This window comes from Phragmites australis, chromosome 2 (assembly GCF_958298935.1).
Source record: "Phragmites australis chromosome 2, lpPhrAust1.1, whole genome shotgun sequence".
NCBI classification, from domain to species: domain Eukaryota; kingdom Viridiplantae; phylum Streptophyta; class Magnoliopsida; order Poales; family Poaceae; genus Phragmites; species Phragmites australis.
Genome location: NC_084922.1, coordinates 26,943,426 through 27,015,514, shown reverse-complemented (window position 1 = coordinate 27,015,514; position 72,089 = coordinate 26,943,426). Strand labels below are relative to the sequence as shown.

Below are 72,089 nucleotides of genomic sequence, written 5' to 3'. Positions count from 1 at the left end.
ATGATGAGCGATTGGATCAGTCAGAGATCCTGATACCCTGGGAGATTTTGTTCTGTGGTGTATAGATAACATCATGCTGAATTGTCAGGTCAAGTAGCAGGAGTTAGGTGGTCAAAGAAGGTTGTCCAATAGTCTCCAAGGGCTCAGGTAACATCCATCTTATTATAGTTTTAACTATCTACTTACAATGTATCATCTACTTGTGATGGAGAGGGCAAATAGTATCGTAATTGGAACCATATTCTTTTGTTTGATATGAAGGAGCTACTTAATTATTCGATGGTTTCTTAACATTCTGTTAGTTCAATTAGCTTAATTTGTCTGCAATATTTTTGACAAGGTGAAGCGTACCATCCCCTTTGTTTTAATCATATGTGTTAAACTGGATCCATGTCAATGGAGTCTAGCAGTAATATGGTGTGCTAATGCATCTGTTTTGCATTTGAATCATGATGATACAGTGTTATTATGTCTTTAGGTATTCTGCTTGGTGTTGTTTGTGCGGTGAGAGACATGCGTGCCTGCTTTGATGCTGCAAAGACATGGTTCAACCTCTATCTTTCTTTTGTGTATGCATGGATGTATGTATTGCGGTATAACTTGCCGGCTATTGTACGGTGTATGAGAGTAATTCTTGATGCTAAAATGTTTTATATTTTTTTGTTTTTTCATTATTCATTAGTGACGGGTCTAGATTTAGACCTTTCACTTGTGACTGTTAACAGTGATGGGTCTGTATCTAAACCCGTCATTGATATGGTCATTAGTGACAGATCTAGATCTGTACCTAATGAGTTCACATTAGTGACACGTTCGGAGTGACATAGATTTTACCTGACACTAATGAGGGTTATTACCTATTACTACTGCGAATTTCTGAGGTAGTGGTAATACACTAGCATTGCCAATTATAACCGAACCAGCAGTGATACCAGGGGCAAGGAAAGATGTTTTTGTGGTAGTGGCATGAGATGTTGATCTGTCGGCAATCACGTGAGGAACACATATATGGGGTTTCACACACCATACACTTACGACGGCCATATATGCATGGCCGTAACCCATCCACCTACGACGGCTGCACGCATGCCCCCGCCAGCTTGTGTTGAAGTAGTATGTATAACCGTTTGAAAGGCAAAATAACTTCATGGAAAGCAGTGGTCTAAAAGCTAGTAGCGATAGAAAAGTTTGCAGGTGCTACAAACAGAGCCTTTAGATGGTTAAGTGTGATTCGATCCTTGCACTTCTCTATATGTACAGTAAGCACAAGGTACTTTTGCATGAAACCTGAAGAGTCAACACTACTACACAGCAGTACTATACAGGCGGGTGGAAACACCTTTTTACAGGCGTTTAGCGCACCCGTCTGCGATCGAAGGCCTATGAAAATGAACGATTTTCACAGGCGCAAAACAGGCCGCCTGTGGAAATGAATTTCCACAGGCGGTTGTCAATTCCACAGGCAGCCCACTTTATGTGCCGCCTATAGATATTTAGATTTCCACATGCGGTTCTCTTGATCTTAATCACTTGTCACCAAGAGTATTTTCTTTAACCTGGTCAGTTCTTAAATTAAGGCTATTTTTGTGAAAATCTTGTGCTAGCCCTCTTTGTTCAGCTCAACGGATTGGGGAACATTGCACTATGTTCTTTGTCTTTGTAAATGTTTAGCCCATGATTAACCTTTGGAAGAGCTTGTCCTCTTTTGTATTGAAAAGGCACAACTTGCTTTGGCCTTCTGAAAAATTACTTTTTTTTATTGATTCACATGTTAAGTTAATTAAAATGAATGATCAAGTATTGAATAATCATAATGAAGGCTTCATGTGGCCTGCCAAGGAAATGAACCCATGGTGGCTAAAGTTGATCTAAGAAAAATCCCTGTGACCAATGTGTACTCGTCTGTGGTCACTAGTGCTCAACACAACGTCTTCATGTGAGTGGTCGCATGTATTCGTCTGTGGTCTCTAGGGTTCTTTAACCGTGGTCATGGATGTCCTGTACGTGGTCATGTGTGACCTATACATGCTCGTAGGTGGCTTGTGAGTAGTCACTCGATGGTTGAGCAGCTCCTCCGAGCAACGCGAGTATGTGCTCGACTGGGATTGATAGATGGGCCATAGTAATTGATCAACTAATGAAAAAGTCAATCTGTGCTACTTAAGTGTGTTGAGTATGTTTTGTTTCACCTCGTTAAACTAAGGCTTGGATCGATACATGGGTGGTTGCAAAGCCTGTCGGGTGGAATGTGGTTGACTAGTGTAAGCTTAATATAACACTAGTTTTTACTTAATCCTTGTACTTATCATGGAATTGTGGATGCTTGTGAGGTGACATCTTTTGATAATTTAAAAGACATGATCAAAACTTGTTTTGCTTCGGGTGCTTGTGACATAGTATCACTTTGAGAATTGGTGCGCCTTTGAGCTATATTCTTTACTCCTCATAGTGCTTTGACATTATTAGTCATTGCAAGTGCTTTGTAATCTATATGTGAAGCTTTGTGGGCTTGCACCTCATATGCACCCCATTTCATGGCATACTTGCTTGTGGGCTTGATGTTTGCATTGCCAAAGGGGGAGATATTACATGAAAGGGGAAAAAATGGGGAGAGATTGCATGAAAGTGCCAAAAAGGAGAGAAAATGAGAGACGCACAAGAAAGAGGGAGTTTTGCATTCATTTTTTCCAAAGTGTTCACATATTGAGGAGGAGCTTGTACTCATTTTGCACGGTTGCAATCATTTGTTAACTACTATCTTGAAAATCATTGCTTTTGTGTGAGTTTTTTTTTTTTGCCGCATTAAGCTTTTACCTAATTCTTTGGGAACCTTTGATTTTCTCCGGCTTTTCTTGTTTTTCTCATTTAAATGACCTTATGTTTTCTTTTCATTGGCTTTTGGTCACTTAGATGAATTTCTTTTCTTTTATAATTATCAATTCAATATCTTTGTGTTTTAATGTTGTCAATGCACTCATCAAGGGGAGATTGAGAACACAAGAGAGAATTGTATTGTTAATGATGAGTGATTGATGGAATTGTTATTTGGAGCCTTTAGTTTGCATAGCATGTTTCAATTACGTTTGATTATGTTCATGGCTAACCGGGGGTGAAACAGAGGATGATGGAGACATGTTTCTTGGCTCATGATGTGTAGGTGTATGGATGCAACATGGTGATCAACAGCAAGACAGTGAAGGGTAACTGGAGGCTTGGTGTCAACGGACCGTGCTAGGCCGGGTGAAGCCATGGGCGATCCGCATCGCTCACATGGAGGGTGCAAGAAAATATAGTGGGAAGAAAAGGTGATGATGAAGATGGCATCCACCAAGTCAAGGCGGAAAGGCGAAGACAATTCAAGGGGCGGCCTAGTGGCGGGAGCGCAAAGACTTGAAGGCATCAAAGGTCATGGAGGAGGTCGGACACGTGTCGACATGGAGGAGTCATGCTTGGAGAAGCATATAAGGCATTTTTGCCAGTTTTCCCTCAAAACCAGGGGCGGAATCGGAGGATGTGTGGCACCATCATGAAGCTTGCTTGGAGACAAAGCAGAGTGGTGAAGGCGTTGAGTCCATCCGATGGACAATAAAATAGTTAGACCATTTTGTCCTTTGGGGATAATATCTATGTATTAGTCTTTAAGGGTATTTTGGGAATTATCCAATTGCCTATATATATATGGGCGAGGGCTGGTGCAAAAAAGGCGTCAACACCTCTCCAAGACCTATTTTTATTTAGATATTTATTAGGTTTGGTTAGAGTTTTATGATAGAAGTTAGGGTTCATAGCTCAAAATGTAATCTCATCAAGAGTGGGAGGATGAAAAGTAGCTTCTAAGCCATGTATCTATGAGTCTTGCTATGTTCTTATTTCTATTTATCAATTGTTTAGCAAATTCACGATTATGTTGATCTCCCTCCTGTTAATCTCTTGTTCTTGAAGATTTAGTTGATTTTTCACTCTTTTCTTTTGGCAGCATTTTTGAGTGATTTTGTTGGGGGCAAAAGGTTGCTAGGACATGTGTGAGAACATACTGAGTGATTCCAAAATGATTTCCTCACACGAGCACCTTTCAGTTGATTTTCTTTAAAATTTCCATCTTGGTGTGATTTTGGTCAAATCTACGAAATTGAGGGTGTAATCTTGATCTCTTTGAGGATATCTTTTGGATAAAGATTCACCATGTACGTGAGAAGCTTTGACTAAAATTTTGTTGGATTTAGACCACGTTTGGGTGCATTTATAGTTTAGATTTTAAGTTTTGTGCTGCTGTTTTTCAGTTTTGCTATGAGTGCGGAACTTTCGGTTCCTATCCTGAATTTTCGTTAATAGTGTTTGCAGCAACCAGATCTTTTTGGACCTCTGTGGGCCAGTGTACTGGTCAGAGGTACTGTTTATCAGTACTAGTTAGAGTACTGTTTATCAGTACTAGTCGGAGTATTGTTCATCAATACTGGTTAGAGAACTTTTGGTATTCGTTTGTGAGCGCTCTTTCGTAATGTTTTCGCTGTGCATTTTGTTGCGCTTAATTGTGATTTGTTTTTTAGGTACGTGGGGTGCAAATTGGCAATAGGTCTTGTTCTTTTTGAAGAATTTTTAAAATGCTCCTATTTACCGCCTCCCGTCATCGTTACGGTCACTATAGGAACTGACTGCAATGGCGTAAAACGGTAAGGTTTTGGCAAACAGATGGCATATAAAGGATAAGGTGCTTTGTGATGGTACATAAGAATTGAGAAAATCCAGTGGAAAATAAAAAATAGCCCATATATGTTTGTACGACGGCTGTAATTTGGAAAAAAAAAAAAAACTGTGGTAAACGTTGACTAGCGTGTACGATAACAAGCCTTTCTCGTGATGTTGTGCCCAAGAGAGTCAAGAGGACAATGCACCTCTCTTGCTTAGCCTTGCTGCATGCTTTTAAGAGAGTGACAAATTCGTTCTCCGTCGCCACTAAGGTTTTTTTTACCCAACATTGCAAATAGGCAAGATTCGGCAAAGAAACAACCGCGGGCAAAGCCAAATGATGCCAAAAGCACTATCGATCCATGATAATGACAAGTGGCACACTCATTGTTTTTTTTATTTGGAAACTAGTAGGGGCACTTCCCATTCAATTAGAAGAGAAGCACAATACAAAGTTCAGGTGCTACAGGCAGCCGAAACTGGACCTGGGCTAGCGGCTAGGAGATCACTGGGCAGAGATAAAAAGAAAGAAAGATGCTACAAGGTGGAAATAAGAAAAAACAAGTAGGAAAAAACTAAAGAGATGACAATTTGTCACTCCTGGGCTTTCTCCGCCTCACCATTGATGCCATGTCGTCGCCGCCCATATGCGGCTAGTTTAAAATTTTCCCTTGAAAACTCTTCTATTCCTTTCTTTCCAAATATTCCACCAAGTGTAGAAGATTGCAGCCGTATGATCCCGTCTTCGCTGTTGTTGCATGCTTGCAGTCATTTGATGAAGAACAGAAGCAGTGTCAGGCGTATGCGTAGCACTGTTATGCGATTGTTGCATTCCAAGCCAATAAAACACATATGCAGCTACTACTCTTCTAAATGTGCATGTAACTAAAAGGTGAGCAGGATTTTCTAGCTCGATTTCGTATAGATGGCATAATGGGTTGTGATCCCAGCCTATTTTTTTTCTAAGTTATCAGCTATCAAGATTTTTTGGTGCATAGCTGTCCATGCAAAGAACATGACCTTTGGTTCTGCGTGTGCTCTCCATAATCCAGATAGAATAAAGGCTTGTGTGATCCCCTGAATTGTATTTTGTATGCAGAACGCGTCGTGTATTTGCTGTTGCTTGTCCATTTCCATGCAATTGAGTCCTTCTCGTCTGGTTGTAGGACTACTGATTGTAGTAAATTCCATGTCACGTCCCAAAATCGTAATCACGTAATTAAGTCTAATTATACGTCATTAGCACCATGAAGTTTTGAGGTAAATTATTTTGGCACACTAGAGCACTTTGTTCTGAGTCATTTGAATGAGAGAAAGAAATTCGGGAGAGAGAAGAATATGATTCGTAGTTGAAACGGTAATTTCTCTAACATATGGGACCCACCACCCGACCCCACACCTCACTCACTCAAAGAGGCAGCAACCCCACCTGCTCTTTCTCTCTCTCTCCCTCCCTCACTCTCCCACCTACTCCCATCCGTGCTCAACCGGCCACAGGAGTAGCCGAGCTGCTCTCCCCCTCTCCTTCAAGCTCTCTCTCTCTCCCCCAAAATCCGACCTCAAGAGAAGGATTTGAAGTAAGCATGTGGTACTCACGCCATCACGAGCTCATAAGCTTCTCATCTATCCAATTCGTTTGCTCTTTCCCGAAGGATTCAAGCTAGATTTGACGTCTTTTGGTGTTTTGGTTGAAGCACAAGGAACGCCGGATTTCTTCATCTCCCGGGCAGATTCCTCTGTTTCCCTCATCACCCGATGGTCACCAACCACCACAAGCACCATGGGTAAGTCTCTTAGGCTTTTCCTAACGTGAAAGCGTGATTTGGTTGATCGATTTCGAGTTATAGTGAAGTTCTAGGGTTCTTGAGCTTTAGAGCTAATTTAGAAAATTTAGATGAGATTTGAGTTAGGAATCGTGTTGCTAGGTTGATGAGTGAATTCTAGACTCTTTAAACTATCTCAAACATGTCTCCCTTTGGATTGAAAAAGCTCGCAAATCAAATTAGCCATTTTACCAGCGAAGAACAACTGTTCTGGAAAGTTCGGAGACTCCACAGTCCCGAGTCTCCGCAAAAATTCGCAAGGCTCCGCAGTTACTGTTCATCAGGCGATGTGAGGCTTGTAAAATTCATAATAAAATTATGAAACTAGTTGCGTTAGCTTCGTATGAGTATGAACTACGTGTATAAAATGTTGGAACTCAAGAAAATACTTTTGATAATTAATTAGTTAATTCAATGTGTTTCGTCTTGATTAGATCACAGTTAATTAGTGTCATGTCCTAAAATTATGAAACCACTTGGATAATTCATGTTATGATTAGTGCCATCTAGGAAAAATGTTTTCATGCAGTATAAAGCATAATTTTATGGTATTTCATCTTATGCATATTGTGGCATGCATCGTTGTACTTCATTCATTCTCATCATTGCACGTGTTCTTGTTTAGTGAACAAAGAACCGGCGCGTGACACAGCCATGACTGAAGGCAATGCCAATCTACCAGAATTCTACGAGTGTTGTGCGGGTAAGATTAGGTAGTCACCTGAACAGCAAGATAAGCATCTAAGCATATTTCTCCCAGTACTTTGGATCATATGTGTCTAATGTGATAAATTACACTTTATGTATGTTATGCATGAGTTCAAGTCGATGTTGGGTTTATGATGGGTAGAACCTATGTTGATGAACTAATTCTCCTGTCTTGATTAATTGTTGTTTTGTATCCTTGTAGCCTGGGTTTAATATGGTGTTGTCTAACTTAAAATGTTACTCGTGGTGCTTAGCAAGTGCTTAGGTCCTCGATAGAAGTCGAGCGGTGAAATGTTTCATCGTTTGCGAGCATAGGCTTTAATTACTTGCACATTGATCATAATGATGGGTTGATGATGTTGGTTGGATGAGTGGTGAGGATGAGACAAGATGTGAGCGGTGTTAGGGGTGTTTCTCCTGCTCGGATGTAGAGTTCCCCTGGGTAGGTCAGGAGAGGACCCAGACACCGTAGACCGTTTGCATCGTTTAAGCACCGATCGTGGTTGCAATTGGTTTTATCACTTTCCGTGCTTACTACATATCTCATATGGGAACGAAAAGCCGATTATCTTTGTAGCTGTGGATTTTTGGCGTGCGGATCAATGGTGTCTGGCATGAGGCCGGTTGGGGTATCCAGTTTACTCCGAGAGTAGTTCTGGATGACCCCCGCACCTATCGGCGTATGTTCAAATGGTCAGGATTTATTGGAAAAGGACGACATGAGTACCCACTTGTATGGACTTGTGTGGTCATGCAAGTCGTATGGTCCTCAAGTCGTGTAGGTAAAGGAGTACCCCTGTAGGGTGTAAAAATATTTCAAAATACCGCACTCTCGGTCATGAGCATGCTTTTGTCCATTTGCAGTAGTCGTAGAGTTACAAATGTGGATTGGTATGGTTGAGATATTGAGATGGTTTGTTATAGATGTTACTACTATGGTTCCGTTTACGTTATGTTTAGTTGATGTTTATGGACTAGTTTGCTACTTTGGTCTAGTATAGATGCTCACACATATTTATGTCAAATTTGCTTTTACATATGAAGTTTACTTAACCATGTGACCTTTTCTTGCTAAAATCCAAATGCATAATCCTTGGAGTCGGGCTATTTATATGTGCCCCTTTATGAATTATGTCTTACGAGTACATTTATACTCACACTGCTATTTCAGGTGCTACCGGCGAGGAGGAGTTAGTTTTCTGCTACTTCACGTCTACCGAGGGTCGTGGCGGGCATGAGTAGTACATCCTAGTCTGTTGACGTGCTTTTGTGATGGAGCCTAAGGGCATATGACTCCATCCTCATTTTGTTGTATAGTTTTAGTCTTCCGCTGCTTAGTTTCTTTTGTTGGTTAGGAGTTGAGCTGGTCTTAGTCTCCTCATAGCTCTCTTTTGTTGTAAATTATAATAACTTGTTGCATGCTTAAGAACTTGTAATATAATGTTAATTACTTGCTCTTTCTTAAGCTTTGTTGTGATGTATATGTTGGAAAGACATGTGTTCCGATCTTAGGCACAAAACACGTGCCGGGACTACCGGGATGATATTTTGGTTAATCATCAAAGTTGTGATTATGAATAATGATCCTTCTGGTGATTAATTAGAATATTATCTAGACGATTCCTTACATTCTAGATGTCCAAAAATTCAAGCAATTGTTGGGCGTTGCCTAAGTTTCTGAGTGCCTTGATCCAAGAGCTATTTTGCATTTATGTGTGAATGGTTCTTTGCTTAAAATGTGAGATCTTGTACAGATTAGGTGCCCAATCTTTTAGCGGTGTCCCCTTGATCCAAGGGTCTTGCCAGAACTTTGCCCTATTACCATCTCCAAGCACAATTGTTGTAAAGGCAGAAAACAGTGCCTGATCTTTGTGATCACATGGGCTCGACATGCTAGTCTATGGACTTTAATCAGATGCCCATGAATATCATGTCACACCTGGTTTCAAAAGAACAAACCGGATGCATTCCACATGTATGCCAGGATCAAGTTTCATACATACGGTGACTTCATAAGTGACAACATAATAGTGTCATTACATAACAAAAAGATTCATTGCGAAAGGACCTGTAGGTCTTAAAAAAACACTAAGATAACTTCCAGTGATAGTGGGTCCTCCATCCATCCACAGGCATTATCTGAGGGAGTGCCAGCTTAGAACATGGTCTTCAGGTCAAAATATTCCTTCGCCTAAAACTCAGCTCCATTGATTGGGATGTCCTCGAAGTCCTCACCTTCTAAGCAGCATCAAGAGGTTGGGAGAAGGCAAGCATGAGCATATGGAGTACTCAACAAGTGTGGGAAAACATGACATGAAGGTTAAAGGCAAGAAAGGTTTAACTCAGTTTTACTTCATCTATGTCATCCTATTCTAGGACTAAAAAAGGACTTAGCAATCCTATTTACTATGTGTGACGATACCAACATTAAAAGAACAGCTCATCGGATTCCATTCGACTACCAGACTCACCAAATATTCTATATCTGGCTACCAACTCGTCGAGGTACCACCACCTGAGTACCCAAAACCAACCATCCAAGATCCCCACTAATCATGAAGAAGTCCAAGCCCGCTCTTGACCGTAAGCACGTCTCATCTATCAACATTATACTCTGCAGAGGTTGCACACTTTACCCGCGAGTCGTGATTCCTGTTTTGCTTCATAATTCCAAGGTGTATAGCTAGGGTCTCACTACAAAACCATTACAAAGCGCCTCCAAATCCATATGCAACCACTAAGGTTTCACCGCTAACAGGGATTCCATCCACTGTAGAGGCCTCTCTTGTGCCACTAAACTGTCCACTGGTGCATACAGAATAAGGAGGACATCTAATTAATTAGCCAGGCAGTACCCATATAAGCCTCGTGGTTTCCCTGTTTAGTCGAGTTACAGACTTCAAGAACCGATCCTTAGGATCTAAAGCAGGTACTCACACATTCCCAATGCATACACAGCAGCCATACCAACCAAACCAACCTGCCTAGATCCCTATAATCCATGTTGCTACAAAATATTACCCAACCTGATTCAAGTTACATAGACCATTAATCAGATTAACACTTAACCCACCTGACTCTATGGCATGACTAAGCATTGCTACCCCCGACACATAGACTACAACACAAGGGACAAGGATAATCATGGAAAGTACTAATAAACCCTAAACATGAGATTCATATTGACAAGCATGCATCTAAAAAGTAAAAGATACACTATCCGACAATAGGACCAATGTGACCAAGGATACTTGCCTTCAATAGCGGGCTGCTCCAACTCTTCAAAAGTCTGGTCCTGCAGGTTCATGAACTGCTCATCTCCTATTGCAATCGTGCACATCGAAAACAAGCAAGCACAAATATCTCAAAAAATTACACCAAATAGTAGCAAAGCACTATAAAAATCCTATTAATGGAGAGTACTCGCTACTACGATCGCATGAGCACAAGAATCGCCTAAAACAGAGCTATAACAGAAAAGTTATGAGGGTTTGAAGCTTTAGGGGCCTTTATGTAAAAGAATAGGGCTATCTAGTAAAAATAGAAACTTCCAGGGACTTATTGTAAAATTTAAGGAACCTATTTGTAATTATAGAAAAGTTAAGGGGGCTAAAGTAAAATAAAAGTACTGACTGGGGCATTTTTATGAAAATAGAAATATTTAGGGACCTAAATGTAGGATTACCTAATTTTAGAGAATAAAAGGTTTTATTTTTGTATTGAAAACCTATTTGTTATGTAAGCATGATGTCATCATTGACTGGTACTATTGACCAGGCTCGGGTGTGTTGACGTGGCTTGCCACGTCGGACAAGGCTACTAATGTGGCTATGACACGTGGCGCTAACGTGGCAAGACTGACTGGACTACCTCTATTTAAATCTAATCTGTTGATCTCAAAACCGATGGCTGCGATTCAAAGTGGTGAAGGGGTATCTAAACTTCTAATCTTGACCGCATGCGAGAGATCCGACGGCTCAGGGTGATTGGGGAGGGTTTGGCGGCCGGCGGTGACAAGAAAACGGCGCCGCCACCACGCGCATGGCCCGAGCATTGCCGGAGAAGCTCGATCCAATGTTACGAGCTACCAAACATGATGAGAAATGGCGCAAAACAGAGAGGAGGGACAGGGGGTCTCACCGAGAGCTTCGAGGCAGTCAGAGGTGAATCGGTGGTGACCAGCGATGGTGAGATGGCAATGGTGAGGTTGGAGCTCGGTGAGGGCTTGGCTGCAGTGGCAAGAAGCAAAAATGGGGGCTGGGGAAGCTTCCTCGGGGTCCTGCGGTGCTGAAGAACCGGTCAATGGGCCTTGGGGCGCACGGAGAAGGCGGGCGATGGTGCGTGGCGGCGAAACTCACCGGAGCTTCATGGAGGGTAGCTTGCGGTGACGGAATGTCATTGAGGAGTAGCAGAGAAGATCCCCCGTGCTCCTGCGAAGCCGACGGTGGGCTCAAAGTCGTCGGGGAGAGCTTGGACACGATGGACGACACGCGACAGTGCTCTATGCGTCGGTAATGGAAGTGGCAAGGCTACGGGGCTATGGGAATGGGAGGGCGGTGGGGTGCTACGGAGGTCATTTTATAGCGTGGAGAGGGAGTAGGGCCATTGTGGAGTCGTGGGGGGCAGAGGCGGATCGTGAGCACAGAAGTTTCTACCGGCGATTGCAGGTGTGGCACGTGGGAGCGAGAGTGAGCGCGGGCATGGGCGCGAAGGGAGCAAGATGTTGGGGCTAACAGACGGGCCCGGCTTATCGGTGAAAGAGTGAGCTGGGGAGTGGGCCGGGCATCGAGCACAGGGAGATGGTTCAAGCTGGCAGCAAGGAACGAGCGTCACAAACCTACCCCCTTAAGATGAATCTCGTCCTCAAGATTCAAAATGATCAGAGAATAGATAGGGAAACTCTGCCTTCAGATCTTCTTATCTTTCCCACGTGGCTTCTTTTTATGAGTGATGTCTCCACTGTACTTCGCACATGCGAATCCTCTTATTTTGGGTGACACGTTCAATCGTTTCGAGAATTTTGACCAAATATTCTGAATAAGAAAGATCCTCTTGGACATTTAGCTCCTCTATTGGCAGCTTCTCTTCTGGGACTCTCAGACATTTCTTTAACTATGAGATATGAAACACATCGTGCACACCGGAGAGCTAAGGTGGTAATTCTAGTTGATAAGCCACTTCTCCTCTCCTTTCTAGTATCTTGAATGGTCCAATGTATTGAGGTGCTAATTTACCCTTGACTTTAAATCTACGAAGACCTTGTATCAGGGATACCTTGAGATACACGAAGTCTCCAACTTCAAAGGTCAACTCCAGCCATTGATTATCCACATAACTCTTCTGCCTTGACTGCATGGTCCGTGGGTTGTTTCGAATTTGCTGCACTTGCCTTTCTGCATCCCTTAAGACTTCTGGGCTAAACACTTGGCTTTCTCCGGTCTAATTCTAGAATAGTGGGGTTCTACACTTCCTTCCATATAGTGCTTCAAAAGGGGTTATCTTTAAACTTGCTTGTTAACTATTGTTATATGAGAATTCCACATAGGGGGGATTCTTATCCCAACTCTTGCCGTTCTTTAAATCGCATGCTCTCAACATATCTTATAGAGTCCGATCGGTCCTATCCGTCTCCATCAGTCTACGGGTGATAAGCTGAGCTAAAGTTCAACCTGGTGTCCATGGACTCATGTAGACGCTACCAAAAATGTGATGTGGAATAAGTACCTCAGTCAGATACTATCCTCTTGGGTACTCCATGAAGACACACAATCCTAGACATGTGCAATTATGTGAGACTTTGTCCCTTATATGTCTCCTTGACTGGTATGAAGTGAGCTACCTTTGTTAGCCGATCTACTACAACCCATATGGAATCATACCTAGACTATAGGTAATCCCACTATAAAATCTATGCTGATTTCATCGCATTTCCACTCGGGTACTTTTGGTGGTTGAAGCAACCCTACTGGTCTCTGTTGTTCAGCCTTAACTCGCTGGCATGTATCACACAAGGCCACATATTCTGCTACCTCGTGTTTCATTTCGTACCATCAATAATGATCCTTGAGATCCTAGTACATCTTGGTACTTCCCGGGTGAATAGAGTAAGCTGAGTCGTGTGCTTCTCTTAGAGTTGACTCCCGAACAGACTTAGCATTAGGAACAAATATTCTTTTCTTATACCACACCACTCCTTGCTCATCTTTCATGAATCCTAGAGCCTTATCCTCCTTAATGAGTTGTTCGATCTCTAGAATCTTCTCATCTTCTTGTTGACCCTTGCATATATCCTGCTCCAAGGTAGAATCCAATTCCATTACAATTGCTTCTGTGCTGCATAAAATTCCCAAATTAAGCTTCTCAAACTCTTTACATAATCCAAGTTGTCTTTCCTGTATAGTCATCATATTGATATAGGCCTTTCTGCTCAAAGCATCTGCCACTACATTTGCTTTTCCTGGATGGTAGTTGATTCCAAGATTATAATCCTTGATGAGTTCTAGCCATCTACACTACCTGAGATTGAGATCGGGTTGAGTGAAGATGTACTTCAGACTTTTGTGATCCGAGAAGATCTCACATTTTTGCCCTATTAGGTAATATCTCCAAATCTTGAGTGCATGAACTACGGCAGCTAATTCCAAGTCATGGGTAGGGTAGTTCTCCTCGTGCTTCCTTAACTGACTTGAGGCATAGGCTATTACATGGCCTTCTTGCATTAACACACATCTCATACCTTGGCGCGAGGCATCACAATACACCGAGAATGGCTTCTATGTGTTGGACATGATTAGCACTGGGGGGGTGGTTAATCTCTTCTTTAATTCATTAAACCTGGTCTCACGAGTGGGGGTCCACTTAAATTCCTTCCCTTTCTCTAGCAGTTCTTTCATTGGCTTGGCAATTTTGGAGAAGCCTTCTATGAAGTGACGGTAATATCCTGCTAAACCCACAAAACTCCGGATCTCTAAAACGGTTTGTAGTGTCTTCTAGTTTAGAACTTCCTTCACTTTCCCAGGGTCAACGAATACTCCTCCTCTTGAGATGATATGAACTAGGAAAGAGACTTCTTTCAACCAAAACTCACACTTGCTCATCTTGTCATACAACTGATTCTCCCTGAGCTTCTGCAGAACCATCCTCAAATGCTCTTCGTGCTCTTCCTCGTCCTTCGAGAAGACCAAGATGTCGTTGATGAACACAACCACAAACTTGTCCACATAGTCCATGACGACCTTGTTCATGAGGTACATGAAGTATGCTAGGGTGTTGGTGAATCCAAAAGACATCAGTGTAAACTCATATAGACCACAACGGGTGACCAAAGCGGTCTTGGGAATATCCGATGCTCAAATCTTCAACTGATGGTAACCTGACCGAAGATCAATCTTGGAAAAGACGCATGCTCCTTTTAGCTGATCAAACAAATCTTTAATGTGAGGCAAGGGGTACTTGTTCTTAATGGTCACCTCATTAAGTGCATGATAATCGATGCACTTTCTTTGAGTTCCATCTTTCTTTGGCACAAAGATAATCAGGGCTCCCCAGGGTGAGGTACTGGGGCAAATAAACCCCTTGTCTAATAGCTCTTGGATTTGCTCCTTGAGCTCAACCAACTGGTTGGCATCCATTTTGTACAGTCTCTTATATATGGGGGTAGTGCCATGTACTAATTCAATAAAGAACTCAATGTCTCAATCTGGTGGTATACCTGGAAACTCTTCGGGGAAGACATCTGGGAACTTGCTGACTACTCTGACTTCCTCTACTGACTGGGCCTAGTTGAGCTTGATATTCTGTCCTGATTCTGTTATAGCTTTGAACTCCACCTTGGTGCCACATGTATGTGTCAACTGAATTGTCTTGGTGGCGCATCCTATCACTCCATTGAACTTAGCCAACCAATCCATTCCCAGAATAATATCTATCCCTTTAGATTCTAAGACAATGAGATTTGTGGGGAATTCCACCCCTTTAATGGCAAGGATTATCTTAGGGCATACATGCCTCAATTCCATTTCTCCACCTAGAGAACTGACTATCAACCGATTTTTATTATGGCTATCGGCAGATTATGCTTTTCTATGAACTTAGTTGAAATAAAGGAATGTGTTGCTCCGGAATCGAATAAAACTGTAGTAGGGTGAGAGTTGACGGAGAACATACCAAGTACCACTTTTGGCGCGTCATGGGCATCCTCTGTTGCAACGTGGTTGACTCACCCACTCATGAAGTTCTGACGAGGCTGTTGCTATAGCTGACCTCCAAGGTGATTCTGCTGCTGGTTGTTGATCTGACCCTGCATTTTCTTGGGACACTTATGGCAAGGTTCCCAAAGCTCCCACAGCTGAAGCATGGGCCAATGTTACTGGATTCCTGGCCAGTGCGACCTTGTTGCTGATGGTTCTGGTTCACTGGGTGTGGGGCCTAGTAGTTGGAGCGCTACTACTGCTGGGGCTGCTGCTGCCTTGACTGACTAAAAGATCCCGAAGTTTGGTTTGGTGCCCTCTATTGCTGGTTTTGGCCTGCCTGCCTGTACACCTGTCCTGTGGGTGGTGGGTTGAAGCGGGGACGGGTGTTGCTGCCTGAAGATTGGCCCTGCATCATTCGCTTGCATTCCTCTCCTAAATTATGTTTCTTCTTCTCCAGAATGAAGGCTCTATCAACAAGCTTCTAGAAGCTCGGGTACTCATTGGCTGAGAGGATATACTGAAGTCCAGAGTTCAACCCTTCTAAGAAACCATCTTGTTTCTTCTCATCAGTGTCCACATCTCTGGGAGCATAGCAGGATAGCTGCGTGAATTTGGTAAGGTATTGACGCATTGACATGGGACCTTGCTTCAAGCTAAGAAACTCTTTCCATTTCAGCTTCACTTCCCCTATCAGTACGTGGTGTTTGCGGAAGCTGTCCTTGAATTCTCTCCAGCTGATCTCTTGGGGGTCATCATGGGCTGCAATGTAAGCTACCCACCAATCTGAAGCTAGTCCAACCAGCTGGTGAGAAGCGAAGAGGACTCTCTCCCTGCCTGTGCACTGAGAAATTTTGCAGCTTGCTTTCAATGGTCTTTAGCCAATCATCAGCATCCATTCGCTCGATTACCTATGCAAAAGTAGGTGGCTTGGTGCTCAAGAAGTCCTTTAGCTTGTTCTGTGGCTGCATTTGCGGTGGTAGTGGCAGTGCCTGATAAGCTGGGGGTGCATGTTGAAGTCTTGCCACAGCCTACGCCAGTCCCTACAGAATCTGTGTCTGCGCGGCCATCATCTACATGGGGTCGATAGGGTTCTGGTTGGTTCGCATGTTCCATGAGGGAAACGCTTCGGGTGGTCATTCTGGTTGCTACCTCTAGCGTTGTCCCTGTTGGCGCTAGCGTTGTTCTCATGCCTTGGGTTCACCATCTGGCGGTTGCAAAGACACGAGATTGGGAAACGAGAATAGGGCAAGGATAGATGAAGCAAGACAAAGAACTCACAAGCTAATATATATTAAAGACATATACAACTACGAAAGACAAACTTTCACATCGCATCTACACACAAAGCAAACCTAACACACAAGTTCACAGCATAGAAAGTAAACAGGTCCATTACATCATGAAACAAATGACTCTAAATGACACTAAGCAGCTACTGGGGTAGACCACTAGCTCAGGAACTGTCTCCACCCTTAGAAAGGTCCTGCGGTGCAACTCTGGCTCGGGCCTCTCCTCTGGATCATCCTCTGAATCATCAGTTATCATATCTTGAAGGGTATGAATCCTCTCCTCTACCTCGGTGAGCCTCATGTGCACGTCGTCTAGCTCATCAAGGGCTTTGTCCAGCTCCTGGGTCAAGGTGTCGCTAAGGCGAACCTACTCCACCAGTTTGGCGTCACCCTCCCTGTTGGTGTTGGCAAAGGTTTCGTCCAAGCTGCCACTCATACGCTACTGGTAGAAGCTATACTGTGTAGTCTGAATAGTGATGTGGTACTCTAGGCAGAAGACTGAAAGTGCCTAGCGAGCTGCATCATAGATCCCAGCTGCAAAGGTCTCTCACGGGGCAAGGGACGAGCAGATCCTGCGCACCTTGTGGCTGTCGTCGCTCGGGTGCTTCTCAAAGATGATCACCTCCACCATCCAAGCATAACTGTGGTTATTGAGCGGGGTCCTGATCCCTTTGTAGATTGGGTCCTCCTAGTAGCCTAAACCCTTGAGGATCATCCAAAGCTTGTAAGAGAACTCCCCCGCCTGAAGTCTAGAAGAGTGAAACTCCGTGGGTGGCTAGAAAGCCCAAGTAGCCTCTGTGAGAGCTCTAGCAGGAACAAAGCCTCCAACTTGCTTGCGGGGCGTCTGCTTCATGCAGGCCATCTAAAATTTTTGAAAGAGAGAGAGGAGTCAGTAACCATTTTACAAAGGTTTTATAAATAACAGCAATAGAAAGGAGGGCTGAAATTACGCTAGTAGAGTAAAAGATTTTTAGAAATTAGTTTTTGATAGAGATATGTCCTTAATAACGGCCTTTTCTAGCTAGACTTGAATCCTACGGTCAGCATGGTTCTGATACTACCTCTGTCATACTCGGTTCCAAAAGAACAAACTGGATGCATTCCACATGTATGCCAGGATCAAGTTTCATATATGCGGTGACTTCATAAGTGATAACATAATAGTGTTATTACACAATGATAAGATTCATTACAAAAGGACCCGTAGGTCTTAAAGAAAATACTAAGATAACTTCCAGCGATAGCAGGTCCTCCATCCATCAATAGGCGTTGTCCGGGGGAGTGCTAGCTTAGAACATGGTCTTCAGGTCAAAATATTCCTTCGCCTAAAACTCAGCTCCATCGACCAGGATGTCCTCGAAGTCCTCACCTTCTGAGCAACATCAAGAGGTTGGGAGACAACAAGTATGAGTACATGGAGTACTCAGCAAGTGTTGGAAAACATGACATAAAGGCTAAAGGTAAAAAAGGCTTAACTCAGGTTTACTGCATCTATGTCATCCTATTCTAGGACTCAAGGACTTAGCAATCCTATTTATTATGTGTGACGATACCAACATTCAAAGAACAGCTTATCGGATTCTAGCCGACTACCAGACTCACCAGATATTCCATATTCGGCTACCAACTCATCGAGGTACAACCACCTGAGTACCCAAAACTAATCATCCAAGATCCCTACTAATCATGAAGAAGTCCAAGCCCGCTCTTAATCGTGAGCACGGCTGATTGATCAATTTTATACTCCGCAGAGATTGCACACTTTACTCGTGAGTCATGATTTCTGTTTTGCTTCACAATTCCAGGGTACAGAGCTGGGGTCTCACTACAAGACCTTTACAAAGCGCCTCCAAATCCATATGCACCCACTAAGGTTTCACCGCTAACAGGGATTCCATCCACTGCAGAGGCCCCCTCTTGTGCCACTCAACCGTCCATTGGTGCATACAGAATAAGGAGGACATCTAATTAATTAGCTAGGCCGTACCCATATAAGTCTCGTGTTTGCCCTGTTCAGTCGGGTTACAGGCTTCAAGAACTGGTCCTTAGGATCTAAAGCAGGTACTCGCACATTTCCAATGCACACATAGCAACCATACCAACCAAACCAACCTGCCTAGATCCCTATGATCCATGTTGCTATAAAAAGATTACCCAACCCAGTTTATGTTGCATAGACCATTAATCAGATTAACACTTAACTCACCTAACTCGACATCATGACTAAGCATTGCTAGCCCTGACACATAGACTACAACACAAGCGACAAGGACAATCACAGAAAGTACTAATAAACCCTAAACATGGGATTCATATTGACAAGCATGCATGTAGAAAGTAAACACATTCTTGCAATAGGACCAATGTGATCAGGGACACTTGCCTTCAATAGCGGGTTGCTCAAACTCTTCAAAAATATGGTCTTGCAGGTTCATGAACTACTTGTCCCCTATTGCAATCACACACACTGGAAACAAGAAAGCACAAATATTTAAGAACAATACACTAAACAGTATCAAAGCACTATAAAAAGCCTACTAACGGAGAGTGCTCGCTGCTACAATCGTGTGAGCGCAAGAATCACCTAAAACGGAGCTATATCAGAAAAGTTATGAGGGATTAAAGCTTTAGGGGCCTTTCTGTAAAAGAGTAGGGCTACTTAGTAAAAACAGAAAGATCTAGAGACTTATTTGTAAAATTTTAGGGACCTATTTGTAATTATATAAAAGTTTATGGGGCTAAAAGTAAATAACAGTACTGATAGGGGCATTTTTGTAAAAATAGAACAGTTTAGGGACCTAAATGTATGATTACCTAATTTTAGAGAATAAAAGGGTTTATTTTTGTATTGAAAAACCTATTTATTGCGTAAGCATGATGTCATCGCTGACTGGGGCTACTGACTGGGCTTGGGTGTGTTGACATGACTTGCTATGTCGGACAAGGCTACTGATGTGGCTACAACACGTAGCGCTGATGTGGCAAGGCTGACTGGGCTACCTCTATTTAAATCTAATTCGTTGATCTCAAAATCGACGGTTACGATTCAAAGGGGCGAAGGGGTATCTAAACCTCTAATCTTGACTGCTTGCGAGGGATCCGATGGCTCAGGGCGATTGGGGAGGGTTTGGTGGCCGACGGTGACAGGAAAGCGGCGACATCGCTATAGGCATTGCTGAAGCATCGCCAGAGAAGCTCGATCCGACGCTACGAGCTACCAAACACGACGGGAAATGGTGCAAAATAGAGAGGAGGGACAGGGGATCTCATCGAGAGCTTTGAGGCGGTCGGAGGAAGCTCGGTGGTGGCCAGCATGGTGAGATAGTAGCAGTGAGGTCAGAGCTCAGCGGGGGCTCAGCTGCGGTGATAGAGAAGCGAAAATGGAGGTCGGGGAAGCTTCCTCGGGGTCCAGCGGTGCCGATGAACCGGTCAGTGGGCCTCGGGGCGTAATGGAGAAGGCGGGCGATGGTGCGCGGTGGTGAAACTCACCGGAGCTTGGCAAAGGGTGGCTTGCGGCGACGGAATGTCATTGAGGAGCGGTAGAGAAGATCCCCCATGCTCCTGCGAAGCCGACGGCGGGCTCAGAGTCGCTGGGGAGAGCTCAGACACAATGGACGGTGCGTGGCGGTGCTCTGCGCATTGGCAATAGTAGTGGTGAGGCTACAGGGCTAGGGGAACGGGACGGCGATGGGGTGCTACGGAGGCCATTTTATAACGCGGAGAGGGAGCGGTGTTGTTGCAGAGTCGTGGGGCACGGAGGCGGATTGTGGGTGCAGCGGTTTTGGTCAGCGGTTACGGGTGCAGCACGTGAGAGTGAGAGTGAGCACGGGCACGGGCACGAAGGGAGCGGGAGGTTGGGGCTGACAGACGGGCCCGACTTGCCGGTTAAAGAGCAAGCTGGGGAGTAGGCTGGGCTTCGAGCATAGGGAGATGGGCCAGGCCGGCAGCAAGGAATGGGCGTCACATACCATAACCATACAATCCCGAGGGCTCTTGCAAAGTGCTCCAAATCTAGCACACCAAGTCCTCCAAGATGTCTAGGGTGGCATACAGAGCCCCAATTTACGAGGCGATATCCCCCTTTGCATTTTCATCTTTGTTTCCTCCAAATAAATTTTTTTCAAATCTTGTCTATCTTCTTGATTACCCACTTTGGGATTGGTAGTCCTGTAGCATGGTATGTGACCACAGAGGAGAGGATGGATTTGGTGAGCTCCACTCTTCCTGCTTTAGTGAAGTGTTTTCCTTTCCATCCAAGATGCTTGCCGCCCACCTTGTCAATAAGAGGCTGGAAGTGTATCTTCTTGAGCTTCTTTTAGCGTAAAGCGAGCTCTAAGTACTTGCATGGGAATGCTTTTATGTTCACTGGAAAATCTCTTAGGACCTCTTCCAAATTCAGTTCGTCACATCTGATCGGGTAAACCTCCATCTTGTCCAGGTTAGATTCAAGTCCAGTAGCCTATCCAAGGATCTGGAGAAGTTTTTTATGGCCTTCATCTCTATGTGGTCTGCGTTTGCAAAGATGACAGCGTCATCGGCATACAATGATATTTTAACTCGTGTTGTCCTTGCTCTTATAGGTTTCAGAATCCCTTTTTCAGTCACCATTTGTAATATCCACTGCAGAGGGTCAATTGCCAATATGAACAACATTGGCGAGAGAGGGTCTCCTTGCCGAAGTCCTCTTCTATGTTGGATTGGTGAGCTCGGTTTGCCATTTAAAATGAAACTGGGTGTAGATGTTGCAAGGATGGTACTAATCCATTCTCTCCATTTTGGTCCGAAGCCGATGTGCTGCAACATTTCTAGCAAGTAAGACCATAGCACGGAGTCAAAAGCCTTAGCTATATCAAGCTTTATGAATAGTCCAGGTACTTTATTAGCATGAAGCTCTTTGACCAAATTTTGTACCTAGAGGAAGTTGTCGTGAATGCTTCTCCTCTTCACAAAGGCACTATGATTAATTGATACCAGAGCCAGCAGGTGCGGTGCTAAACGGTTTCCCAAATTTTTTGAGAAAATCTTTGCAACACTGTGAATAAGGCTTATCGGTCTGAAATTTGATATTCGAGCTGCCCTTCCTTCTTTGGTATGAGCACCACCTGTGTAGAGTTTAGGAGATTGAACATGCGCCCAATGTTATTGGCCAGCTGCTGAAAAGCCTTAAATAAGTCCTCCTTAATAATCTCCCAGCATGCATAAAAGAAAGATCCAATGAATCCGTCCAGGCCTGGTGCTTTATTCTTCGGCATTTCAGTTATGGCAGCCTTTATCTCCTCTATTCTTATGTCTTCATCCAGAGTTGCCAGGTCAGCCGGTTGGTAGTTGAGCTCTTTCCAGTTTAAAGATACATTTCTTGAGAATGTCGATCCCAAATGTTGGGAGAAGTGTTTTGTGATTTCCTGTTCTTTTTCTTCGTGTGCAATCGCCAACCCATTTTGTGTGCGCATGATCTAAATATGATTCTTTCTTTTCCTTCCCTTAGCTCGAAGATGAAAGAGCCTAGTGCTTGCATCTGCTGTCTTTATGTTTGTAAGTCGCGAACGCTGCCGAGCTTTGATTTTGTCTATTGCCACCAGCCCCTGGTATTTATGTTTAAGTCTCTTCCGAAAGCCTAGTTCCTCTTGTGTTAGTAGGCAGTGCTCTTCAGCTATGTCTAATCTTCCAATTACTTGTTTTGCAATTGCAATTTGCAATTTGATATTTCCAACTGAAAGTTTGTCCCATCTGCACAGTGCTTTGGCTGTTCTTGTGAGTTTAATATGCAAGGTCCTTATAGCGTCAGGTGAGTAAACGCTCTTATCCCAGGTCTGCTGGACGACCTCGTGAAAACCTGGCATGTGTAGCCAAAACTCCTCAAATCTGAAACCTTTGTACTTGAAAGAGGTTGTCTCTCCTTGCATTATCATAGGACAGTGATCAGAAAGAACTGAGGCGAGAGCCTGAAGGTGTGCCAAGGGAAAGATCTCCTCCCATTGAGAGGAGCACAAGTCTGTCAATTCTCGTCATGGTTGGATTGTCCTGACCATTTGTCCATGTATATTTGCGGCCATTTAAGTGCAGTTCCCTGAGTTCCATGTCATCAATTGCTGCTTTAAATTTTCCCATGAGATGTCTGTTTAATATCTGATTGTTTCTATCCTCTGCTTTGTATATGAGATTGAAATGTCCAGCTATGAGCCATTCAGCCTTGGCCGTGGTCTTGAGTCCTCTGAGTTCCTCAATGAAGTCCAATTTTTCTTGCTCTGTTTGAGGTACGTACACTCATGTAAGGGTCCATTCGATCCCATCATCTTTCATTTGGATGCAAACTGTAAGCGTGTTTGTTGATCTTGAAGTAGACATGAAACTGAAATTCAATCCTGATGCTGCTATCATTATTCCGCCTCTTGTTTCCGCAACCGGCAGATACAAATAATTTTCAACAAAACGTTGGCCCAGGGTCTCTATGATGGTTTTGGCATTCACCCTTGACAACTTTGTCTCCTGAAGGCAAACGATGCTGCATTTGTAGAGTGCACCATCTCTTTTACTGATGATCTCCGGATCGCCTGTTTAAACCTCTGACATTCTAGTTTAGCAGTCTCACGTATCTTTGTGACATGGACAATAAGCGATAACAATTATGATCTATACTATAAAGCGTGAGTTTTTTCATAATTATTTCTCCATGTTTGCCCGGCGCACCGCTCGATTCCAGTCGCCTGGACGAGCCAAGAGCATCGACCAAGTGCTCGCCCAGGCGCCAGACTCCGCCGAATCCAATGCCAGTGTACCAAATCCGGTTTCCCCCACCATGCCGTCCACACAAGATGTCCCTCAACCTTCTGTCTTATCCATCATGTATTACATTTTTCAGGGAGGTTCCATCCTAGGAGGGGAGAAGAAACTGGAATGTGAGGGATGTCACGATTTTCTTTGCACATGCTTGGTTTTTGGCCAGTAATGCGATAATCTCCATTTAACCGAATCTGAAAACATTCTCAACCTTCTGTCTTGTCCTTCATGTTCCGAGTGATTACATTTTTCCGAGTGATTACATTTTTCAGTATAAAATAAATGATACTAGATCGAACTAAAAATTGATCTCCAATACCAATTTCTGAATAGGCATTAATACAGAGATGGACCAAACTTCTATTTTTTGTGTTCTCGACTTCTTGTTTGCTGACTCTGATGTCCTTTTATTTTCCAGTGCATAACAGAACTGAAGGATTATGCACCCGGTATGCCAATAATTCTCATGGGGACAAAGCTTGGTAAGAATGATGCAATTCCAACCTTTGAGAAATCTAACCTTCTGTGCTTATAATGCTTCATTCTGTTAGTTTTTTATGGAAGAAGTCAAAGGGGTTTCTGATTACACAGGATCATATTTGGTGGTTGATATTTTGACACCACCTTTCGACTTTGTTAGGACTTAGCACATTGATCTTAACAAGCACTTTTTCCTTAGTAGCAAAGTAGTCCATAATCATATCGATAATGATGGCAATGAAAGAAGATCAAACATGCAGGCTGTATCAATCTTTAATGGATTAAGATCTTGTTTAAAAAATTACACACTTTGGCTTTTAATTAGCAGGCTAAGGTGATATAGCATGGCAATTTTTTGTGGCCACCATATAAGGAGAAATAGCATCATCCAAACAAACAATATTTTGTGCAGGTTAATCTGGTAGGTTTGAGACCCTCAGTATAATGAATTAATGATGATAACCTATCAATATCTGGAATATCCATTATAATGATAAGCATGTATTCCCAAACATTAATACAAGATGATTAATGAGCAGGACTCGATTTCCTGCAGATTTTTCATATGAACTAATTGATGAATAGTAAGCAGTGGCATCATAGTTACAAACCAAATAGCAAGCAAGCATCTACACCTTGATTTTGTGGCGTAGAGCTCGATTTGGCATGGGGAGGATCTCGAATCATCGGTGTGGAGGTCAATTTCGTGGTCGCTTGCCGCCAAGCTCGTCTATGGATGCTCGATTTTGAGATCTGCCATCGCTAGGTCAGATGGCGACAAATGCGCCACCACTGACATAGGGACTTCAAGTTCTCTGCGCATGCGGGCAGCATGCTCTATCGTGAGCTCTTCCTCGCCGGAGGCTATTGCTACGTGACTTACTCCTCACAGGAGCGCGCCTCGGTGGAGGAGCCGGTGGTCACCGTGGGTGCTGGGTTGGAATTTGGGAGAATAGGGGAAGCACTGAAGAAATGAACTATGGAAGGGACGAGAAGGTCATTAAAAATGTGATGAAATTTTTCATGTGCGTTGTGGCCAAACAAGCGCTTACACAGACTCTTAGCTATTTAAGTATCCTAAAATAATTATTCCCGTTGTAGGTTTAGGTTCTTGTACAGTTACATGATGATGTAATATTTTTATCTCTCTTTAAGAGTCTATATAAGTGTGTATGTATTGTATGTGCCATAACCCATCCATAACAATAGGTTGAATAGCTGAAAAACGCGGCATGTCACCATTTTTCAGTTACTGAAGAGGAGATAACGGTCGGTCACTACCCTATAGCGATGTAAGTAAATACTCAATAGATAGTTCTGAATTGGTACTTAGTTTATTTTTTAATTTAATTAGATGAGAATGAATTTATAGTTCATTTTTTAAAATTTTAAATCGATTTAATAATCTAAAAAATATAAAACTTATATCCTATAACCTTATATATGGACAGCACATTGCAGATCACTTAGAGTGACAATTTCTGCTCCTCCTCGCCGGCTGGAGGTAGAAAGGGCTCCAATTCCGGCAAGCCATAGTGCCGTGTCAAGGCGGAGGAATAAGGAGCTCATCGGGTAGAACCGGCTACCCATCGCACCCATCGCACGATGGGAGAGATGGGCTCGATACTTCCGATTCGATTGCCGAGCGGGACTGTATGAGGTGGCAGAAGCAAGAGCTGGGCCGGTCTCACTCCCATCAACTTCTGGGCATTAAACGGGCCGGCCGGGTCTCACCTTGTCACCAGGACTCAACAACACAATCTTGGCTGACCTGGCTTCCAAACAAAAGGACCTGGGCTTGCCTGACTCGTAGTGAAGCACGAGTTGCAGGGACGACGGGCGATGGCCGATGGAGAATAGACCAATGAGCCTGCAGGCTCTGCAGGACCGAATAACATATATACGAGTCACATACCCTTCTTGTTGTTCTATAAAATAGTTATTCTACATCCACTCTGATCCCTTACGCCTACCATGTGTCCAACGTCTGCCTGCTAACTGACCTGTGCCCGCCTCACCCCTGCGCCCGCACCTCTGCCCGGTCACCGTGCGCCTCCACCGCCCCCTCCCTCCTCAGCCCCCCTTGGCCCACCTCCGCTACTCAAGCTACTAAAGATGATAACTACTGACCACTAGAGCATAACTACTAAACAAAATTACTAATACTACTGAATAAACTACTGATACTATTGATAGGCAACTTTACTATAACTTGGAACTACTAAACAACTAGTGATACTACTGAACAAACTACTAGCGACTACTGAACAAATTTACTGTGATTTAAAACTACCAAACAACTACTGACATAACTGCTGAACAAAACTACTGACAGCTACTCAACTATACTAATTATAGAACAATTATTGAATGTCAACTATTAAAGAATTATTGAATGATAACTACGGAGCAACGCTATGGTGACACGTGGTAGTCGCAGGCACGCGACACGTGACATGCGTAGGTTGGACGTGCGTGAGCCTATTGTGTTGTCTGAGGTGTAGAATAAGACCAGGTGTAGAAAAGTTATTCTACACCTCGGTTATATAATGTCACACGTATATATGTTTATATATATATATATGAGAGAGACGTGAGGTGATTAAACTAGGGTTGCCCCTGATTCGATACTTCCTTCAACTATCTTAGAGTCCTACTATATATGTCCAGGTTGTGTACACCACATGTATGATTTTTATCATCATACGAGTGTAGCTGGATCATTAAAGTCGTCTCCACCAAATAAGTTGTCTTTCCTTATTTTTGCTATTCTAATATTCCATGCTATTTTATCACCGCAGCTACAGTAAGAACTCTAGAAAAATCTATATAATGGCACCAGTAGAAATCTACTTTAATTCTTAAAGCTCACCAATCCCCTGAATTTTACCCTTTCAGTATGTATACATGTACAATCTTTTGATGCAATGATAGATCACGAGTTCATTTTCTATTCAATCAACTTCTGTCACAATTCCTACTCTAATACGTTATCATTTCCTGCTATATATGTCCAGGAACTCGGCATTACACAAGTTACCGTGAGCCGATCCCAGGTAGCCAACCCGCGTCCACCCAACATAGATGGCATTCAGTTATTATTGACTGTAGATGCAAGGACACTATTACACTCATCACTATGTTTGAAAGTTTGCATGCCACGTTTTCCTGCAAATAATCCAGAACATACTCGATTCAAAACCCAAGACATCAAATTTGACTAAGTTTACAGATTTTATATCTATTTAGTGGAAAGCAAGAACATACTCGATTCGAAACCCAAAACATCAAATTTGACCCGGCCATGCAACCAACGATCAATGGTGAGCGAGCATAGCAGACGCCGCACGTCCACAGGGGGGGATTGCGATCAGTGTGGTGTATGGCGCTGCAACGAGTAAAAATTGGCGAGCTTGGGTGATAATGACCAGAGTTAGTTTTGGGTGCCCTGTTCTTGACAGTGATCGGGGTTTTGTTATGAGAATAGTCAGTAGGTCATCATGTGTGATCATATTTTCGGAGCTTGTTTACATGCTGAGCTTGGGTTTTACAGTTGGTTGATGTACCTGGTTCGTAGCACAAATGTGAATTGTGTCGTCCTAGGCCGGCACTGAGAACGACATTGTATCGTTGCATGTCCTAACAGCTCCCATGCCAAACTAATTTTTAGGCTGACCAGCGGTGAGTAATAACAGAAAGAGAAAAGAGAGAGGATAGTGCCATCATTATTGATCCGAGCTGTTATGCGATTCCCACAGCTACACTAAAGGGCTCATTTGGCAGGGCTCCAGATTTTTTCAGAAACGTTTCGATTTTAGATTCTTCTTGAAAACGTTTCTCCGATGAATCACGTTCAATTTTCTGAAAACGTTTGGCAGGGATTCTGAATTCAGATTCTTAAAGAAAAATGACTTGAGTGATTCTCGAAATGGGTGAAACACCATTTTGGGTGATTCTCCTCATAGTGTTAAAAATGAGAAACATTTCAGGTGATTCAAGGTGAACCGTTTCACGTTTTGGTGCGTTTAGTAGAAATTCTAGAGAATCACCCGAGAATCTGAAACGTTTCTTGTAACCAAACGAGACTAAAATGCGCATCTGAAGTTTCGTCATATCAATAATGTCGAGTAGGTGGCCTGCGTGGCCGTGACAGCCAGGTACATCAACCCAAGGTAAGAGCTTTGTGACTGGTTCTTGCAAGGAACAGACAGAACGAAAGGGAGGGGTTACTTATGGCCTGAGAGTTCATCATTATCTGTGCAGATGCAAACAAGATTATTTTACCATATCTTTAGATGGTGAATTGTATCGTCGGACATAGATGAGTTGTTTATAAAGTATTTAGATTTGGAGTAAAATAAAATTATTATGAGTAAAATACATGAAAAAATTTATAGTACACATCAATCGGCTCATAGAATAAAATGGTTGTTAAAAAAACTCATTTTTATTAACCGATTATATTAGAAGATTGTTTTAGGTACTCTAAAGCATGTGAAGGATGTGCACTGCCGTTGCTGTATGGCATCTCTCTATACTCTAAAGTCCGTAGGGCTCCCCAGCCTCCGATTGGCTGGCTCATTAGAGCACCAAAACCGTACAATTTATAATCTAATGGCCAGATGATGGGCTCGTGAAGCCCACGTCACGCCCTCTAGGCCAATTTGCATGTCGGCCCTTCGAGAAATGTCCAGACCTAGCCTTGGGTACGACGGCCGAGGAGATGGCCAACGCCGGTGCTGACTTCTTCTTCCCGGCCTCAGCGCCGACGCCGATTCTCCCAGTCACGACATCGACACAGGCAGTGTCGGCAGCGGCAACCTGATGCCCAGCCTCCTGTGAGCCCATGGAGCTCGCCCCTTTCAAGCCCGTGGCCGGAGCCCTCGTCGACGCGGGCGGCAGGGTCGACGCAAGTTCATTCCCGACGATGGTGGCAGCACAGCAGGAGATGCTGCACGAGCAGTGGACCAGCTCCAACACCTCGTCATCTCTCAGTGCCGCTCAGCGGTGTCAACTTAGTACATATTTGGTAGAGATTTTAGAGCAATATTTTGGTTGAAATCAGTGAAAGTTTTGATAAATAATAGTTTTTACTCATTAAGTAAAATTTATGGGAGTGATTTTCTAAAATGAACTAGAAGCTGGAAAGCTGAAAAAAATAGCTTTCTTTAATTCACTTCTCACACAGAATCACTTCATCTATATATTTTATTCTAGAGAATCATTTTCAACCACAGAATCACTTTCTCTAGGGAATTACTCCCCGTAGAGAATTTAGATCAAGAAGAGTTCTATTAAATAGATTCTTACTCGCCCAAGAGATGGTTAGTAGCTCCCGTCTCTTATTCCTGCTTCTCTTAGGTGGTGTTTGATTCGTAGGACGGGATGAGATGGAGTAAATATTTGGATGAAGAGTAGTGGTATAAAATGGTTCGAAATTATGAAATATTTTTCATTGAATGCTGTGACATTTTCTCCATTGGATGATGTGACACGGTTTTTTTTTCAAGTAACACGGAGATTATTTTGAATGAATTAGCATACAAAGTGTTTGCGGGGAACCTATTCCATTGAGTGCGAGTGAAACTTAGGTTTTGATGGTGTTAGGATTCCAATTATATGTTCCCATTTTTTTTTGGCTTCTACGTTTTTGCGTATTGGTATTTGTACTTTACAGCGGCTAGCTACAGATCAGGTGGAAGGTTATTTAGAGTACTGAATTGGTTAAGTGTTGAATGCCTTAGCAGATTAGCACCACGCAAATGTTCAGGGTAGGCTCTGCTTAATATTAAAATATTCTTAACTTTGTTACTTTGATAGCTGTATATAATATTGAGACGATGGTTTGCAGTGTTATGAGTTGTTATTGCCAAAAGTGTGAATTTTAAAATGTATGCTGCAAATTCTTTGAAGATTGCTGGATATACTTTTAAGGTGTTGCAGTGTTTTTCGTGTTAGCCATCTTTCTGTGACATTAGCTTGGTTTAACCTTTGAATGTTCGCTGCATTTCACGAGTCCTCATCACTGTTTTTTAGTTAAATTATTTTGGTTCATCTGTGGACTAAGTACCTTTGCATTTGTTGTTTCTCGCAGGCTGCTTGTGCATTGTCCGTGCAATTCTACAAGCAAGCAACAGAAGTGAACAAAAATTTCAGTTTCTGTGCATCTCGACCCATGGGATACTTGGCCATTGGTATTGAACATATGTCGTATACAGATGGAGACAGCTCCAGCACATTTTCGTTTCCAACAACAAATTAGAGAAGGCATTGCTTCACACGCTATATTGACTATCATAGGTATGGCCACACTTTTTCAGAAATTATTGGTGTTATTTCAATCATTGATAGTGGTAACTATAATTCTGTAACAGATGTGTAGCTACAAAAGCGGAGGTGCTCCTGAGCACAAAAAGTTTGCCATGACACGTTCTCTAGGCCTTCGTGAAATGTCGAATCCTTCGCCAGGTACTCTCCCTCAATTAAAGATGTTCAGATGAGTCATGTTTACTTAGATCGACTCGAAGCACGATACTGTATGTACGATTCAAGTACGCCACGGTTCGAGTCTAGACGGGTTGGACCGATACGGCACGAGGCCCCTGGCTATACCTGGGCCGAGCGCGCGGCACGATAGGCCGACCTAGCCCAGCCTGGATGTTTTGGGTCGGTACAGGCATGAGCACGGCACACCACGGCCCGACACGGCTCAGGCACGCGGCGACTCAGGAGGCACGGCCGGCTTGGCACGGCACGCGGCGGTACGAACGGCCCGGTCTGGCACGGCCCAGCAGGCACGCCTGGGTCGGCTGTAGCTGTTGTGCGTGGGCTTGGCACGCGGGGGCACGTGGGGCACGGACGACACGTGGGGGCACACGGGTTAAACGGGTCTGGAACGGGCCGTTTAACCCGTTAACCTGGTATTTTGAATTTTCTAACCATTTTGTGACCGTTGAGCTCCAAAAAATTCAAAACAATTTGCAAAAATCACTATTTTTCACCTATAAACAGAGGATCACCCTGTGCTTCCATTCCACACCAGCAACACCATTTGCTCTCTTGTCTCAAAGTTCTTAAGAATTAGCGATAATTTGGCAAAATTAGTTTGAATTGTTGTCAAAAATCCGAGCAATTCTAAATTGTTGAGAATTAGCTATTTTTTCTCCAAGGACTCACAAGGGATTACGACCCCTTAATACCAGTGTTGCAGGTGATGATAGACCTAACGGTGAACCTCCTGTTGGTTCACATGTAGGTGATGTAGCAGCACCTCCATTGTCAAGCTCTACAAGTGTACACGTATCAGCAAGTACTAGCTCTAAAAGTTCAAGAGTCAGTACTTCTGAAGTTTGACAAGACTTTGAAAAGTTCTACAGAGAGAAAGATGGGGTAAGTGTCAGGTATGCTATGTATTATATTTGCAAACATGAACTATCTGCAAAGCCCTCAGGTGGAATGGGATATTTGAAGAGGCACGCCACAACTTGCAAGTGAAAGAGTGGAGCAGCCATGAAGCAGACGGTGATGCAGTACAACCCTGACGGCTCTGTTCGCCATTGGGAGTATGACTCTGCCAATGCTTAAAAAAAGTTATGTCGCTTCATTGCAAGAGCGGATGTACCACTCAACATCGGTGAGTGTTCTGCATTTGAAGATTACATTAAGTAAGCTCATAATACTAGGTTCACGCCTGTTTTTAGATAGACAACTAGTAAGGATATGGTAAAATACTATAATACGTGTCGTAGCAAGCTTAAAGAAATATTACAAACATGTACATTTTCAGTTGCTTTGACCTCGGACATATGAGCAGGTAGGGCTAGAGAGGATTATCTTAGTGTTGTTGCTCATTTTGTTAATATTGATTGGGAATTAGAAAAAAGAATAATAAGTTTCCGGTTAATTGATAACGCGCATACCCGTGAAAATATTGCTGAAAAAATATCTCAAGTATTTAAAGACTTTGATCTTACAAATAAAATATTTTCTATCACTTTAAATAATGCCAGTGCAAACTCTAGAGCTATGAATATTTTTAGTCCGTTGTTTAGTACATATGATGAATCTTTCTTGTTACATCAACGATGTGCTTGTCATATTATAAATCTTATAGTAAAATCTGGTTTGATGAAGTTGTCGTAATACCTAGATGATTTTCGTACTACAATATCTTTTGTAAACTCCTCTAACCAACAAATTGCATCATATAACGAATATTATGTTGCAATAGGTGTGCGTCTATATAAGTTTGCTGTGGACATACAGTTAAGATTGAACGCTACTTTCTTGATGCTCAAACATATTATATCATATAAAAGTATATTTGGTGTGTTTATTTATACACACTATTATCAGCATAGAGGTCAAACTTTACTCACGGAAGCATATTAGCATGTTGTTGAAAGGATACTAGAGTTTTTTGAATTTTTTTATGATTTAACTGTGATTTTATCATGAGTTTATTATCCAACATCTTGTTTAGTAGTGCATAATATTGTTAAAATTGCTACTCATTTAAACATGTATGAAAATGACAATCTTCTAAGAGATTATGTAGTTCCTATAAAATCTAAATTTTTAAAATATTGAAAAAAAATTCCTTTGTTGTATGCATTTGCCTTTATTTTAGATTCCAGAGTTAAAATCGTAGGTTTTTTAAGAGTTCTCACGATTCTAGGTGATATTCTTGGCCATGATTATTCTACTTATTATATTAATATTTATTCTAAGTTATTCGATATTTATAGTAAATATGAAACAAAGTATGCTGGAGTTCGCTTGCAACGTCCTCCACTAGCACCCACAATAAGTAAGAAGACGATAACGTGAGAAAAAAATATTTGGTGGAGGTTCTTCATCAAGAAATTCAGACTCTTCGTCACGATGGTCTACGACTACGAGCGTTGGAATTCCAACATCCGGAGGGGAGCTAACTACCTTCGTCGACAGTGACGTTATCAGTCATGAACAAGAAAATTTTAACATACTGTAATGATGGCATTAGCACAAGATGAATTATCCAGTACTTTCACTATTAGCATGAGATTTGTTAACGGTTATCGTATCTACAGTTTCTTCTAAGACTACCTTCAGTCTTACTGGAAGGATAATCGAAGAGAGAAGAACAAATCTCACAAGTGAGACGGTAGAAATACTCACCATAGTAAAAGAGTGGAAACAAGCTAAAGCATGAATGCAATACATTGTAGAGAATACTGAGCTTGAAGCTTCACTCGAAAATTTATATCTAGATGTTGTTGAGGCTTGAGAACGTGTAATTTCCAATCTTTTGAGCTAAGTTGTACTTTTTTCTTTGCCAGAAAGGTTTTTAATGAGGCAACCTATCAATAAAGCTCATTTTTAGAATTAATTATATCTCTCTATTATTTTTGAATTTTTTATAATTTTTTTTTATTTTTTTCGAAAGCGACTGGAGACCGACCACCCATATCTCATCTTGGCCTATAAATAGCCACTATCCATCTATACCAAACTCCTCCCGATCCAAACTACAAAGCCACTTGTCCACTTCAACAAATCAATTCTATTATTTTTATATTTTCATTTTTCCATTCATAGATCAAGACGCAGAGAACTCGCGTGCATGATCATGGGTGTGGTAGCATTTTGAGAAGGTCTTTAGAGAAATTAACGGGAAACAGGTAAAATTTGCTAGGTGTAATATATATAATAATGAATTAGGTGTCAGGTCTACAAATAGAACATGGCACTTGAGAAAGCATGTTAAATATTGTAAGCAAAATTACAAGGTTTCTAATGAAATCATGTAATTTTCGAAATATAGTGTACTCTTTTTTCTTCTGTACAAATGTTTTTAACGAGATAGCCACTCAATAAAACTTATTTTTATTTATTTTCTATATTTTTTGATTTTTTATAATTTTATAACTATTTTTTTTTTTTAAAGTGTTGCCGGACCAGCGTGTCTAATCGTGTTGACGGGCCGATCGTACCTTCACCATGCCCACCGGCCCGTCGGTGTGCAACGTGCCACCAGGCCACTCTTGCATCGTGCCTTCGAGCTGATCGGGCCAACTGTTACGGACTGGCATGACACTATTCGTAACAGTAGCTAAACCACTTGAATTAGGCTGTAACCAAACCGTGCCTAGACGGGCCGTACCAGACCGGTCCGAGAGACCTATTGGACCATCTCTGCCCTCAATCGATCTGCTCTCCATCCGTGCTCCCCGGGGTCACCCTCCGTCTGCTCCCCAACCGTGGCTTGCCCACGCGGGACGCCCACGGTCAAGCCGGCGCGAGCGGCAGCTCTAGCGCCAAGGTTCCGCACAGGTTGCGCGGCGATGGCCAGCCTCCCCTCCCATTCCCCGCGCGACGAGGCCGCTCCATGGCGAGTCGCGTCTGGCGTCGGCCCGGCTCGCTCCAGGCCCTCTCCGCCGTCCTCCTTCTGGCCGCCGCTGGTGCTCCCTCTCACGCTCTCCTACCGTAACGCCAACGGGCTCGTCGCCTTGCCGCGGCGGGGGCTTGGGGACGGCACCCGCTCCAACGCGCGCATGCGCCTCAACGACGATCTCCTCACCAGCGGGTCGGTACAGCTCGATTTTTTTAAACCACCAGGTGGGGCTGGATTCCTGTGTCTCGGGAGTCAGGAAGCTCAGGTAGTGCCAGCAGCAACGTGTCCACGCAGACACCAAATGGAAATTTATCTGTTCAGCAACCACTTTGAAACTGTGTGAGATGGTATGATTGATTAGGATGGTCGCACGTATGAATATGTGCTGTCCACTTGTGAACTGCAGCTGGACTGTTCAAGCAAGCTAATTGATGATTACACTAATTATACGGGTTCGCTAGACTGCTTGATGTGCATCGATATATAGGGAGTCTAATTATCAGAAGATTCACATTTCCATTTGCATGTAGATTAGGTGGTTCCAGTTTAGTCATGGGTTGTTGATAAATTGTAATGTGGACTGAGGACGTGGTTTCAACCTACAGCACTGCAGGCAAAGTGAGGTGCCATAATTATATACTTTTTTTAAATGGTGAATTCCTGAAACACAAGAGTTTATGGTCATTGGTCAGCACTTCCAAACAAGTACCATGCAAATCTTGGTCACAACCTATTCCTTTAGATTGCCAGCCGTTGGCCTTGTTTTTGTCGTTAACAATTTTTAGCCAACTTCTTAACTTTATCCAGCCATCCCTCACCTACGACGCCTACCGCTGCCTCGCCCTCCTCGGCCGCGTGTTCCAAGCCGCCCGCGCCTCCTCTGGTGTTGCCACGACGGCAGCAAGATTTTCCTGGTAATTTCGTTGTTCGTTGTGTCTGAAATATGAACTGATGTTCTTTCATTGCTAGAAAGGTTGGATTTTGTTTAGAGGAATATAAAGGTTGGAATCTTTCCTTCTAGATGAGCATAAAGGTTCGACTTTTAATGTTAATTGGTTTTTTCGGGTCCTAAGGTTTCAAATTTCAGGTCTGCGCTGCCTAAAACACACACACAATCTTTTTTGTTACTTCTCTTTGTATCTGTACCTTGGGCTGATCAAAAGATTGAATTTTGATTGTTCATTTTCTCTCCAAATTTTAGGCCTTGGACAGCGAGTCTGTGCTTGGGTGGTTCCGGGCCGTGTATGAGAAGATGAACCTTGCATTGGATGGGATGCCTTACTCGGACATTGGCACCTCTGATGAAACCAAGGAGCAAGTATGTTCCTTGTCCACTGAAGATTGAACCCTTTTTGGTAAAATACAATGAGCCAATGTGTTTTGCCTCTGATGCAAAGTGCAAATCCTTTGGTGATTTCAGGTTGAACTCATCAATGCACAATTGAAGAGATACAAGAAGAGAACAGACACTCAGGATATGGAGCTCTCGATGGATTTCATGGTCATACTCCAGAACAAGGAAAGGCTAGCCAAGAAACTCGAGCTGCAAAGGGGAACCTGATTCAAGTGTTTTGCCTTGTATGCCACATCTTCTTTGAAAATAGTAAAAAAAAAAATTCCTTGCTAAATATACCTCCCTCACTATATTGGTGTTCGGAATATAAAGGTAATTTGTATTGAAAATAGTTAAAGGAAATATTGAACCGAATCAGCCTGCTGACCCTCCATGTTATGTATGTTACAACAAAAGATTCATAGACTTTAGTTATATTACAACAGAATCTTATATGGTTCTCCATTTAGTTATATTACAACAGATATTATGTATTATTGTTTGTTTGGATGATGATTTGGTTGGAATTTAGTTCAAGTTTGTAATTAGTTGTTGCAAATGATGATTTGGTTGGAATTTAGTTTAAGTTTGTAATTAGTTGTTGCAAAAGTCTTCCTCATATAAACAGGTTTTGCCCATAATAATTTTAAGTTCTCTAAATTGTGTAAGTGGAACTCTGGAAGCACAGTTGGTAAATTTGACGGGCACTCAAAGAGGGTTCAGACTTGTGACTCTAAGCCAACACAGCCATTTCGCATTGTGACATGTGGTGAAGATTTTCTAGCTACCTTTTATGAAGGACCATCATACAAATTCAAGCATTCCATAAGGTCAGTAATGATTGCTGGTTTGCGGGCCACTAAACAGTTTGTTGTTGTAGTTCTTCTGCCATATTTGTTTGCTTTCATCTTCCTTGGCCTTTGCACATGGACCTGATATATACATCTGATATGGCTTACGATATACATTCATTACAAGTGCGTAAACAAAAACCATCATTTGCCTGTTTTAGTTATGTCTTAACAAAGGGTGACATCTATCACAGGTACTTATGTTTGCATCTGCTTACAGTTTAACCTATCCAAAGCCCTAATGTAGTTTACCTTTTTCTTTTTCTTTTGTTGGACAATAATATGTTATCCTTATAGAACTTTACTTCCCAAGCTGAATACTTCAGAGAAAATGCACAGTTGGATTCTGATAAAATGTATCTTGGACATAGAACCCTTGTATTTTGATTACAACAGAATATGTTTTCAGCACCTATAGCGACGTGATCATCTGCCTATGTACATTTGTACTTATTTGCTGTTTCCAACCGGAAAATTCCCGAATTGGTCAGCTGATATGACGATAATGTTGTTGGTGCATTTGACACCTGCAAGAATCGGTTAATTTTAAGAAATAATTGCTTACTTGAGAATTACAATTGGATGCTATTCAAACTGGGATAGTTGGGCATTCCTATGCATGCATATTTCTATAATGGATCCTGTGAACTTTCTGTAGGCCCAGTGGAAAGAAATAACTCTCCAAGAAGAAAATACAGCCTATGAGAAAGCTATATCTAACTGTCAACATAAAATTCAGGAAAAGCAAATGCAGGCCAGCCTGCTTCAGAGTAATCTGAAGGTTCATTATCGTGCCCTCTAAATACTTTGTCTTCATAATTCCGTTGATATAACGCACACTAGAAAGTTCTTAGCAGTTGGCACTGGATCTTGCTTTTCTTTCACTTCACGTCTGCTTGTTTCCTGTGACACATCCTATTATCACCTTTGCGCTCATTGTTAATTTAGCTATATTCATGACTTGATCTTGAACAAATGGGCAGGTCTCATAATTTTAGACCTTTGTATCTAAGGCTCCGTCCATCACTACTTCAGCGAAAGCTTCATGTTCAATGTATTCTTGCAAAGGCTGCAACTGTGACAAGTCAAGCCTTGGAGGAGATAACGAATACCCTAGAAATACGATATGATAATCTCTGTTAGCCCGAACAATGACAAGTAGGTCATTTTCTCTTTTGCTATCTTGATTGCAATGCTGGAGTTGTTTAATATGGTTTACTTATAAAATAAGCCACATTACCTGGTTTCCACGTGCAGATGGTTATACAATATCCTCTTTTTTTTTTCTTCCCCAACAGACTGAAGGATTTGATGTTGTTGTTGAAGTCTTCCCTTTTTGTTGACATGAAAACTATAATTGTCTATTGCAAGTTTCAGGTAGACTTCTTTCAATTTTCTCAAAATGGTTCACACATTTGTCAAGCACCTGAGTCTTTTGGATACAATTCTGTTGCAAAGGTATAACATTTTGTTCGTGAACAGGGACAAAATGCGAAGGTTGGTAACATTTTTTTGTCTGCTGTATTTATCTCTTGACATGTGATTTTGTTTTGTAGAGCTACCACAGTGCTAATGACACTTCTTTGTCTGTGCCTGTTTCATCAAATGCATTACGCACGTTTAGATGTCTACCTTGTTTTCTCCCTCCCTGTGACCAGAGTTGTTTCAGCAGTGGCATTTGGGATGGGCAGTTGTCACATTGTCATCTACTTTTTGATCCAACAACATTCTATAAGATCCATAATCTTGCACAGAGGTAAACATTTTCTTCTTCTTCTTCTTCTGATTTCCACGTTCAATGTGCTGTAAGTTTCGTATGAAATGACTTTGATCAACCTTTTTTTGACAGTGACGGTGTTGATGAATATGCGATGAGCAAATTTCTGTACCAGGTATTTTCCTGTGACAATTCAATGGGGTGCATTTATTCCTTGGTTAAAGAGTCGATTTCACACAAGTTCGATATAAAAGAAGAGGTTTGTACCTGCCTTATCGATCAGCCAAATACACAGTTTCTTTTTTTCATGCGCTCATGCTATATTTCAGGTAGTTATGTGGCTTCAAATTGTGCTTTATTTATTTAACAATATCTCATTTTCTCTTTAATCTTTTTTTGTACAAAAAAACTTGTATTGTTGATGTCTTTTTCACGTTTCAACAACAAATCAATTGCACATAATATTTTTACTTATTCTCATTGTGTTCTCCGATTTCTTACTTACAAAATTTCAAGTAGCTAAAAATATAAATATCATATCTTCCTAGCTTATACGTACTAATTGTTGCTCTCTAACTTTAGGCACAAACAGAGTGTCCACAGTTATCTCCATGCAGGGACATTGAGTCGGCCTTTTCAAATATCAGTTGGTTATTTATTTTGTTGGTACCGTCCTCGGTTGTACCCTAATAAAAAAACTCAACATAACACTCCACATTGGCGCGCCATTTTCTATTGTACGCTAGAGCCACGTCCAGCTTGTGTTGGTGTTGGGAATGATGTGTGAGAAGGGACTTGGAGAGGCAAACGTCCATGAGAAAAGTGTACGTTGGTACCCCTCCGGATAGAGAAAACAGTGCAGCTCGATGACTGCGTTTTGCTTGGATTAATCCAGTTCCTACAGTCCTCGACGCGCTGTGGCCTCGCCTTCCCGCCGTCACCCCACAACCACCCCCTCGCTTTGTCACGTCACACGCGACGCACACGACCCTCGCTGCACTGCAGTAACTCTGTCGCTCGTGTCGGAATGAGATCGTCTGACTTAAAGATACTGTTCATCCTGATAGTCAGAGGAACCGGCATGGTCGGTCCGAGAGGGGCGAATGGTATGATTGGTACGTAAAAGGAGTTATTGTACTACCAGTTACGCAGTTACTACCAGATCTTTTATAAATGAGTCATTAGCGAGGGCTTCCAATGATTATCACCGAGAGACCTTTTGCAAATGATCATAGCACAGTGATACTACAGTCCTTACCTGACAAAATACAACTTTCCAATCCCAAACTACGACGTCGAGTCATCTCAAGGAAACAGGAACTACTTTCATGGTTCAGATTCCTTGGCGTAGCAAGGCCATAGGCTTTATCAGTCCAGGCTTATGCATATACTGTATCATAATTACGACGAAGATCATGAAATTAAGATACCAAGTGCTTGGCGTCCAATCCCCTTTGTTGATGTCATATTACGAAACAAGCTGAGATCACCTGGAAACCAGCAGAGGAACGACTTCAGGCCATTTTAAGAAGAGGTTGATATAAGAACATGCGTAGCCTCATTCTTGTGACAAGCGAGTAAAAGCTGTGTTATATATCAGATATCACAATAAACATTACTAGCGACACACAAATGATAGTATACTTATAATCAGAATAAACACCACTATGAAGGAACGAATATATGTTGTTTACTTGCTTAACTAGTAATCTGAACGGAAAACTGATATTAAGCCCACCACCTCCACACTTTAAATTCCAAATTTCCTATCAAAGGCAGTTTAAGCGTATTGTTAATTCGTCCGTTTGTTTTGGCAGACTCCAGGAATTCGATCACAAGGATATTTTCATGCAGTTAGCCTATTATGGTACTGCTGTTTTTAAACCAAAAAAAGAACAAGTTTACATGCATTAATGCAGTAGCTACATGACTCTTTAATAGATCACACATCCATAGAGCTAAAAAATTACCATATTTTATTGTGGTAGCTTGTTCTTTCACCAAAATTCATATAAGTCAAAAGAAGAGGTAATATTAAAGGAGGATGGGGAGTGGAACTAGCGAGGACCATGAAGTCTCACCAATCACAGAGCTGCCCAAACAAACAAAATCTTATTCACTGCTGGTGGACATTGAGAAATGACCATGATTTCGCAGTTCCCTCCAGAGAATTATCGATTTTACAATTTGCTACAGCAAGCACACCACTTCCCTCAGACAATTTGCCTCATTAATTTGTTCAGTTCCAACATGATAAATTGTCATGGCAGCTTGTCTGGGTTGTCCTTACCATTGTTCTTCTGCTCAGTCATGCAATCAGTGACCACTTCGTGGCACACCAACTCACTCCGCAGACACCTTCTGGACAGTACCAAACTACCACTACTACCTCATTTTCTGCGTGACCATGCTAGAGAAACCACCGACCTACCACTAATCCACTACCCAATGTAGGAACATTGTCAGTTACCAAATAGAGAGACCAGTGCTGGCTAGGTCAGCCTTTTACTTCATATGCGAACTAGTTGCACAATCACCACCTCGCTGTTCAATGACCAGAACCTCATTGTTGCCAAACTAGAGAACCCATGAAAGACAAGAGTATTTGATCATGAGTCTTTTTTAAAATAACTGTAATCGATTTCATCTTTCTGTTCAAGAGGAATCAGGGGCTCTTATCCTCTACAGCATTCCTAAACTGCTAGTGGATGCTAGGTGATGGAACTTCTGTAAAAAAAAAAAAAAAAAAATCGTGATCTGAAAGCATAATTTTTCTGTTTTCAGAATCTTGTGCCTCTGCTCTGGAATTCGATTTACTCTGTGTCTGTCTCGTTCAGTTCTATAGCAACACTGAAAAAGGAGGTTGACAGCTGAAATATGCATGTCAGCTGAATCCAGTACTCAATTTTATCAATGGGATTAAGTCTAATGTCTACCCCATAGCCTCAGCCTGAACACTTTCATACTTATCATCTCTTTGAATTATCTTCATCTGCTTCTTAAAGCTAATACTATACTAAATCTACCAGCAATAATCGATAGTATGCTAAAACAACAAGTTGCATGTGGTGCTACATGTGCTGGAACTGTAGAATTTGATCTTTATCATTGATCATGTCCCTACGTCAGTGTTCATGGCTGAGCCGGTAGATACGTAGTACAGTAGATATTACAGTATAACAAATGCAATCAATGCACAAACTGGCTAGGCTATGTTTCAAACATTTCATGGGGTTTTGATAACATTTTCAGGTTAATAGCTACAACCCTCGTGATGTTTATACACTACTGAAGGCATCAACATGCAGTAGATAATCATTTACAAGTGCTTAAGTGCAGCCAACATGACTCGCATCAGTCTAATGTAATAGTAGGAGCTAAGACCAGCTAGATGTTTAACCAACATTTTGTTTCATTGATGCCATTATTTGCGCAGTTCTCATAAAACAGCCAGTGACAGTTGTACTTGTCGGAACACAGCTGTAAAAGTAATAGACTTCTGTACAGCAGATTTTTTTAGATTATGGAACAAAATTATGCCAAATTCACTCCCAAATTATAATCATGCACCTGTGATCAATAATTTTAACTTTTAGTACACTAAAAGTCAGTTGAACCACAAAACAGCACTTAGTCTCGTATAAAAAATGTGCATGAACCAGAGCTGATTTCACCAAGCTTGCCATCTGAATGTTTAAATGAAAAAGCGACATTCATGCATAAGTTGTGGGGTCAATAAACCATTAAGATTTGTTTGCAAAAACACCCTAGTTCTTAGTAGAATTTGTAGAAAAAAGTACATATATTGAAAAGGTTGACCCAATAGATATCTGTAACTCCATAAAATGTGCAGGAAAGCCTATATTGTACCTTCCAACAAGTGTTTTACCAACACTTCATTTGCATTTCAGTGTATTTTCTGTTCTCCTAATACCAGTGAAGCACTACACATGAAACCTGAACGGTCATGAACAAATCCTTCCAAGACAAGGAATTGTACGAGGTTGATGCTTGATTCAGGGAATGAAGTCTTGGAGCTTATTTTTGTGTTATTCGTTGATGTACAGCACCACATGGTAGTTTATAGTTCCACCACCAGATTTAAAACCTATAGTTTACATGGGAACTCGCACTAGGTAAGTAAGTAATTTATGTCATTTTCTTTATTAAGTTCCAATTATGTACTGCTTCAGTGATAGTTTGCCTTACAGTAAAATCAAATTATTCATGGTTTGTTTATCATGAATGATTTGGATAGATGTATTTTCGAAGTCCTGTTTATGCCCCAGGTATCACAAAAACATAGCAGAAATTATGTTATTTTCACTGGAAAATCATAGAAATCAACCTTAAAAGTAGCAGCAGTACAATAATAAAATATCTACAACATTCACAAAGTAGCAAATATCTACAATCTTCACAAATCAAGCAACCCTCTTAAATAGCAAACACTGAACAAAGTAGCAGCAGTACAATAATAAAACACGAATACAGAATGGTGGACTACAACTTAAACAATCAAATAAGAAAAAAATATATATAAGTTGTAAACTAACTGTTGGGGGGTAAAGAATTCCTTAAGTAGAACTGAAGCCTGCAGAACCGCTCGTACAAACAGAAATCAAACAGGCATCATCAAGGAAAAGTTTCCTCCATACCGCCACGTTTTATATTCTTCAAACGGGACTAGTTTGTTCGCCGAAATTACTTAAGAAAAACCTACCCGAGATAATATAAAAATGAAATAACACGAGCCAACTAATAGGTAAAATAAGAAAATAATAAACTGCCAATATTGCTTGATGTTGTTAATCTATAAATAAACAAAGTTAATAGCATAGGGGTTGTGTTCTTCGATTGCATATCAAACCACACGCAAGCAGACAGTACCGATAAAAATTGAGGCGATGGACCCAAAGTGGTTAGTATTAGTGGTACCTTGTTGTCTTACGAGGCAGCCTTGGTGGGGCATTCGAGGCTGGCGTTGAAATCCCGCGCGGGGAACTTGGCGGACACCGACCCGACCTCAAACACGAGCTGGTCCTCGTCGGCGCGGATACCGGTGATGGACCACCAGCGGAAGAATGCCTTGACTTGGATGCCGCTGAGGCCCGAGATGCGGCGGTCGCCGAGGTGGCCCGTGAGACGGTGGTTGAAAGCGGCGAGGTAGTTCCCCGCGGGAAGCACGATGCGGCAGCTGGAGTCTAGGTCGACGGCGAAGTCCCCGGACCCGGAGTCGAGGGTGTATCCCCGCACGTTGGACGGGAGCAGGCCGCGGGGGAACCCGCGGAGGCGGAGCTCGTCGTACGCGGTGGTGAGGGAGGAGGAGTCAGGGCGGACGAGCGGGAGGAGGAGCGCTGCCGTGAGGATGGCGGCGAGGAGGCGGCGCGGCTGGGAGGGGTTCGCCATTGGGGAGGGAGGGGGAGGAGGAGGAGGCAAAGCTGGGGAGAGAAGAGGAGACGTGGAACGGTGGAAGAGTGGGAGTTTCGCGGGTCGCGGACTCGCGGATCATAAATAACCGCGTGGACGGCGAATGGTCAAAGATTGTGGGTTTTTTAAGGTCTTTAAAGCTGAAACAAACAGACAGTTTTTAATTATAAGTTTTTAAAATTTATTGATTAAATTATGAGAATATGAGAAGTTGGTTTTTCTCAATTTTTGATAGATTATGAAAGTTCATTTTACTAAACTGTCCATCAAAGATTTTTAGAATCTACAACCTAAAAGCTTTTCATAATTTAGTTTTTTACAATCCAGTTTTTCACAATCCAGCTTCTATAAACTGCTTTTCAGAATCTCCAGCTGAAACAAACAGACCCTTAATGAACTCGCGGGTTTCTTTCTTCGTGAGTTTTGATGCTATCCCTCTCGCACCATCACCACTAGCGAACTAGGTAAAATAATTTATTCGATTTATAACTTGTAAGTATAGTTACATCTTAACCGGATGAATAAATATTATTTGATGATAGAAATAGAAAATTAATCTCGTAATGGTAAGTATTTAAAAATGAACAACATGGTTGAAAATGACTTGTAAACATGGAGGTTTCTAGTAGTTAGGTTTGCAATGACATAGAAAGGGATTTGATTACTCTATGGATTTATCTTGTAGAAGTAGCTTGTATCTAGGATGTTAACTAAATGTATCTAGTCTCCTACTATGATTCTAATTAATAGCTGACTGAGCTCTAGTTTGTTGAGGTCGTTAGCCTCTTTGTACCAACATATAGCCGCACCAATGTGATCAATTCAATTCATTGTTGCAACCATTGTTTCTCTATCATCCTACATGGTATCAGTAGCCCCTTGATCCTACTTTCTCTCGTCCACTGCTCTTCGGCCACCATGAATTCCTCCCCGTCTTCCTATGGTGACTTTGAGATGGGTTCTCCTCCTCATCTCTGCTCTCAAGTGTCCACCAATCCGCCCACTTCTTCTCAAATCCAACTCATTAACATCAAGACTCATGTACCAATTCTTCTTGATCTTCATGAGTCTAACTATACTGCTTGGAGCCAGTGCTTTCAAGTTGTCTTCAGCAAGTTTAGGCTCTTAGACCACATCCAGGGCTTGACAGCGTAAGGAGACTCAGATTGGGTCCAGAACGATTTTGCTATCGTTTCCTGGCTCTACTTCACTGTCTCCTCTAAAATTCTGCAGATCGTGCAGACCAAGCAGGACACAACGTGTTCTCTCTAGAAGGCGATCTGATCCTTGTTCTGAGACAACCGCGAGCTGTGCGCTGTGTACATTGGTGCCAAATTTTGGAACCTATACTAGGGCGACATGACGATCCATGCCTACTGCACCAAGCTCAAGTCTCTCGTCGACAACCTCGGTGACCTCGGCTACCCCGTGATCGATAGGGATTTGATGCACGGTCTCCTTCACGGCCTCAATCCACGATTCCAACACACCATACTTGTCCTCACTACGCACCCGATCTTCCCACCTTCCTCTGTACCCGCTCCTACCTCTTGATGGAAGAACATCTCATCACCCAGACCAAGCAACTGGCGCAGGCAGCAGCGCTCATGGCGTAAGTGCCATCCAACATGCCTACGCCTGTCAACGTGTCACTGCTGTACTTTGGTCTTGCTACTTCCTCTCCTACGACGTTGTTCGGCACATCCTCCAACTCTCCATCGTCCGGCGGAAAAAAGCCACGGTACAAGAAGAAGAACGATGTCGGTGGCGCGTCCTCCTCAAACACTCTGCGTCAGCCTGCACCGCCAACATCTACGTACCCCACCTGTGGCAACCCATGCACCAGAATCTTTCAGGCATGGCCCCTTTTTTGCCAGCAACTCCCGCCCAATACTAGTGTCCTTGGCCCTCATCCTAGGATTGCAGCGCCTCAGGCCATGAACGCCATCGCTACCTCAGCTCCACCGTCATCATTGACCCCATCCATGAGCTGGGACCAGTCAACGCTTATTCGAGCACTGAACAACATGTCTCTATAATAGTTCCTCGCTAGCAACGTCGATTGGTACCTCAACACTGATGCGTCCTCACACATGTCCTCTGGCAGTGGTAATCTCCTCCCTCTCTCCCTCCAATTCCTCTTCTCGCATCATTGTCGGTAATGACGCCTCTCTCCCTATCACACACATAGGCACATCTACAATCCCTACCATTTCTCGTCCTTTGCATTTGTCCAATGTCCTAGTTGCACCACACATCATCAAGAACTTGCTTTCTATTTGTGCCCTTACCCGCGATAACTCTGTGTCTGTGGAATTTGATCCTTATGGCTTTTCTGTTAAGGACCTACAAACCAAGGAGGTGATGCTCTGATGTAACAGCTTTGATGAACTTTACCCCCTGGATCTTCAATCTGCTTCTAGCGCTCATGCATTGGTCGCCACCTCCACTGATACTTGGTATCGCCGATTGGGTCATCCAGGGCAAGATTCTTTTCGCAAGCTCTTGAGTTCCTTTGACTTCAATTGTAATAAATCTGCACCGAGTTCTTGCCATGCATGTCATTTAGGCAAGCCCACTCGGCTGCCCTTTTCCCTTTCTCATTTCAGCACTCAATTTCCCTTTCAATTGCTTCATTGTGGTGTGTGGACCTCACCAATCCTTAGCTTCTCTGGTTACCAATATTATTTAGCAATCCTGGATGATTACACACATTTTGTTTGGACTTTTCCTTTATGTGCACAATCTGATGTGCTTGGTATTTTGCAATCCTTCCACGCTTATGTACGCACACAATTCTCTTGATCCAATCTCTGTTTCCAATTTGACAATGGCAAAGAATTTGACAACAACATTGTTCATTCTTTCTCCTCACTTCACGACATTGTTTTTCATTTATCATGTCCCTATACCTCATAGCAAAACGGAAAAGCCGAGAGGATCTTGCGCAGTCTCAACGATTGCATGCGTACATTGCTACTTTAGGCTTCCATGCCGTATCATTTCTACGTAAAAGCACTTTACACTGCTTCCTACCTACCTCATCAACCGCTGACCATGCACACCTAAAGCGCTTCAAACACCCTACCAGCTTCTTCATGGTTATGATTATAGCATTTTGCTCATCATTGGATGCCTGTGCTTTCCAAACCTCACTGCCACCTCTACGCATAAGCTTGCATCACGCTCAGCTCCTTGCACATTCTTAGGCTACCCACCTGATCATCATGGTTATCAGTGTTTCAATCTCAAAACTCGGTGCATCATCATTTCCCAGCACGTTTATTTTGACAAACATGTTTTCCCCTACGCATCGTCATCCTCGAACTTCCTGCCACGCTCTACACCACACAATGAGCCCTGTGGCGCTGAAAGGATCGGTGACATTCTAAGAGGGGGTGAAATAGGACAACTAAAACTAATCGGCACCAAAAACTTCACAAGATAAATCTATATTAATTTCTATCTAAATGTGTTCTAGATTCATCTAGTGTGTCTAATCTACCATCCAAAAGGTTTGTAACCAATAGCCAATCCTAGCAAACTACTCTATGAAGGTAAACACGTAAGGATAGATTGCAAGAAGTAAATGCAGAAATGTAAATATGTTAAAGAGAGCAAACTCAGCATAAATAGTATCGATGGTATAAACACCACCCCTAGTCCATGTTAGAGTAGCTACCTAGACTATAGCTCTTGAACGGAACCCGGCCATGATCCTGGAGCCACAAAGGCCTCAAGTGGGTAGAGCCACCAAGTCACCAAGGCAAGGCCTCACCACAAGCCTCTCTTCTGGTCACTTGTCACTGTCTTCACTTCGGAGCTTGAGCCACCAAGGTAAGGGTCTCTGCGTCCTCATACAAGAGTCTTACCATCACTCCACACCAAGTCAAGGGGTCAACAAGCTTGAGCCATCAAGGCTAAAGGTGCCGGTGAGTCATCAAGACTTTAAGGTGCCGATGTACCTCTTGGTACAAGCTAGGGTCACTCATTGATCTCCTCTCTAGGCAGAAACATCTAGACATTACTCTCTATAGGTTTATAAGCACTAACCACTCCATAATCTTGTGCTTAATTTTCTTAGATGATCACTTTTAGCACTTGGTGGCTTAGATATCTTGTCTAGTGTCTATGAGCTTTCTTGGACTCTAGCACACTCAAATGACTGAGTTGGTGGGTATTTATAGCCTCTAACCCGCGCACTAGTCATTGCTCCAACGGCTCCAACAGATTGTGAACACCGTATGATCCGGTGTCAATAGAAGTACCAACATCGGACCATCCAGTGTGTACAGCAATACAAACTAGCTATTGGAACTACACTCAAATCCATTTGTGAACACCGGATATTATGGTGTAACCTTCAACTCCATCACTGGACCATCTGGTGTGTAGACTCGAGCTTGACTGAGCCACTTCTTCACTGTTTATTATCCGGTGTGTGTAATCTTCTGATCATTGGACCATCCGGTGTGTACAACTTCTCACACCTCTGAAAACCTTCTAGAAAATCATCCGGTGAAGCCTCCGGTGTATTCTTCTCTTCATCGCCGGACCATCTAGTGAGTTACAAACTCTTCTGCACTGAAAAACTTTCTCTTGGAAAATGCTCCGGTGTGCACTTCTCCTTAACACTGGACCATCCGGTGTGTTGAACTACAGAATGTTCTTCTGAGACAAATGCTTCGATGTGCACATTTGCTGGACACCGGACCATCTCGTGTACTCCTCTCCTTTTTCTCCTCTGAGCTGACAAATACTCCAACATGTATAACAGCCAGAGCACTGGACCATCCGGTAAGTGCATTTTCTTATGTACTTGTCTAATTCAATCATTTTTGAGTTTGGCTTCGGTTGCTTCTTTATGTATTGCATACATGAGATCTACTAAGGCATATACTTGACAAATATGTTAGTCCCATTGACTATATTATCAGTAATCACCAAAATCACATAGATACTCTAAGAGGGTCATGTTCGCTATAATCTCCCTTTTTGGTGATTGATGACGACACAACCAAAGTAAGAGGCAAATACTTAAAATACACCAATTGAAAACCAAAAAACAAATGTAAATGGAACAATGCATTACCTACTTGCTTGGATGCATGGTAAGAACAAATAATGATAGCAATTATAAGGGAAAGATCCCATCTTCATACCTTGTTCTTAACTTCATTTTGTCCCCCTTTTATTGTGGCTACCATAGAGACAATTTTCCCCATATTGCCACTATCTCCCTTGATAAACCTATGCAAGAACTCCTTCATTTTATCCTTCTTTTATCAATCTTGGTGTCCCTAGGTATTTTGCTTTCTTATTTGTTCTTATCTTAGGCATGTCATCTTAATTTGGTTGCTAAAATTCTTCCTCTTTATCAACAATCTCAAAAAGACTACAAACACATGTTAACTTTAAGGAAAAATGTTAGAGTAAACGGGAGAGAGCTTCATAGATTATAATCCAAGAAGATGATACCACTTGTAGGAATGAACATAGATCACAATTCATAAAACTCATATAATATGGTCTAAACTCCTCATACGTGTGTGCATATGATTAGACCCACTTGTGATGAACAACTTGTAGGTATGAGACAGTACTTGAACACAAAATAATATATCAAGATAGAAAGTTTAAACCATATTATGCATGGAGGTAGCTTAAGTGTATGAATGATTTGACAATAATACCAATTAAGCATTGCATACCTCCGGGGACTTGTAAATTATTCCATTAGACTACAAAAGATACGACTTGAAACACGAGTTAATCTCCAAATCACAACCCATAGGATATGATCTCTCTAAATGTGTGCATACAAGTGTTGAATACTTGTGAGAGACATGCACTTGTCATTGATAACAATGAAAAATTTATCCTATAAATTGGACTCATGACACACTTCTTTGTTTGAACCTTCAATTCATCTTGTGCGCAAGTCTCCAAATCTCCTGAATCGACCTGTGGACTTCAAATCTTCTTTAGAAAACCTTCAACCATTCTTTCTATATGAGGGTGACCGGGGCACCTCATCTTGTCATTTCCAAACCAATTAGGACCCCTTCATGTTGATGATGACTTTCTTGGGCATCCAAATGGGTTGGTTACACCTCCGCTCCTTTCTCCCAACCATGTGTGCAACCACTTTACCATTGTCCTTCTTCTTGAACTTGTAATGGTTGCTCTTGGTCTTGATCTTGTAATTTATCTTGGTGTAGATATTGAAGGTCTTGTTAGAGAGGTTCATCGTCTTTTTCTTCTCCTTAGTCTTGTTCTTGACCTGCTTGAATTGGAAATACTAATGACCTTCTTGATGACACTTGAAGCATGTCACGATGGATCCCTCCGTAAGCTTATTCACCCTGTTGTTACGGTTCTCTTGAGTAGGTTGGATATGATTCTTGCCCTTTAGTCTTATCAAGTCTTTCTTGAGCTTCTCTACTTCTTGCTTGAGCTCATCATTCTCTTGTGCAATGAGATCATTACTTGATTCCACAACAACATTCTCAACACATTTCTCATTGCAAAGGGGTGAGATAGATAGATCAATCAAATCATCACAAGAAGTGAAAGCATCTACCTTAGGATTAAAATCAAAGAGAGAGGTGGATTGTTTCAAAGGGATCTTAGGTTGAGATTCAATGCTCTCAAGTTTTAACTTTAGCTCTTTATACTCCTTGTTTAGCAATTAGAAATTGCTTAACAATTGTTTATAATTAGAAACAAAAGAAGTATGAATATCATTAAGGGCATTAAATTCTTAAGTTCTTTAGCTTGTTTCTTTAAGGTCATTTGTTGCTCATTGATCAATTCAAGAAGTTCTTCTTGAGAGGGTGACTCCTCATCGGATTCATCATCACTTACATTGCTTTTTATACCTTTGGCCATAAGGCACTTATGTGACGATGATTTGCATGATGATGACCTTGAAGAAGAGCTTCTCTTAGAGGAGTGGATGGTGAAACTCTCATCACTTGAGTTTCAATCTTTATCTTCACTCACCTATCGTCCTATGCTTGCAAATGCTTTGCCTTTTCCCTTGTCTCCTTCTTGTTCTTGGTTTTTTTCTCCTTCTTGATATGATCAATTATGTTGACCAAGTCTTTCATGGAGATTGGATGATTAATTTTGATGTTGATATTCTTGAGGTCTTTCTCCAATCTTAAGATGAGCTTTGTGATCTTGGGATCCATTTATTCATCCCTTGAGGTGCTTTGCTCATCTTCTTCATTGCTCTCTTCATCTTCAACACCATCATCTTCGCTTGAGTTTGACTCTTGCTCTTGCCTTCTCATCTTTATGTGTGGGCATATAGCTTTCTTGCTTGTGAGGGCAAGGTTCTTGACACCGGATGAGGAGGAGGCTTCAACCTCTATGTTCATGGTCATATCATGAGCGGTGATCTTGCCAATAATTTGGTTTGGAGTCATGCAAATGTTGTTGTTGCTATAGATGATGGAGACAACCAACTTGCACTTTGAAAAAAGAGCTTGAAGTATTTTTCTCACCACTTGATCGTCTCTAATTGGCGTCAAACCTAGCACATTGATTTCATTGATAAGATATTCAAATATGAGTACATATCATTAGCACTTCCATAGGGAAGTTGTTTAATGTCATTGAGTTGAGAGACTAGCATATATTTCTCATTACGCACATCCTGTGTGCCTTCATATATTTCAATGAGATTAGTCAACATATCATGAGCATTAGTGAGAGAATAAACTCGATTAAATGCATCAATACTTAGAGATGATAAAATGATACACTTTGCTAAAGCATCGATTGCCTCTTCTTGTTTATGACACATTTCTTCATCCCTTCTTCGATGACTCTCCAAACATCTAAACCTTTGGTTTGCAAAACATAAGTCATTAATATTTTCCAACGGGGAAAGTGAGTGTCGTCAAAATATGGAGCACTATCGGTATCCATCCCTACCCCAGATGTCACAACTCATTAGGTAGTGAAGCCTAACTAATCAAAATGAGAACATGGCTCAGATGCCATTTGAATTGGCGTATCCTTGTGAAAGGTGTGAGCCCCAGCTTTGATACTAATTGAAAGGATCGGTGACGTTCGGGGTGGGGGGGTGGGTGAAATAAGACAACTAAAATTAATCGGCACAAAAAACTTCACAAGATAAACTTATATCAATTTCTATCTAAATATGCTCTAGGTTGATCTAGTGTGTCTACTCTACCGTTTGAAAGGTTTACAATATATAGCCAATCATAGCAAAGTACTCTATGTAGGTAAATATGCAAGGATAGATTGCAAGAGGTAAATACGAAAATGTCAAGATGGTAAAGAGAGCAAACTCAACACAAGGGATTTTTATCCCTTGGTGTCGATGGCATAAGCATCACCCTAGTCCATGTTGGAGCAACCACCTAGGCTATAGCTCCTGAATAGCACCCGGTCATAACTCTTGAGCCACCAAGGCCTCATTTGGGTAAAGCCACCAAGCCACCAAAGCATGGCCTTACCATAATCCACTCTTTAGGTCACTTGTTGCCGTCTTCACTTCGGAGCTTGAGTCACCAAAGCAAAGGTCTCTGTGTCCCCGCATAAGAGTCTTCTGATCACCGGATCATCCGGTGTGTACAACTTCTCACGCCTTTTAAAACCTTCTGAAAATTCCTCCAGTGAAACCTTCGGTGTATTCTTCTCTTCATCGCTGGACTATCCAATGAGTTCAAAGCTCTTCTACACTGAAAAACTTTCTCCTGGAAAATGCTCCGGTGTGCACTTCTCCTTAACACTGGGCCATCCGATGTGTTGAACTGCAGAACGTTCTTCTAAGATAAAATGCTTCGGTGTGCACATTTGTTGAACACTGGACCATATGGTGTACTCCTCTCCTTTTTCTCCTCTGAGCTAACAAATACTCCAGCGTGTACAACAGCCAGAGTACCGGACCATCCGGTAAGTGCATTTTCTTATGTACTTGTCTAATTCAATCATTTTTGAGTTTGGCTTCGGTTGCTTCTTCATGTATTGCATCCATGAGACCTACTAAGGCATATGCTTGACAAATATGTTAGTCACATTGACTATGTTGTCATTAATCACCAAAATCATATGCGTGCCCTAGGATGGACATGTTAGCTATAGGCGCGGAGCGTAACTTGCGTCCACTAGCACCTCACGCTCCTAATCCCAATCTCTTAACCACCTCGCGTGCACTTGCCTCACCTGCTTCTTGCGCTCGTCACCCACCTCTTCCAGTAGATCCCAGAATTGCTCGTCACACCACAACGGCTCCCGCATCTCTCGCCACTACTCCGTCTGATGCTGGTCCTATCCTTGCACCAGAATGAGTCCCCAGCTCCACCAGCTCGTCGCCACTGACATGACCAGCTCCTGCCATGCACACCTATGACCACACGTTCCAAAACTAGAGTTTTCAAACCCAATCCTCGCTATGCACACATCTCCACTTACACCATCATATCCCCCATTCCCACCTCCGTGCATGCTGCACTATATGATCCCCTCTGGAAGGTCGCTATGCAAGAGGAATATGATGCTCTCATGGCGAACAAAACTTGGCAATCTGTACCTTGGCCCAAGCATGCAAATGTGGTCAGTGGGAAGTGGGTTTTCAAGCACAAGACTAGGCTGATGTGACACTAGTAAGGTACAAAACCAGATGTGTAGTTTGTGGTTTCTCGTAGCGCCCTGGCATTGATTATGCTGAGACATTTAGCCTAGTTGTTAAGCTTGGCAATATCCAGACAGTGCTCACCATTGCAGCTTCTTGGGATTGGCCAGTACACTAGTTTGATGTCCGCAATATGTTCTTACATGGCCACCTCGAAGAGGAGGTCTACTGTCTCCAGCTGGCCGGGTTCATTGATCCAACGTGACCAAAACTTGTATATCTCCTCTCTAAGTCTCTGTACAGGCTCAAACAGGCTCCGCGAGCCTGGTTTCTTTGTTTCGCCAGCTTCACCACCAACATTGGGTTCTCTACATCACGTTCTGATGCCTCTCTCTTCACCATGTGACATGGGTCTGCAACAACATTTCTTCTTCTTTATGTCGATGACATTGTTCTGACGGCATCGACATCAGCACTCCTCCACGACATTGTACACGCTTTGCAAGCCGAGTTCTCCATGAAGGATCTCGGCGACCTGCATTATTTCCTCGGGATCAATGTCACGCACTCTACCGAAGGCTTCTTCCTCTCCCAGCACACGTACACCGAGGAGATCTTAGAACAGGCCAGCATGAATGCTTGCACCCACGCCCATCGACACCAAAGCCAAAGCTCGTTGCAGACACAGGCCAACCCGTCGTCGACAGCTCTGAGTACTGGAGCCTTGCCAACACGCTCTAGTATCTCACAGTGACATGCTCTGATCTTGCATACACCGTTTAGCAAGCTTGCCTACATATGCATGATCCAAGGGACTATCACTTGGCGCTGCTCAAGCGCATCCTACGCTATGTTCGAGGTACAACTGTGTTCGACCATCAACTCTGTGACTCTTCGTCACTTGACATATGTGCCTACTATGACGCCGATTGGGCCGGGTGCCTTAACGCTCGTCAATCTATGTCAAGCTACTGCATTTATCTGGGTGATTCTCTCATCGGCTGGTCGTCCAAACATCAACCCATGGTGTCACATTCGAGCGCCAAAGCTGAGTATCAGGAAGTCGCAAACGCCATCACTGAATGTTGTTGGCTTCGATAGCTTCTCAATGAACTCTACTGCTCTGTCAACAAGGCTTCAATTGTCTATTGCGACAATGTGTCAGCGGTGTACATGTCCGGCAATCCAGTTCATCATCGGCGGACGAAGCATATTGAACTCGACATCCATTTCGTTTGGGAATGCGTTGCTCTGGGACAGTTTTAGGTGCTTCATGTTCCAACCGACAAGCAACTCGCATACATCATGATCAAGGGCCTCTCCACCGAGCTCTTCAACTCTTTTCGATCCATTCTAAGCGTCACCTCTAGCGTCATCCAGACTGGGGGGGGGGGGGGAGTTAACTGATTGTATCCTAGTCTCCCGGTAGGATCCTAACTAATAGCTGAGAGCTCTAGTTTGTTGAGGCCGTTAGCCTCCTTGTACTAGTATATAGCCGCACCACTGTGATCAATACTATTCAGTGTTTCAGCCATTGTTTCTCTACAGTTTTGCATAGGAGAACATGTGTCGATTTGGGCTCGATGTAGATTCATCTTGAAATATTTTCATTGTCTTATTATTTTATTAGAATTTAAAAATAATAGTGTTGCATCTAAAATTATGATTTTTTTAAAGAGGCAGGCGAATTGCCTACCCATTAAGATGAAGAGCAAACGGTACAAGAAAAGTGCTTAAAGTTGAAATTACATAGGAAAAAAGAAAACAATGAAAAGGGAAAGAGGAGTAAAATTATGTTTTGGAGGCTATGTCAACGTCTATAACGATACAATTCATACCGGATAAGTAGGCCACAAGAAATCAAGAAGTGAAGCATTATTTCTGATCTAAATTAAGAAAGTGAAGAAGTTGGGGTCCAGAGTATGTTTTGGAGGTCACGTCAACATCCATAACAATATATGTTTGTTATTGGATGAATAGTTTATAAGAAAATCGTGAAATGAAGAAATATTTCTGAACTAATAAAAGAAGTGAAGCAACATGGTAAGTCTTATTTTGTCTGACCACTATGCCAGCTTATGAGCGGTTGCTTTTCTGTTTGTTAAAGAGATCATCTGTCCTACATGTCCGATTTTCATACACAGAGCATGCATCATCCTTCCATCCATCTTTGTCAAGAAAAACAAGACACGCACGTCCCTGCAGTAACCATCTCATTAGTCAACTCCCAACCATTGGTTGGCACATCAAAGTCAAAGCGTTGCTGTCGTGATAAGCAGCTAACGACTGAGACCCAATTGCCGGTTGCTTCCTGGAGAGCCCCTGGATTTGGATAACTGACGAAACACATGCGGATCTTGGAGTATATACCTGCTACAAACACTGTGTCTTCAAGAACACAGTTCATCTGGTATGTTTTATGGATCAATTGCACTGGTACAAGCCGTACAATTTGCTTGCCGACGCAAACGGTGAACGAACATATCTCATATATCTAGAATATCCGTCGTGGTAGCTGTTGTTTCAAAATTTATTTAGTAACATTCTAATTAAATTGATTTCAATTTAAACAACATAAACATAGCCAGATTGCCATAAAATAGAATAACGAGCATGAACATGAGCATTTTATCAAAATGTAAAGCACAAATAATGCTACTCATATTCATCTATATATTATAACAGGCAATCAAAGTAACATAGCACAAGAACACATGAAACATATCATCAAGTATTAAATAAATAAGTAGGCTCTCAGTGCGGGTTACCGATTTAACGGCCATCCAGCGCTATGCCAAGATCACCGACTAGTGTGACAGTCTCAAAACAATTTCTAGATTGTGTTCTACCAATTTTAATGCCTTGTCTACTAAACAATTAGCCTATTAAGAAATAAAGATATTTAAAAACAATATACCTGAACATAATTTAACATGAGCAATTGCTCAACATGATAACAACTATAACAAGACTATAAATAGTAATCAACACAACTTCAAGCTAGAATTTGTTCTACTATGTCACACTAATCTCACTTAGCCCACTATCATCATCGAGCATATAAACCCACCAACCATGCATGCAATTCCTCATAATATCATAACATAGTATGAGTAGGCACACGATATAGCGAATTGCAAGCTTAACTTTAAAAGGCAACGGGAACGGTCTTACTTTCCAATGACGAAGCCGAAGGCAAGGCACGCGAAAGTGTTGTCCAAGAAAACATAGACACTCCCTCTATGCCGAGGTCAATAGGTGAGTGTTTTCAGAGATACAATACCTATAATCCGTAGCAGGGCACACTGCAACAGATGCCCAAGAAGCAGCAAACACCGCAATAGCAAGGGCCACTATCCGGGCTAGGGAGACTGCTATCAACAGTTGGACTAGAATAGCGTGCCTACATGACACAACCAATGCGCATGCACACGTGCATAGACGCGAGAGCGCTTACGCGACACTGACGTGAGCCGAGCGAATGCCAGACCGAAGAAGCCAACGCACACGAGCGCAATAGGACAACTGCAAGAACGTGAGCAAACGTTGGACCACAGTGGCCGACGCACCCACGCATGACAAAACCTCCACAAGAGCACAAGCACCGGTCGACGACAACCTGCAAGGAGGCACACACAAAGGTGAGACCACACAAAGACACCACCACAAGACTGGCAAGAACCTGGCCACCAGAGCCCGCACGGAGGCGAGCAGCAAAGCCGAGCACCCAACAACTGAGATGTTGGAGATCCCAGACAGGTGACTGGCATGCAACACAGTGAGGCCCACCTCCAAGTAGGCAAGCCGGTGGCACTATGGGCACTAACACATTGAGGGGAAGGGTCAAGCCAACGCACACATAGGGGAGGTGGAAGAGATCACTGGAGAACAGGAGGTCAAGGTGGAAGATGAGGATGCATTTTGTTCATATCCAACCGAGGAAGAGGAAAACTTACACACCCCATATATACAAGGTCAAGGGAGAGAGAGATATGACCTTGTCCCCATCGACTAGAGATCGAATCAGGGGCAGTCGTGGAGCAGCACCAGGCGGTGGCGCAACCTCTAATCCTCCCCCTCCTCTCCTCTGTATAAGGCTCTCGGCTCTGGTGCTAGGCTGCTCTGCCTTTTGGCCTTGTAGCGGCCCAGTGCCGAGAGGAACAAGCCAAGCTTCCCTTTTTTCTCTTTGGAATTTCTTTTTAAATTCAAATTTGACTTCATTCAAACTCGAATTTAATAGGGGAAAACCTTGTAAATCCCAACAATCCCCACCTTTTTTTCCATTTTTCACATTCAACAGCAACTTAGGACAACCCTCAACTATTTTAAAATAGATTGTTTTGGCTAAGGTGCATTAAAGCTTGAACCTTGCTTAGCCAAAGAACCTACGACCCCGCACATGCATCTTGGAGGACATTGCCTTGATCCAGTGCCTTGGTGTGGGGTATTCAAGTCAATGGCAGATATTACTGACTATGACTACTGTATAACTACCATATTCGAGTACCCTAGTGTTTCTCACAAGTCTCAAGGCATATCTCTATCTTCAAGAAGGGGTTCCTTGGATGAAATAAAACTATCCATAGATATCCAGGGAACCCTGTAAACAGGAAAGTTTATCTCCAACAATGGGATGGAAGACTACAAAGGATATACGACGCCCCCTATATATACAAAGCCTAGGCCCCTATGGAGGACAAGCGCGAACAACTAGAACAAACCATTAGAAGTTGCACAAGTTATTACAAACTAGAAGACACCTGAAGCCGAGCAAGGATGTCACTGACTAGTTTTATATCTATTTGGGCTAGCCACACACCCCCATGTAACAAACTCAAATCAATACAAGACAAACATGATGCAGAGTTATTATCCTCAGGGAGGTTAGAACCTATATAAAAAACCCTTGTATGTTCTCTTGTGATTTGTCTACTCGAAGCATCCCCTCTTCATCCTACAAATTCGTAAGATCGGCTGTTCACCAATCGTCGATGGCTGGTGCCGTCCGTGGGGATCATGACAATAGGCATTGAAGAGTCTACACAGAACATGCCGTCAGCTTCGCCTAAGCCTTCACCAAAAATCGGTTTCTCAGATGAAGGGTTCTAATAGGGGCATGCCCGATCTTCTGAAAGGTAATATAATACGTTGATTTGGTGGAGCTTCGACGTTGATGATCCAAAGGCTCCAACTAGAACAGATCGATAACGCTCGCAACCACTACACCACTACTACATGGTTATCAACCATGCCAAGACACGGTTGATCTCACCAAGAAGGTTTTTCTTGCAAGCGAATCGAGAACACAAGTAAGAACAGGTAGATGCAATCTGAATATTACTAATTACCAATAAAGTACTTGAGTTAGGATTCCACAAACCAATATATGACAAAACTGTCAAAAATAAAATAATTTAAGTAAAACCCAAGCCTATGGGTAATGGGTAGGCTACGCTAGCATAAAATAATTTTTCTCTACCACATTCAACCAAGGAACCATACGAGTAGTGGATCATAAATCGTTACTGTCACACCCTAATTTTTTAGATTTCTAAAATTTTCCAAGATTAGATTATAGATTAGATAATTAGAATAGGGATAATCCTATTTTCTAAATTCAAATTCAAATTTGAATAAGGTTATTAATTGTTTGAATGCATTCATGCTGAATAATAGGCAAGTAGGTTTATTTTGGCCTCTTGTTTTATTTTGATTTATCTGGATTTTCTTGGATTTTGCTTGAGCTCATTTGGATTTTATTTGAATTCTTTTGAGTTATATTTATTTTCAAAATACCAAAATGTTTTCATGGGTTCAAATATTTTTATTAGCTCCTAAATGTTTTCAAAAGCTTGGTGGAATTTTTTTTCCTAGAATTTTTTGGCTTAATTTGTTATTTTATTTGGATTTTGTTGTTTTCTCTCTTTTCTGGAATTTCCCAACCAAAAGAAAGTCCAAATCCCTAGTTGGACCTAAAACCCAATCTAGCCCAGCCCAAAACCCTGGCCCAGTAACCTCTTGCTAGCCCCTCTCTCTCCCGCGTGGGCCGGCCGAAGCCAGCCCACTTTCTCTCGATTCAGCCCACTGGCTCGTTCTTCTCCCTCTCTCTACTTCTCCCCGCCTGGGCCTCGCCTGGCCCAGCACGCACGTGCACCAGCCTGTACCTTTATGCCCACCTGTCGCTCTCCAACCGGACGCGCATCCGGCCGACCCGCCTTCTCTCGACGAGAGACCCGCCTTCGCTCTCCTACCTCAAGTCAGAGTCAACCTCCTTTTCGAGCCTGAGCGCCACCGTCCAAATCCACGCTCACCCGAACGGTAGACCATCTAGAAGCTTGTCGATTCAAGTCCCCGTGAGCCTCGTAACCTTTTGTCGGCTTTATCTCCAACTGAATCGAGTTTGAACGAGGAAAACAAGTCGGATTTAGCCGCCACCGTCATAACCCTAGCCAACCTAATCCTAGCCTCTTCTTGCCTCACCGCCTATATATAGCAGCCCTATGCCCTTACCAGAGTGCGATGAGCCTTTTTCCCAACATCCCATCACAAAATCGACGCCATAGCTGACTCGCACACGAACATCGCCGTCATTGCTGCACCTTGGCCTAGCTCGCCGATTCGCCACCTCCACGCCGCATTGCCACCGCTAGAACACCTAAAAGATCCAACGTCGCCTCCTGAGCACGCCCGTGTTTTTGCCTTCACCTCCTGGCCATTGGAGTGTCGCCGCTGATGAGCTCCGAGATCTCTAGCCACCCCTCGCTGTTGCCGCGTCGCTGTGGACCATCTTGTCACCTACGTGTACCCTAGGTAAGCTTGTTATGCCGCCCTGTTGCTTCTCTTCCACTCGCTGTCAAAATCTGAGGTCAGCGATGAGGATTTCTCCCAACTTCGGCGAGTTCGCCACCAAGCTCAAGCTCCCTCCGTCGTGGACTCGCTCTCTCTGGCCACAACCTTTTCCTGGCCGTATGATCCAAAATCAAAAGCCCAGATTGGATTATCAACTCACCTCTTCAGCCACCAATCAGACGCTACCACGTGATCACATAGATCCAATCATCTCAGTTTGCCACCTCAACCTTCCATGTCAGCATCATTGTGATGTGTCATCGTGTCACCGTGCCACATCAGCAAGTCAGTCTAGGCAGCATTACAAAATCAACATCCCTTTTGTTTTAATTCCTTTCTATTTATGACATCAGCATGTCATCATAATTCATGGATTTCCCATACTAAAATAATTCCAAAAATTCCAGGAAATTAGGAAAATTTGCAGATAAGTCCCTAAAACTTCAAAGTCTCATAGCTTTTTCGTTTTAGCTCCGATTTGAGTGATTCTTGTGCTCAAATTTTTCTAAAAACATGATCTATCCAATCATGCTAGTTTTAGTGCCAACTCTCATACCTTTATAGTAGTTTTCCCTTGCTAACTTCCAGATCTCTACAACCTTATCCTTCCCCGTAAAAACTTCAGTCAAATTCTGTTCTCCTGGTCTAGCCCAATCAAAGATCCTAGTCTATCATTCTATTTCTGTTGTTTTTTCCAATTTGGAGTTTGTTTGGTGTTTATTTGATGTTGCTTTTATTTGTTGATAGAGTTCACGATTAGTCGACAACGCTTCGGATCTGTTCGAGTGATTTCAAGACCAAGATTTTGTCAACACTAAGAAGCATTGGGTAAAAGGCAAGTGTCCTTGATCATTATGAACCTATGTTTTAAATGTTTTGTTTTACAAAATTGCATGCAATGTCTGTCAACTTGATGTGTAGTCACCTATGTTAGGGTTTACCTAGTTCTTCCTTTACATTCCTTGAAGCCTAAGTGGTAGTTGATATGAGTCTCTTGGGTAGAATTGCTTAACCATACTTTTGGGATGTCGGGGAAGTGTCATATACATGTTTAATGGACATATGCAATAGTGATGATGAACTTTTTTTAGTAACATGGAACCCTAGGACTTGGGCAAAGGAGTTGGTTTGATAATGGAGGTTCATGTGGTGGGCTTGTGGATACGTTCCAAGAAAGATGTTAGGTTTTGTTGGTTATTTCCCTATTGGATAGTCTTTGCCCAAGTGTCACATATAAGGACCGGTTCGTGGAGCGACAACCTAAGAAATACCATACCAAATATGATTCTGATATGGGTAAGGCTTAGCATATCGATTAGACACCTAGCTGGCATTCGTTGGAGTACCAAGACCTAATTGATGGGCCATGTTTTGTAGTGATTCTTCTGACGGCCCACGGTTATGGAAGACTTGGATCCTCACATGATTAGTTGGTCATGGTAATGGTTTGGCTATAGGTTGGTGATACCGGTGATGGTTGGATGGTTATGGTTTGTAAGGTGGTTAGCCTTGGGTAATGTCTAGTTGTTGGGTTGTTGGGTTATATTCACTTAATAACTGCTTAATACTTTTGAATTATACTACTGTTTTCTTTACTCGCATTTACGCAAATATACCATGTGTTAGTCTATTCTTGTTGTAAGCCTACATATCATTATCTTTCCCACACTTGCTGAGTACTCCATGTTCTCACCCTTGCTATCTCCCACAATACATATGTTGTACAGTGGAAGACTTTGAAAACTTTCAATATGACGACCTAGTGTACTAGGAGCGTGTCTTCCGGTCGATGCATGTGGAGTTTTTTGGTCACCAATGCTTCTGTTTTGCTGTCGTCATTTAGTTGCTATCGTTTAGCTAATAAGTTGTTTAAGTGAAGTCTTTAATGTAAGAGTTAAACGGTTGTAGGTTAAAAGTATTGCTTTTATTACTTCACCTATGATGTCCTTATGTGTGTTGAACTTTCTGAACACACATAAGTCACACTTGGTTTTGTCCATTAAAACTGGGTGTGATAGAGGTGGTATCATGCCATAAGGTCATTGTTGGAGGGTGAACTCCTAGAGCGGGGATCCGGAGGGACCCCCTTTTGAAGTTCGACCGGGGGGATGATTCTGAATCCGCCTTGGATGATGAAATAGGTGGGAACCGGTTGGGCCGGTGGACACGGAAGAGGACTGGTGTTTATACAGGTTCGGGACGCGCGGAGGCGTAATACCCTACTCCTGTGTGTATGCTATTGTATTATGAGGGCACTTGGAATACCCTTTTTGGATCTCCAACTCTCTAGAGCTGGTATGTATTACAATGGTATTTCTGTCTATCTATTTGGAGCCCGGATCTTCAAGTGCCGGACTCTCTGAGCTTGACAAACTACTCCTTCTGTCTGTCTCTTCCTCTTGGAGACCTTCCAGAGCGTCCCGTCTCCCAAGTCTGTCTGTCGATGATGGAGTGCTCCCCCTCTTATACAACCAGGGGAGGCTTGTGTGACCAGCCGGGGGCACAAGTTCCCGTAAACATAAATGGAGAGCAGCTATCATGGCGCTACAGTTTGATGTTACAAGGGTTGGCAACACACCCCCTGAGCTGTCCCGTCGGCCTTCACGTCCAAGCTTTAGCAGACGCAGGGGAGGGGGCCCACCGGGCAGCCTCTGAGCCGTCCCGCACGGCGCTGGGTCAGAGGGAGTCTGACACAGTAGGGGGGCAGGCGATAAGCCTTGTTGCATTGAATGCCCCCACGCCTCCCTGCCAGGTGGTGGCAGGGTCTGACGATAAGCATGGGGGGAGTGGTCGGAAGTGACAGGCCATGCTCCTGTTGAGGCAGCATCGGGCCTCCCACCAATTGACATCTCATCGCAGAGCCCTTGTGGGGTCCAGCGGCAAGGGGCTTCTAACGTCGTCAGGGAACTGTGGGTGCCCGGGAGCTATACCCGAGCACCCTCTTCCCGGTACTGTTCATCTTGGGTCGTCAGGGGACTCGGGTGCTCGGGGGCCACTGCTCCTGGCCCCGAGCACCCTCTACCGGTACTGTTGGCTTTGTGTCTTCGGAGAGCTCGGGTACCCAGGGGCCACATGTCCGTGGCCCCGAGCACACCACCACCCGGAACTATCTTCCTCAGGTCCTCGGGGAACCGAGTGCTCGGGGGCCACTGTTCACGGCCCCGAGCACTCTCTCCCGGATATACCTTTCCTTGATCCTCGGGGAACCGAGTGCTCGGGGGCCACTGATCACGGCCCCGAGCACTCTCTCCCGGTACTGTGTGGTTGGGTCCTCGGGGAACCGAGTGCTCGGGGGCCACTGATCACGGCCCCGAGCACTCTCTCCCGGTACTCTGTGGTTGGGTCCTCGGGGAACCAAGTGCTCGGGGGCCACTGATCACGGCCCCGAGCACACCACCACCCGGAACTATCTTCCTCAGGTCCTCGGAGAACCGAGTGCTCAGGGACCACTATTCATGACCCCGAGCACTCTCTCCCGGATATACCTTTCCTTGATCCTCAGGGAACCGAGTGCCCGGGGGCCACTGATCACGGCCCCGAGCACTCTCTCCCGGTACTGTGTGGTTGGTTCCTCGGGGAACCGAGTGCTCGGGGGCCACTGATCACGGCCCTGAGCACTCTCTCCCGGTACTGTGCATGTCGGGTCTTCGGGGGACTCCAAGCACTCGGGGGCCACTGATCGTGGCCCCGAGCACACCACCACCCGGAACTATCTTCCTCAGGTCCTCGGGGAACCGAGTGCTCAGGGACCACTATTCATGGCCCCGAGCACTCTCTCCCGGATATACCTTTCCTTGATCCTCGGGGAACCGAGTGCTCGGGGGCCACTGATCATGGCCCCGAGCACTCTCTCCCGGTACTGTGCATGTCGGGTCTTCGGGGGACTCCGAGCACTCGGGGGCCACTGATCCTGGCCCCGAGCACTCCTTCCCGGAACTGGTTCTTGGCTCTTCGGGAGCTCGGGTGCTCGGGGGCCACTGTTCACCGCCCTGAGCACCCTCTCCCGGAACTTGTCTTCCTTGGGCCCTCGGGGACCCCCCGGGGAGGTGACCCCTAGGGCATGGCGCCACGTGGCACTGCTGTTGACCTGGCCCCGGGAGTCGGGGAACCCCCGATCCCATTTCGCCGACAGTCATATTTTAAAAGCCTATTTTGAAAAACTCATCCCTGTGCTTTTCTGATCCCTCATTTTCTCTCTCTACTTACCTACTCCAATCTTTTAAGCAAAATGAATTTTCAACACTCCCCCTTTCAAACTTTTAGTTGCTGAACCATCCCGTTTCTACGATCAAGAAGGATGATCTTGAAGATCTCACTTGATATTTCTACCTCGTATGAAGATTCCGATGATGAAGTTGAAGACCCTTCGCTATAGGGAGAATGATCTACCACAACACTGAAGACATGAAGCTCTACCTCTGTGCTGCTCCCAGTTTTAGTCCTTCGAGTTATAAGAGGATTTTCCCTAGTTTTCGGAGATGTTAGAGCAATGTTGGTAGTGCGTGCTTGTGTTGTGTTCCATGTGTGATTTGGATTTTCTGTTTGAGTGCCGGTATGCGTTGTGGGATGCTTTAGCATCTGATAACAGCGACATTCCTTATATATCTCTATAGTTAATAGTATAGCTGGGTTTTTTCCTTCTTGTCCCTTCTTTTCTTGACAAACCTTCTGCCTCAATCCCGATCAGTTTGTGAACACAAAGAAAGATCATTTTGGTAAAGGTACCAACAACAATAACAGCAACATCTAGTAGATGCCACCTCAATTCAACAAGGAACAATTTTTGGAGACGCATACTCAAATCCTTCAAGGCATGACTCAGAATATGGAAAGTCTGCTACAGATCGTTGAAGCTCTGGTTGCAGAAGACAAGTGTAGAAAGCAAGGCAACAACAAGAAGAGGAAGAAAGCCTTTGAAGACCATCAAGCAAACAACAGTTATTGGCTACATTCCACTTCTAAACAAGCACTTTATTCTTTCAACCAGGAAGTTTCATAGGTCGAGAGAAAATTTGCAGAGTACCTCTTCGATAGAGAATGCCATCCACCAAGGTATACATCTTAGATCGATAGAAATTTTTTACAGCTAGTGCATCGTCCTCAGGCACAACTCAATCTTGAAGGTACTTGCAGATTGGGTCCATCCATGAAACTTCACTTTTGAGCTAAGCCATGAGTTCCCCCGCGACTCTTTTGGGGCATTGATCCCCAGCGATCCCCATAGCTGGTTACAGGTCTTGTAGACCACCACTCTTTCAGTTGTGTCCTTTGATGACTTCACAGACAGCTTCAAGAATTTCTCTATGAAAATCTCATATTGTCCTGGAGATCGTGGGGATGCTAGGTGGGCAAGACTATCAGCGAGGCAGTTGTCCTTCCTTTGGATATACTTGACCTCGAGTCTGCCAAATTTCTTTTGCAACTTCCTCACCGCCACAAGGTAGTCTGTCATGGTCTTATCCAAGGCTTGATACTACATGCTAACCTGCTTCACCTCCAACAGTGAATCACCTTTTACAAGTAGGTGATGGATGCTAAGAGCATAAGCTACTCGGAGTCCAGCAAGCAGACCCTCATATTCAGCTACGTTATTCATGGCTGGAAAATTGATTTACAAAGCGTACTGTACTGTCACACCTTGATTTTCAGATTTGTCAAATTTCTAAAATTTTCCAAGATTAGATTATAGATTAAATAGTTAGAATAGGAAAAATCCTAATTTCTAAATTTAAATTCAAATTTGAATTAAGGATAGTAATTGATTGAGTGCAGCTAAAAATAGGCATATAGGTTTTCTTTTTGTTTTTATTGGATTTTATTTGACCTCCTTTGGATTTATTTGAATTTATATTAGTTAAATTTTATATCCAAAATATCAAATTGTTTTCATAAGCTTAAAATATTTTTATTGGCTTCTAAAGATTTCAAGTGCTTGTTGAAAGTTCCCTAGAATATAGGCTTTATTTTCTTCTTATTTGAATTTTAGTGCTTTCTTCCTTTTGTCGAAATTCCCAAAACAAAACCCTACTCTTTAAAACTCAACCCAGTCTGGCCCAACCCATCTCCTCCCTATAGCTTGGCCCAATCTGAGCCCCTCCCCCTCCACCTAGGTCGTCCAAAGCCAGCATATCACCCTACAGCAAGCCTCCTCCCCCCTCTTTCTCCCGATTTGGGCTTGACCAACCCAGCCCACTTCCTCCCGATCTTCCCCTCCCTTTCTCGCCTAGGCCACAAACTGTCAAGCCCACTTTCACGCTCGTGAGCCCGCTCGGTCGCACCAGCCCAGTTCGCGTCTTATCGTCGTCTTCCCAGACTCCACCACCCGAGTCCGAGCCAGAGCCGCCGCGCCACTGCCCTCAGTTCTTGGCATACACGTCATGGAGTTCGTACCCGCCACCTATATAAAGTAACCAAGCATGTCCCTTGTCTCATTTCTACCAGAAACCGTCACCTCCGTGCTCTATAGCGTCAAGACACCCAAACCATATCGTCGCCGCCTGCCATTGCTGAGGCTACACCGAGCTTGCCACCCGTCACTCTCGCCACCTACCCGTCGCATCTAAGACAAGATTCGACACCATGAGCTCATGGGGTGTTGATTCCACTGCTTCTCGTCGACTCTCCGCTACCGAACATTCCTTCTCGCCGAGCACCAAGCCCACCGCCCGCTGTCCATCGTTGCCAGCCATCTGCGTCGCCTTCCAGAGCCAACCAACATCCTAGGTGGGTTCATCGACTGTGTATCTTGCTCCTCCACTGCTCATTGTTGAAGTCCAAGGTTGGCGACAACATTTTCCCCTTTCTCCAGCAAGGATGCCACCGTCTTGAGCCGGCTCAACCGTCCCTGCTCTTGTCGCCGGCCAGCAACTCCCTTGGCCCTCTCCCAAACCGTCCGATCCAATCTGAGTAGCCTAGATTAGAACACAACATACCCCTTCATCTACCAATCAGAGGCCGCCACCTGTCCATTCATAATCCCAGTCAGCGTGTCGGCCTAGTCAGCGCCTTATGGCGTCCCTGTCAGCCGCCACCCATCGGCACGTCAGCAATTTACTGAAATGCTAGCCTAGTTGGCAGTCCAGTCAATAAATCCTAATTTTCCAGTAAAAAAATAATTCTAGAAATTCTAGGAAATTAGGTGATTTTGCAGAAAAGCCCCTGTAACTTCAATCTTTCATATCTTTTTCATTTTAGCTCTGATTTGAGTGATTCTTAGGTTCAAATTTTTCTAAAATCATGATCTATCCAATAATGCCAGTTTTAGATATCAATTATCACATCTTTATAGTAGTTATCTCTCATTAACATCTAGATCTCTACAACATGAAAATATTATTTTGATTAGTAAATTTATGGTTGTCACGATGACGTATAGGTCATGAACTACATGTCATTGTATCGAAAACATAAGTTTATGATATTAAAATAATATATTAATTTGTAGGTCACACATGTTGATGCTTCAACAAGGGTTTTCTATCATTTCATGTGGAACCATAGTTCCTATCGCTTCATCCTTCCTCGTAAGAACTTTAGTCAATTCTGCTCTCCTTGCCTAGTTAAAAAAAGACCCCAGTCCAGCATTCTATTCCTTTTATATTCACAATTTGGAGCTTGTTTGGTGTTGATTCAATGTTGCTTTTGTTTGCCGATAGAATTTGCTATTAGTCGACAACGCTTTGGATCTGTTTGAGGGATTTCAAGACCAAGATTTTGATAACACTGAGCATTGGGTAAAAGGCAAGTGTACTTCTTGATCATCTTGAACCTATGTTTTTAAATTTTTTTGTTTTCCAAAATTGCATGCAATGTCTGTCAACTTGATGGGTAGTGACCGATGTTAGGTTTGCCCTACTTTTTCCTTTATCATTCCTTGAAGCCTAAGTGGTTTATGGTTAGGGGTCTTATGTGGGTAGATTCACTTAGCCATGCTATCGAAAATATCGGGAAGTTTCTTATACTTGACTAATGATCACATGTAACAATGATGGCAAATATGATGATGAATTTTATATAGCAACATGGAACCTTAGGCCTTGAGCAAAGGGGTGTTTATGGTTTGCTCGAGTAACCTATGTAAGGACTGGTTTGTGGAGTGACAACCCAAGAAGTAATGTACCAACCACGAGGCTAATATGGGTAAGGCGTGACATTATAGTTAGAGTTCTATCCAGTGTGTGTCGGGTCAGCACAAAAGGGAGTTTCTGGGTTGGAAGGAAATTCTATAATCCCTAGCGGTGAAACCTAGTGGACAGATGCATATTGGATTAGGCTCTGGTTAGTGGTAAATGTCATATGGTGATTTCTTGGCGGCACAACACTGGCGTGTGTTAAGTGTCTTGCAAACATGGCAACTTGGAATTCGCTGACTCGTGAGAAAGCTGGACAACCTTTCCACAGTGTAAAATCTGATATATCAGTCGTGCTCACAGTTATGAAAGACTTGGATCCTCACATGATTAGGTTGTTTGGGTTATTGTTTTGGATATGGTGGAATGGGAATCGTTAAAGCTATGGTATGGTAGTACTGGTGGTACTATATGGTTATGGTTTACATGATAGTCAACTTTGGGTGTTGACTTATGGTTGGATTAATTGGATTACATTCACTTAATAATTGCTCAATGTTTTTAAATTCAAATATTTCCTTTACTCGCATTTATGAAAATAAACCTTGTGTTAGCCTGTCATTGTTATAAGCTTGCATATCATTACTCTCATGTATACTTGCTGAGCGTGTCATGTGCTCACACTTGCTATTTTCTCTATCCCATACGACATGCGTAATGCTGCTCAATGAGTGACGATGTTGAAGGTTATCAAGATGAGGTTGTGACATTCTAGGTGTGTGTCTTCCGATCGGTTGCCTATGGTGTTGTTGGGCACCAGTGCTTCTGTTCTGCTATAGATATCTACATAGAAGACAATATCTATCAATTGTTGTAAGAGTTAAATATATATTCTATAAAATTATTGCTTTTGTTACTTCACCTGTGACGTCCTTATGTGTGTTAAACATACTGGGCACACATAAACCACATCTGGTTTTGTCCGTTACAACCGGGTGTGACATGTAGACTTTCTCTCATTGGAGATATCTGTATAATCCTAGCCCTCGCACCATAAAGAGTGAGTGATCCATGGAAGAATAGAGACCATACGTCCGATAAGGTACCGTGGTCATCCTAGGGTTGATCGGGTTCTATCCATTCGGCCACGAAGTCGGTGAGTACTTGCTACTTGATTGTTGTTCGAGGCACAAAACGGACGTCGAATTCTCCAAGTTCAATGGACCACTTGGCAATTCGGCCAATTGCATCTCTGTTGTGTAGGATCTCGACAAGTGGGAATATTGGTGGTACGGTAATCTTGTGAGCTTGGAAGTAATGTTACAATTTGCAAGAGGCCATTAGTACAACATATAGTACCTTCTGCACCTATGGGTAGCGTTCTTTAGGACCGTTGAGTACTTCACTGATATAGTACACTAGCCACTGGTTTTTCTCTCGTTTGTCCTGCACTTCTCTTTCCACCACCAGTACCCCACTTATAGCACGTGATCCAGCCATGATGTATAAGAGAAGATCTTCATTAGGGTTGGGAGCGATTAGCACAGGGGGGAGAATTAATGATACCTCTTCAAGTTTTTGAATGACTCATCTGACTCCCTTGACCATTCAAACTTGTATAGCTTGAATAAGGGAAAACCTCAATCTCCGAGATGGGAAATAAAATGGCTAAGGGTTGCCATGCACTAACCTGGGAGGTTGCATCTCTTCAAAAGCTTTGATCTTCTCATGATTGACTTCGATCCCCGATACAACACCAGGTAACTCAGTAGTTTCCCCACATCGACTCCAAATGCGCACTTCTCTGGGTCAGTGTGACTCAATTCTTGCGCAGGTTGTTAAACATTTCTTGCAGGCCGGAGATGAGATATTCCTTTTTTTTTGTTTTGATGATGAGATCGTTGACATAGGCCTCGATATTCTAGCTGATTTGATCATGGAGGATTATTTGCATTCTCCGTTGTGGCACCAGTAGTCTTCAATCTGAAGGGCATCTTAACATAGAAATAGACTCCAAATGGGGTGATAAAGGGGGTCTTCTCCTCATCCTCTGGATGCATGCTAATCTGGTGATAACAGGAGTAGGTATCGATAAGGCTTAGATAGTCGTAGTAGAGGTGGAGTCAACTATATGATCTATTTGTGGCAGGGAAAAAGCATCCTTAGCGCAAGTTTTGTTAGATCGGTGAAGTCAACACACATTCATCATTTGCCATTTGATTGTTTGACCATGAAAGGGTTGGCGAGCCACTCGAGATGATTCACCTCCCGAATAAAACCCGCATTGGTGAGCCTTTCATTTTCCTCTTTAATGGCTTCTTTCTAGTTGGGCACGATCCATCGGAGTTTTTGCTTGACCGGCTTTGCGTTGGGTCAGATAGCTAGTTTGTGCTCAACCACCTCCTTTGAGATCCGAGGCATGTTTGACGGTTGCCAGGTGAACACATCGATGTTTGTCCAAAGGAAGGAGATGAGCGTGAGTTCCTATTTGGGATCTAAATTTGAACCGATCCGAACGGTCTTTGATGGCTCCGTTGGGTCCAGAGGAACTACTTTGACTTTGCCATGAGACCTCACAATGGCCTTAGGCCTTGAGTTTTTCGTCTCCTTGCCGAGTTGATGCCATGTGGCAATGTCCAGACTCCGTTTGTCACAGCTTTGGCCAGATTTCAGGCAGCCCCAGACGATGATGACTCCCTAGGGTCCCAAGATCTTCACGCACTGATAAGTGTCATGTGTGGCTGCCATAAATTTGGCGAGAGTAGATCTTCCCAAGTTGGCATTGTATGTCGTCTTGAAGTCGACCACGTCAAACAGAATATTTTTTGTCCGAAAGTTGTCATGCTTCCTGAATGTTATGGGGAGCGATATCTGACTAATGGGGGTGGGCAAAGATCTGTGTACTATATTGTAGAAGGTTTAAGTAGCCGGCTTGATAACATACCGAGAGATCTGCATCCCTTCGAGTGCATTAGCGAAGAGGATGTTCAGGGAACTCCCTCTATCGATAAGAACTTGGGTAGCCCTGCATTTACTTATCGTAGTCTCAACCACAATCGGGAAGCGGCCTGACTGTACAAAGTTATCAGGGCAATTTTCTTGGCCAAAGGAGATCTCAATGTTTGACCACTTAACGACCTAACGATCCTTGGGGATGGCGGCTAAGACTTCTTGGGGAACCGTCTTGTACTGCCTTTTGCACTCATAGGATGCAAAACCACCAAACATGTGGTCAATCATCCTCTCATCTAGCTGAAAAGACATCAAATTTATGTCATCCTCACTGGTATTAGAGCTAGAATCTCTACTCTGGGTCATAACTTGGTTCTTCTTTCCTTTGGCCACTTTCTTGACCTCCGCTTTGACCATCTTCTTCTAGAGGCAGCCACCATGGATGTTGTGGTTGTCGGTCTGGTGAAGGTCACACCAAGGCTTACCGTCGCATTTGTCGAAGCTTGGTGTATAGCTCTTTCCCTGAGAAGAACTGGGATTCTTGTTGGGATGAGTGTCAGACAGATCTGCAAAAACTTTCTCAGATTTATTTTTCTTGCCCTTACCTCACTTAACATTCTTCTTGCGCTTGTCCTTGACCCTATCATGCTCGAGCCCAGGTTGAGAGCGTTTGATGCCCTGAGTCTGCTCTTTCACAGAGAGAAGCGTGTCTTCAGCCTTGGCGGATTCATCGTCAATTTTCATGAGCTCCTTAAATGTCTCAGGCTCCTAGATGGCGATGTATTCAACGCATTTCTGGCTCTTGCCCCTGACTGAACGCTTGTATGACGTCATAGTCCCTAACCTTGGGGACGTTATTTCGGATATTAATGAAGCGTCATATGAACTCGCGCAAGATTTCATTCTCCATCTGCTCGCAATGGTAGAGATTATTTTTCATGCCGGGGG

At 43.1% G+C, this 72,089-nt stretch overlaps 1 protein-coding gene and 2 long non-coding RNA genes across 4 annotated transcripts; 2 read left to right on the top strand and 1 right to left on the bottom strand.

The window, feature by feature from the left end:
* The first annotated feature begins 23,618 nt into the window (after nucleotides 1–23,618).
* On the top strand, nucleotides 23,619–27,109 carry LOC133909970 (uncharacterized). 2 transcript variants are annotated; one of them, XR_009908471.1, is made up of 3 exons: nucleotides 23,619–23,957; nucleotides 25,165–25,247; nucleotides 26,973–27,109. It is a non-coding gene; the product is annotated as an uncharacterized LOC133909970 (long non-coding RNA). The 2 variants fall into 2 exon arrangements; XR_009908470.1 differs by lacking the exon at nucleotides 26,973–27,109 and adding an exon at nucleotides 25,417–25,544.
* Nucleotides 27,110–34,137: 7,028 nt separating this feature from the next.
* LOC133909969 (uncharacterized) lies at nucleotides 34,138–36,129 on the top strand. Its single transcript, XR_009908469.1, has 3 exons — nucleotides 34,138–35,244; nucleotides 35,532–35,648; nucleotides 35,751–36,129. It is a non-coding gene; the product is annotated as an uncharacterized LOC133909969 (long non-coding RNA).
* Nucleotides 36,130–39,432: 3,303 nt separating this feature from the next.
* Nucleotides 39,433–43,726, bottom strand: LOC133906185 (uncharacterized). The gene is made up of 2 exons (XM_062347999.1): nucleotides 43,170–43,726; nucleotides 39,433–39,721 (listed from the first exon to the last, which is right to left on the bottom strand). Exon 1 carries the CDS (start codon nucleotides 43,638–43,640, stop codon nucleotides 43,179–43,181), a length of 462 nt encoding a protein of 153 aa, XP_062203983.1. The 5' UTR covers nucleotides 43,641–43,726; the 3' UTR covers nucleotides 39,433–39,721; nucleotides 43,170–43,178.
* Between the last annotated feature and the right edge of the window lie 28,363 nt (nucleotides 43,727–72,089).

What these genes read in the sequence shown, in the direction of transcription:
- LOC133906185 (XM_062347999.1), bottom strand. Translation starts at nt 43,640, where the DNA reads ATGGCGAACCCCTCCCAGCCGCGCCGCCTCCTCGCCGCCATCCTCACG.